The 71,116-nt window shown below is 47.2% G+C and overlaps 3 protein-coding genes across 5 annotated transcripts; 2 read left to right on the top strand and 1 right to left on the bottom strand.

Moving 5' to 3' along the window:
- The first annotated feature begins 24,018 nt into the window (after window positions 1-24,018).
- slc1a5 (solute carrier family 1 member 5) lies at window positions 24,019-36,448 on the top strand. The gene is made up of 8 exons (XM_035386294.1): window positions 24,019-24,742; window positions 31,983-32,025; window positions 32,790-32,873; window positions 33,403-33,569; window positions 34,025-34,258; window positions 34,719-34,913; window positions 35,610-35,744; window positions 36,046-36,448. The coding sequence occupies exons 1-8, from the start codon at window positions 24,189-24,191 to the stop codon at window positions 36,275-36,277; spliced, it is 1,644 nt and encodes a 547-aa protein (XP_035242185.1). The 5' UTR covers window positions 24,019-24,188; the 3' UTR covers window positions 36,278-36,448.
- Window positions 36,449-41,852: 5,404 nt separating this feature from the next.
- fkrp (fukutin related protein) lies at window positions 41,853-46,527 on the bottom strand. Of its 3 annotated transcripts, none has more exons than XM_035385212.1 (2): window positions 46,372-46,527; window positions 41,853-45,213 (listed from the first exon to the last, which is right to left on the bottom strand). In XM_035385212.1, exon 2 carries the CDS (start codon window positions 44,732-44,734, stop codon window positions 43,127-43,129), a length of 1,608 nt encoding a protein of 535 aa, XP_035241103.1. In that variant the 5' UTR covers window positions 44,735-45,213; window positions 46,372-46,527; the 3' UTR covers window positions 41,853-43,126. The 3 variants fall into 3 exon arrangements, with proteins under 3 accessions (XP_035241103.1, XP_035241105.1, XP_035241104.1); XM_035385214.1 differs by having other exon boundaries at window positions 46,386-46,522; XM_035385213.1 differs by having other exon boundaries at window positions 46,342-46,510.
- Window positions 46,528-46,615: 88 nt separating this feature from the next.
- Window positions 46,616-70,220, top strand: strn4 (striatin, calmodulin binding protein 4). The gene is made up of 17 exons (XM_035385211.1): window positions 46,616-47,078; window positions 54,333-54,436; window positions 55,729-55,805; window positions 56,421-56,499; window positions 56,617-56,965; window positions 57,382-57,538; window positions 58,100-58,195; window positions 58,493-58,611; window positions 60,078-60,253; window positions 60,713-60,760; window positions 61,106-61,227; window positions 62,792-62,959; window positions 63,119-63,259; window positions 63,375-63,473; window positions 64,223-64,309; window positions 64,621-64,809; window positions 65,941-70,220. The coding sequence occupies exons 1-16, from the start codon at window positions 46,782-46,784 to the stop codon at window positions 64,788-64,790; spliced, it is 2,289 nt and encodes a 762-aa protein (XP_035241102.1). The 5' UTR covers window positions 46,616-46,781; the 3' UTR covers window positions 64,791-64,809; window positions 65,941-70,220.
- The last annotated feature ends 896 nt before the right edge of the window (window positions 70,221-71,116 follow it).

Here is a 71,116-nt window from a genome sequence, read left to right as displayed (position 1 = left end):
CGATTCCCCGTTAGGACACTGCCATTGTACCTTTGAGCAAGGACTTAGCCTGCATTGCTTCAGTATATATCCAGCTGTCTAAATAATTAAACATTTAAAAAACAAGATCGACAGCCAGAACAATCATGAGATCTAAGCTTGCAAACAATAAATCTAAATAAATTGTGTGACTTAAATGAACAGGATGCCACTGACACGGCAACTTGCCCTGTGCAACTTCGACATCCACTAGCCAGTCCCATAACTACATTTAGGCATTTACCAACCCATCTTATCCAGAGGTACTTAGATGAGTGCTTACATGCAGAAGTAACTAAAACAACAAGGAAATAAGATAACAAAACTGATTTGAAATTGATACTATTTAATTACATGGCCCCCAGAATAACATGTCTGCTGAACAAATAATAAATAATGATGACAGTCAAGCCAATATAACAGTGTAATATCGTGTAATATGTAATCAGAAGGTCGTGGGGTCATATCCCAGATATGAGAGGGATTGTTAGCTTTCCTGAATATGTCTTATGTGTAGCTGGAGACAGGCATTGCAGTGTGTGTGCAATAATTTATCTTCACAGATGTATTCTTATCTGCTGATGAATGTTTTGCAAATAAAAAATTAAATTAAATTAAAAATTTTTAAAAAGGCCAGAAAATAACACTTTATTTCACTGTCAGAGCTCTACGCGCTATTTGCCAATTTCAGCTTTTTTGCTTCTTAGTTCTCCCCTCACTGAATTTTTTAAACATTGTTTTTTTCCCTTTTCCAACAATTATTTCCTTTGTTCTCAATTTTGGAATTGCCAAATGTGTCAGCAGGCTCGGTTTATCATTGCAGTGTCCCCCGTTAATCTTTAAGTGCAAAACAAGCATGTACACGCCTCCAAAGCTTTTTCTGCCTATCTTATTTTCCACCACTTATTTTCAACCCAAAGCTCACCTGCTGAGCTGTGCAGTCTCTGTCCTGGAGGGCTCCACATCATGTTCACGCACACTGCAAGCTCGTGAAGGACCATAGGGGGTGCTGTTGTGCACTGAAACAGGGAGGATCTTGTTGACAAAAAACGGCTGCCTCCTTTGTTCCCGATGTCTCACAGAATGCATTGCCGTACGCGCTGGCCGTAGTTAGCACTGGTATGGGCAGGATTAGGTACAACACCTGACCATGGAGCATGTCCCTGCACAGAATCCCCGTGTCTTAGCTGGCTAAGCTCCCAAGCAGCAACCTCACAGAATTTTCAATTCACATGTAAAAGATAAGCTTTACTGGCTCTTGTTTTGCTGCCTATTTCTTTTTTTTATATTCACATTTTATAAATTGGTTGTTGTTGCAATTTAGCTGAAGAGAATATGCAAACTGTAATAAATGTAAATCAACCTGTCAACCTGCTAGAAAAACAAACAAACAAAAAAACTAGCCCCAACCCAGAAAAAACAACTAAAACTTAAGCTAGCATTTATTTACTTTTGTATGGCTTTTATGTAAATGTCAAAAATTACTGTTACCTGCAAACAAATCTAGCCCAGAAAAAATTCCAAACAGCCCAAAGATGACTTAAAATGATATCCGTGCCGTGAACACCAGGAGGTTTAAAAAACAAATTAACATACATCATGTCCTTGAGGTCATAGTTGCAGTTGCCATGGCAACGGGCCTTCAGCGGACAGAAATTCAGAAATTGATTCTGTTGCAAGACAGCATTGTCGTCACTAACCCCTTAGAGGTGACCACGCCAGTGTAATCAATAAAACGTTTCCTGATATGGAAATACACACACACACGTGTAGTTTAATGCGCATGCCGCTATTTATAGTCCACTGAAATGCTTTCACTTATGACAGACCAAAGCATAAGATAAATATTTTCACATTTTCCTACTTGCATGTGCACAAAGCACACACGTAAAACACCAACAGACAAAACCAAGCTTGATTTTCACTCTTCTGGGGGAGTGAAAATATGCAGACAAACAGCCATTGTATTTGTATTGTATTACTTGCAGGTTCAGCTGGTTTTACTGTTTTTTTAATCCAAAGACACCAGTCTGTGATTCTTAGTGATTACTATGTTACTGACAAAAGCAGCCTTTCAGCCCTATGCGTGCAGAATTTCCACGAACACAGGCTCTCCAGTGCCTGAGGAACTGCGGCCCTGTCCTCCCCGGGACAAGGGCAAGGAGCAAATTTACAGTAGTGTGCACTTTGTGTGTGCACTATGAGTGTGCAGTCTAAGTGTACACCCTAAGTGCAAACTCTGAGTCTCTGCAGTGTGGGTGGGTGGGAGGATTCAGGTAGGTCAGCTCTGTCTGTGACCTGGCTTCTCTCTGACCTTCAGGGACTAATGTGCTGAACTGAAGTGTGGTTTTAACAGCGCAAAGATGGCCGCACTCTCTAGCCCTCTCAGACTGTCATTGTCTTTGTCTGTGTGGGGGATGGAGATGGCAGGAAGAAAAAAGAGGGGGAAAGGGATCAGAGGAAGAAAGATTTAAGCAAATGATAGAGAGATGAAAAAGAGGAGAGGGCAATGCTTTAAGCCGTGGGTGATGCTCTTGGCTCAGCAGCGGAGTATTCTGCTATGTGAGACACAATGAGAGACTGTCAGTGGCTGTGATATTGATGGTGGTGAGGCGTGTGTGCGTGCGTGCGTGCGCGTGCGTGTGCGTGCGTGCGTGCGTGTGTGTGTGCGTGCGTGTGTAGGTGTGTGTGTGTGTGTGTGTGTGTGTGTGCGTGTGTAGGTGTGTGTGTGTGCGTGCGTGTGTGTGTGTGTGTGTGTGTGTGAGCGCTGGTGCCTAAGCCCCTTATAGTCATTGTCTTCGGGAATGACTGGGAGGGGGTGTTGGCGAGGCAGGCCGGTGGGGGGAGGGGGAGGGGGTGTTGGCGAGGCAGGCCGGTGGGGGGAGGGGGTGCACAGATTTCCTGCTCCATGCCCTGAGGCCACTCCCACACTGGCACTCAGACATTCCTCCCCCTCCCCCTCCTCTGACCTCTCTCTCATCCCTCACTGGCATTTCCCTTTTGCCCTCACTCCCACTCCCAACTCCTCCTCTCATTTCATCCCTCCGTCCAATCTTCATTCCTCACCTATGCCACTCAGTCCTCCATGTGCCCACAGAGTCAAAAAAATCTGGCACATACAGTGTGTCACTCACATCACATGTGCAATCTGTTCATCGTGCATATTACGAGTGCATTTTGATGTGTGTGGACATTTAGGCAGCCTGATTTCTAAATACGCAGCGTGCTTCAGGTGCGGCGTGATCTTCTCTCTGGTGTGGCTGCGCAGCTCACGCAGTTGTGTGTCCGGCAGCTGCGCAGGCGGTGCACGGATTAGGAGAGGAAAGTAGGCCGGTGGGCGGGGGGGGGGGGGGCAGCGTTAACACCCCCCCAGTAAGGAGATTAAGGTGCCTTGTGGAGCCAGGCCTGGTGTAAGCGCGGTGGCGGGCCAAGCTAATGCATTAATACCTCAGGTCAAACCCATGCTCCCCTGCGCACCGGCACGCACTTCCTGTCAGGTGATCTACACCAGGGGCAGGGAACCCTGTTCCCGAGGACGGTATCTACTTCTGGTTTCCATGCCAACGTTTTCTTTTAATTATTAAGCTAATGAGCCACGGATAAATGGTCAGAACAGCAGTTGGAATGAGGTCCTCACATGATCTGCAGTTATAATCTCTGTGTAGTAGGGATACACAAATGTGGCCCTCATTGTTAGCAGTACTGCTGTACTGCAGGCTTTTGTCCTACTTGATAGGTCACTGAATGATTAATGTTACTTATTGGCCAGAGATTCCTCTCCTGTGATGTCCCAGGTCTAAATCAGCCCGATTAAAGGGGAACAATAGGAACCTGGGGTGTAGTTTGGATTGTGGGTGAAGCTCAGTGTTAGTTGTATGTATTTACTCAGTAAAATGTTAAATGTTAATGTTAAATCGACACTAACCAAGTACATATTGTCCCTATTGTACTCATATGTACTCTGTTAAAATTGAATCAACACTGGATTTTTCTGTGGTGGTCTAGGGATGTTGTTGGCCAGGTCTGGCACAGTTGCTCATATGAATTGCTCTTATGAATGAACTTATGTTCTCTAGTGTTGTAAGTAATTGTAGATAAATCATTTGCCCAATAAATGTAAGATAATTTAATGTTGTGCCCTGTGATCTGTTAGGCACTGCTAATGGGAGAAAGTATTATTTGAATACATATTCAGAAACAATGATGGACGCCATTGTCATTTTACAAAATTATCATTAGCCAAGGCTTCTGTTTAACAGGACACAACGTGCATTTCCCAGCAGGCAGCTTGAAAGGACTGAAAACTCACCATCCGAAAGGAGGCAGGTGTGAGTTTTGGCAGCCCCCCTGCCCCCCTCCCGCAGGTCATCCGCGGGAGGTGGCTGCCCGCCCCCCTTACCCGTGCTGGGAGCCATGGCGACACGTTTACCGCTCTCGGCCCCCCCGGACGGACCGTCGAGGTTAGCCCTTTCCCACCGGGCCGCGGGGCAGCTCGGGCGGAGCTCGCCTCCAGACGGGCGCGGAGGTCACCCGCGCACCTCCCGCGCGGCGCCGGCGGGAGAGGCAGACGGCAGTAAAAGAATATTGCAGAGTCATCGCCGCTCTAATGAATCCGGGAGCCCTTCATCCCTGGAGATGGAGGAACTTTAATTCAGAGCCATGCTTTAGGCCCCAGTCCACTCGGTCCCGTCTCCTGCGACGGGGGGGCTGGGCTGTCGCCCTAAATTACTCGCAGACCATGGAGACCAGGTGACCAATCAGCAAGCCCACCTGGCGGGTTACTTTGCAAGAGAATACTGAGAAACTCAAGCACTTTGTGTGAGGAACTCCTAACCCTGTCTGGGCATTTCAATGCCTGGATTTGCAAAGGCTCCTTTAGCTGTTTAAGCCTTTTCGAGTGTACATAATGTGCACCACAAGCTGGAAACATTCAGGCTACAGCTGATAATTCCCAGACCACATGCAAAGCGATTCAGCATTGCACTGAATCATACTGCATTGGTCCTAGACTTTCAAACAATATTCACTGAAATCTTCAGGTCTGCAATGGCAGCAACAAAGAAAAAAAAAGTGGATGGGTGACACGAGGAGGGACAAAGAGATGTGCCATGGTTGTTGCCGCGGCGACACTCCCCATGGTTACGGCGATGCAGCTCCTGCCTCCCTCTCAGAGGTATATGGTGCAATTTCCGTTACCATGGAGTCAGGGGTTTAGGTCGCAGTGGTGTCTAATAGTAATAAGCCAATAGGGATGTATGAGGTGCAAGCAGAGTGTTTAATGAACCTCACGAATGAAGAATAAATCAGACGACAAAAGGCAAGTGTTTCAGTCAGTATGACAACAGCTTTCTCTCCTGTTTGGAACTTAATGGTATTTTTTTTAAAACTTATTTGGAATGCTTTTATCTTAACTTTGATCAATCAAAGCAGAGATTTGCTACCGTAGTTTGGCCTCATTTTTTAATCAAGAAGCATGAAAACCCCCCCCCCCCCCCCCACCCAGGGATGCTCAGCTGGGTCATTCCCAGACGAAAGAGCAATATTGCAAATCCGGCTCTCTCCAGCCTGCAGGGCAAATGAGCTCCCAGAGACAGATTTACGGGGGGCGTCCCGCGTTCACCTCGAATACTCCGCCGGGACGGGATTTACGCTGACGGGACTGCGACACATTAACAAACGCCGCTTCGCCGAAACGCACCCCACCCCCCACCCCGCCAGCTCTGAGCACACACCCCCCTCGCCCCTGCCAGACTGGCGCAAAAGCCACGGGACGGGAGGGCCGGGGGTAAGAGGGGGATGGAAGAGGGGAGCGATGGAGGGGAGAAGAGGGACGGGATGGAGGGGCGGGCGGGCGAGGGAAGTGTGGGAGTTAAAGACGCGTGTAATCAGCGAGGGAGCGCGTGCTCAATTTACCGCTTTCCATTCAAAGTGCCCTTGTGGATAATTTAAGTCCCATCACGTGTCATTGTCATCATTGTAAGTGATTTGTGGACATTTCAGTGTAATAGATGGTGTGGATGAATATACAAACGCTGACATTGTAGGGGTGGGACAGCGAATCGGGGCCTTGTGTGTGTTTGTGTGTGGGTAGAGGGTTTGGGGAAATTATTACCGTGCCCTCAGGCAAGTCCCTTTTGTTCAAACACTCACACCTTTCTCTTTATCAGGAAGTTCCTATAACAGACTGAATGTCACAGTGACCCTGCAGTAAATGTGTTAACATTACAACAACGTTTCAGAAACGGTGCAGGAACATTGTCACAGCGCTGGGTCCTGCAGGGGGCTGGTACTGCTGTGATTAGACTGTAGGACCCGTCGTCTCCAGATAAAAATGAGCTGAACGTAACCCTTGCCTTAGTACAGTATGTTTGTTTACCAGCCAGCCACTTGTGTAAGTCTTTTCCATTCGTCATTGTGAGATTCCAGTCTGAATTCTGAGGATTAATATACAATCCAGGGCCTGCACATGTACAGTCTATACAGCAGCTTCACGTTACCTGAATCTTTGCTTCGGGTTTTGTTGAAAGCCTGTACATGATTGAACCGGTATTACAGAGTCGCTATGGCTACCGAGGTCCCCTTAGCCAATGAATGATGAACAATGGCAGAGGTTGCTCAATACTAAAGTTGCTAATGTTTTTCAGCCACAAAGCCGAGTACGTTCTGTTCTACGATAATGACTCGACACGACCCAATGAGGCCTGTGCATTTTTTGGACACTAACTGACTCTTGTCATCACCCAGGTGGGTGCTACACATTGGTGGTGGGTGAGGTGAGTTCCCCTTCACTGTGTAGCACTTTGAGCATTTGGAAAAGTGCTATATAAATGTAAGGATATTATTATATGTGTGTATATATATATATATATCTTTGAGGAGGGTGTGACCAAATGATCTGTCACAATGCCTTGGAGTCATGGGCAGGTTTTCCTTCCATTTCTTGCCAATTGCTGTGCTCTAAGAATACAGCTGCTGATGTACCTGTCGAGTGCTGATGTCAGAGACATAACTGAGCTGGTATCGAGTTCCTGCCCAACTTGTTCTTCCTGGTCCCTGTGCTTCTTAATCCCTCTGTTTATTTTAGTTTCCTCCCAGTATTATCACCCAATCTCCAAGTGGCCGTCCCAATAATATTCTTGCATTTTATCTGATTGAATCCCTTACTGGGCTCGTCATTATCTGTGCATTTATTGGTGTTTGACTGTTTATTGGAACAGTAGAAAGCAACTGGTTGGACGACCTCAGTGGCCTACATATAGCATAAGGGCAGAGTAGGTCAGTAATATAAAAGGGGGCTGGCCTGTTAAGTGCTTTTAAAACAAGGAATAAAACTTTAAATTATATTCTAAAATGGACTGGAAGCCAATGCAAGGATGTTGGCATAGGGGTGATGTGGTCCCTCTTCTTAGTGGCAGTAAGTAATCTAGCAGTAGCGTTTTGCACTCAAGCTGTGAGCGTGATGAGAGTGATTGACTGATACCAGCATAAAGATGAAAGCATGGATGACTTCTCTAAATAATGGAAGGAGAGAAACGATTTGACCTCTAGCAATTATTCTAAGCTGGAAGACCACAGAATGAATCTGCCTATCATATCGGAGATCAGTGTGGTATATTACAATATAGTGCAACATAGTACAGTACAGTGTAGCATAGTACAGTATAGTGCAACAGTGCAATATAGTCTGGTATAGTACAGAACAGAGGAACCAGTACTGCCCCTGGAGCTCAAATGCACTACAGAGCACAGAGTACACTTTGTAGCCCACACACCCCAAACTATGGCTTGAGGGCCAAGCTTGGCCTGCCGACACCTTTGGAGTGGCCCACGAAAGGGTTGGTAATTTAAAGAATTCAGTCATCTTAAAAAGTATGTGAATGTGAAAGGGGGGGGGGGGGGGAATCACACAAATCCTATCGCAGGATAAGCTGTTTTGAAGATCCCGGCGATGTGCATGGCACAGTAAGCTTGCGAGCGTGGCCTCGTCAGACAGTTAGAGAGAGAAGCCGCAGTCGCCACTATTGCTGATGTCACAGTCAGTGGTGTCACAATCTCTGGAATGTGAGGAAGAGCATAGCCTTGTGGAATGCTGCACCGGGGGCTCCGGGCACATAGGCCTCCCTCTAGGGGCTCCTCCACATGGGAGCCCCTGGAATAATGTGTGATCACTTCTCAGGTTCAGATGAGTTGGAAGGAGTAAGCGAGAAGATTGTCCCTGGGATTGAGTAAGGCTCAGTCCATTGGTTGTAGCCAGAAATGTAGCATCCTCTAATTCAGGGGTGTCCAATCTTATTTGAAAACGCAAATGTGGGTGCAGGTTTTTGTTTTAGCCCAGCACTAAGACACCTGATTGTACCCGTCAAAGCCTTGATGGAAGGCCACGATTAGTTAATTTGTCAAGCCAGGCGTCCTTGTGCTGTACTAAAACAAAAACCTACACCCACGTCAGCCCTTTCCGGGTAAGATTGGACACCCCTGCTCTAAAAACTCCAGGATGTTAGGGATCTGAGGAAATCCAGAACAGAACCCAGTATGGCAGACATGGCCTGTGCAGGTAAGCCAGAGCAAATTCAGAATGAGAAACTGAACGTTCTCATTGAGGCGGAGCCTGATTGGCTGTCCTCCACCCAGAGCAGCTCAACACACGGGTCGAGTGGCGACAGCTCAGAATCGAACGAAGATGCCCGCCCAGGGACCATCTGCACTGCCTGAACAGGAGGAGAAGTTGTCGCTTTTCGCTCGACCCTCTCTGGAGCAGCTCACAGACGTCGCCCGAGCGAGGCTGGTGAGGGGGAACTACGGCTCAGCCCGGAACGGGGACGCTCGGGTTTCAAAGTACCTTCGGGGAAGTTAACTATAAAGGTCTGATGTTCTCCATTTACCATCAATGGCTCCAATGTTCCGCGTTCAACACGCATACAGGCTTACTTCCGGGATTCACAGCATGCTTTCCTGGCTTGAAGTGATGTTTCAGCTCTAGGAAAACACAGCACACGTTCCTTAAATAGGCAGGCACACTTGTGTCAGAGTAATGCACCATGTACGGTGTGCTCGTGTTGCTCTAAGCAAGTTGTGTAGGTTATTAGCAAAGCAGAGTGCGGCACAGTTGCGTTACTCATGCAGACGTGAAAAAGAGGCCGAACTGGGGATGTTCGGAGGGTACAACTCACAGAACTATAAGGGGCAGGCCCTGGCCTCCAGCAAATTTGATAGACAGTGTGCCTAGCCAATCCTGTCATTTGACACGCCATTCAACATTCTCACTGTTCCCTTTCATTCCTAAATGAGATGTCAGTAACATTAAAGAACATAGTAATAAAAATGTTATATGACATTTTTATTGAAAAAAAAAACAAACAAAAAAAAACATTGAACACAACATGTGACAATATGCAACTGGAAATAGTGTACTTGGATACACGCCTGATCTCTTTACTAGTTCATGCATCCTTCAGGCATGTAACATTATAGTAGCTCCTGCTGTAAGAATCCAGTGAATGTCAAAGGTTTTCTGCAACATTTTGGAGTTCTAGAGTTCTAGAGAAACATTCTTGTAGCATTGTTAGGTCACAAACATGCTACAAACTTGTTCCTGTGTGATAACTGTGTTCACCATATAGCAGGAAAACTGTGGATTGTGGTGGTAAAAAGCTGCTTTACGAGTTTTATTCATCACAGTCCTACTACAGCATTGTAAAACAATTCAGTAACATTATCTGCCTATGCAGAATCAAGTGAGAAGCTTCAGGAGAAGTCTGCAACAACAGGTTTGTCAAGATTACAAAACAAAAAAATATAGAAAACTACTCCTGCCTACTTCAAGACAGCTTAGGGAAAGTTTTTTAAACCACAACCATTCCTTGTTGGTTGTCATAACTTATAAGTCTGGAAGTCTGATTTTGTCATTCTGATGTACACATGGTCGCATCCTTCATAAAAGGATTGGAGAGATGGACATACAAAGAAAGGTCTGAGAGAGAGAGAGAGAGAGAGAGAGAGAGAGAGAGAGATCCTGAAACTGTTCTTAGCTCTGAAGGTGTATCACAAGAAAACGAGCAGCCAGAACCGAGGCACAAAGGAACGGAGAAACAGAAGAAAAATGAGACGGAGAGTTATGAAAGAGAGAGAGATCATGAAACGTGGGCTGCGAGATGGGAGGTTGCTAACGTGCAGCAGGCGTGTTTCCCCCGGCCAATCCGGGGCCTCGGCGCGTCTCCTCATTAGAACATTCCAGACTGGAAACATGTGGCACCGAGGGCCTTCCTCTGGGAATGCTATGTTCCACACGCCGGGATCTGCCCGCTTCATGCCCTTCCGCACACATTTCTCCGGCCCGCCCGCTGGGGTTATGTAACGTTCCGCGTGACATTCCGCGGCCCCTTTTTGTGTTTAAAAAAAAAAAAAAACGTGTTCAGTTTTACCTGTGATGTTGTGGCTCCATGGTTTGTTGATGGGAAAACTGTTGTAAACAGTTGTAAAAAGTTGCAAGCGTCCTTGGGGAAGTACATGACAGCAATATACTGTAAATATTTGTGTGTGCTTTTGTCTGTGTGAGAGAGAGAGAGAGAGAGACCTTTGACATGTTGGATTTCACACTACACTGTGGTATTTCAGTGTATGTGAGCATGTGTGTGCATGCCTGTTACATTTATGGTTCTGAGAATTTTGCAGATCTGTTTTATTTTAAGCTGTTGATCATCATGAAGATTTTTTTAAAAATAGGAAATTGAAGTTATTTTGAGAAATCATGATTTTGGTGACTTCAGTACCAGCGAGGAACCATTTGACTGATCAGATGGGAAAATATTACCAAAGGGCACAGCTTTTGTTACTTGCTCTTCAAGCAAGAGAACTCAATTTCCATAACCTTGCTTCAGACTAGCAAACTAGGATTGGGATCAAACTTTTTTGCAATTTGTTTGCACAGTTTCAGAAAGATTTGATCATTTGCAAATTGTAATCATGCTGGCGGTCTTGCTTTGGCTGACACCAAGCTGTAGCTTCATAGGTTCTGTCGGAGTTAAAGTTCTCGCTTGTCCGAAGCTTTGTGTTTTCCATTCCCACGCCAGGCCTCGCTTAATCAGGAAGGCGAGAGCGAATCTGACTGTGGACCCACGGACCCACAGACAGCTCCCATGCGCAAAGCCCCCCGCGAACCCGGACGAGCGCAAACGAAACGTTGTTCTGCCACGTGAATCTGCCCCCCCGGGGGTAGGGACCCAAGGTCCCGGGACGGCGGCGACCAATCCGAGACGGGGCAGCGGTGGGAGCAGCGGTATGTTTCCCATTCTGCCCGTCAGCAGCGCGTGCGGAGAATCTCAAACCGCCGCGTGCAGCGTGTGGGAAAACGGGCGACCGCACGCTCGTCAATCCCGTGTGTGTGTGTGTGTGAGAGAGAGAGAGAGAGAGAGAGAGGAGAGAAAGAAAGCGCAGAGAAAAATGTATTCCCGTCTTACTGTTTAATATGCGATCGTGTTATCATATTATGATGATGATCACAAAGATCATGATGATGATACAAAGTCTTTGCTGTGGTTTCTTGTTTACGGGCAATGTAGGTGAAAATTAAGGTGACGTCCATATTTGTATCAGTTAAAGGCAGACAGATGCTCGGCATTAACTGCCTGTAAAATGATTATAAATAAATGAATAATTTATTTTCAGTTATTCATTCGGTTGATCAGTGAAGAGGAGAAGCATTATCTGGCACTTTTAACTCTGAACCAGGTTAACATGGCAATTATAAAATGTAGATTTGTGAAATATGAAGTACATACAATACATATCTATATATGCATGCACATGCAATCCCATAGCTCCAAATACAGATGTCACTTTAGTCAGTTTTCCTGTTAAAACACTAGCCAGTTGAGGAGTCTTAGTGACTGGAGGTCCTGCCATCTGTGCCCCAATAATGAATCCACTTTCAGACTCACTGAGATCTTTTCCTTTTGCCACAGAGCATGATAGGATGTTAATTGCTTAATTGTATTATGTAGTACACCTGTATGAAAGCATCTGCATTCGTTTCTACACTCATTTATTCAGGTATTTCCTTTGTCACCTGTCTGTGTGTATATATATATATATATATATATATATATATATATACATATACACACACACACACACACACAGTGTGTGTTGTGACCTCAGTGAGAGCATAAATCAGACCCTTAACATGGCTTAATATCAAAGTATTTTAACCCAATGATAGGAAGTGAGAAATCATATATAAATTGGTGCCTTCTCCTTTCATCTGTATTGCTCATTGATTTATGTTGTGCAGCCTCGAGGGTGTGTGTCGTCTAGGGGTGGACAGTGTAGAGGCGATTGGACGAGGGGCAGGGGGTCCAGTTTGACAGATTGATGCACTGCTCTATTGATTTGCCTTGACCTTACGAGGGTCAGACATGACGACACAAACATACAGACACCAACACACACACATGCTCATACACACACACACAAACACACGCACATGCTCATACACACACACACACACACACACACACGCACATGCTCATACACACACACACACACACACACACGCACACGCACATGCACATCCACACACACACACACACACACACACACACACACACGCACATGCTCATACACACACACACACACACACACACATGCACATCCACACACACACACACACACACACACACACATACACACATATGCACACACGTATTATCAGCCCTGATAAGCTATGGGGGCTTGTATGCTTAAATGCAAAGTTGCAGTCTAACTAGAGATGACCTTGGATAGAAGGATGAAAGGCAAAGAGACATTATACAATTATCAGACCTGCCAACCTTAGGAAAATATTTTGAGTACCGCAATAGTCAGTGTAACGCTTAGTTCACATGCTTTCGCACCACTTCGCTTTGCACGCACACACAAACCTTTCTTCATAATTCTAGTTTTGACTGTTGAAGTGATCAGGCAAAATTGTATAATTTGACCTGATTCTAAAATATCACTTGCACTGCACTGGGCTATATTATGATATACTTGCAAATATCAAAAGTTTGAGTACACCTACTTAAAACATTTTTTTTCATGATTAATATTTCATTATATGATATGTGTGCTTATACAAACAGATAATCATAAGTGAATTGCATTCAATTATTTAATAAAAATGGAAATAATTTATTTCATATATTGTAACGTTTTCATTTTCAAGTATTTACAGAAACTTACGTTGTAATGTAAAAAAAAAAAAACTTATGTTGTGATGTAAAACAGTCAATTATGAATAAAACCAAGTTTCTGTTCATGATTTCCATTTTTATATAATAATTAAATAATTGAATCAGCTTATATAGGCACACATAATATAGGCCTAATGGGGAAAAAAAGTATTCAATCGAAAAATTATCTAGATATGTAGGACTTTGTTACTAGAGGTTTAGCTAAATTATTACATGAAGCTCCTTGGTGGCTAATGTCAAAATCATAATTGTGCAAAATGCATGGTGCGAAGTTTTGAGGGGCGGAGGCACGGCCATTGCCCCTGATATTTTGCGAGGAACTTCTGGGGGGCATGGACTCGCTTCTTTTTAGTACGTCTGCTGCTCTCGCTCTCTCCTTGTTAGTATCCTCATCATCTCATGATTATTTTCTAACTGGAACGCTGGCCGGGTGACTGGCTGCAATAATAGGAATTATTTGCAACGTTAGCAGTGCGCGATTCAAAGTTTGAACAGGGAGTCTCCGTAGCGTTTGACTTACTGCAGCTAAATTACTCCATCAGTTATTCACACGTCTCGTAACGAAGCTAAATCGTATGTGAGCTACTACTATGGCTAACTATATACACAAATTTCTCTCATTAGGATATACCCCTTGAAATGCATCATCTGGTGAAGTTACCGAACATGTTTTAGCGTATTATATGTTAACATTACGGTCACATTTGTGCTTGATTATTACTCCCCATTTCCCATTTTACCTCAGCAATGCAGCGTTACGCCTCGGTGGATAATAAAGTACCGCTGCGTATCAGTGGATGTTGAGTGGGTCGGGGAGGAGTTACAGAACCACAAGCACAAGGTCGTAGCATCTTGTTCAACCCGAGGGATGTAGTTTAAATACCGAATAAATGTACGGTATTGTTTTGTATCAATTGATTGTTTTCCGTAATTCAATTACAATAATAATTTATTTGTTGTTGCGTAGTTTCAGCTGCCATTTCCTACCTGCGTATTTTGACCAAGAATTTCGTGGTTGGTACACAAAATGCGTGCAGGCTGGCAGGTCTGAATTATTCTCCTCATTACATTGTGTGTTATGTCTGTAAATGGATGTAAATTTTGGAAATATAACACTTCTCTTGCTGTGTCAACAAAGCTCTTTTAATTTGAGTGAGAAAGATAGAGAAACAGAGACGAAGAGAGAGGAGAGAGAGAGATTGAGAGACAGACAAAGAGAGAGAGACAGACAGAGACAAAGAGTGAGAGAGAGAGAGAGAGAGAGAGTGTGTAGGAACAATAAACATGGGCTATTTTTTATCACGGTTATGAGCCTTGCCCATAATCAAAGTGCTTTATTACTTCAGTGAGTATTCAGTAGCCCTGGATGATGCAACCCATGTAAATCACCCCGGATGTGGGAGTTTGCTTCAGAAGAAAATGATGCAATGTTGCATCGACCAAGGAACCCGGGCAAACCACGTGTGAAGGGGATGCGGTTGGCCACATTGTAGCTAGGCGTTTTCTGCTTTTCTCTCAAACCAAAGATGACCTTCCTCAATGTTTCAGTTTGCTACTCTTCCTCAGTTTCTTCCCTACAGTTTACTTCACAGGTTTGTGTGTCATGTTTCTACGTTCCTGTGGACCGCGTGACACACCTCTGTGTCCAAAATAAACCTTTATTTGACTAGGAAGTCACACTGAGATTAAAACCACTTTTACAAGTGAGACCTAGCCAAGGCAGGGCCAAAGCAGTATAAAACAGCATACAAAACAAAAGCAATGACAACAGTAGCACACAGGAAAATACCGGTGGGTATGAACTGTCTTAGTCAAGCATTCACTGAGGCCTTAATATGGACATACACCAGAGACAGATTTCTTCACTTGAAAGTGTGTGACTGTGGGCATGGCCAGTGCAACTGAGCTGTTTCTTTAGGGGGGGGGGGGGGGGCGCCATTTCCACAGACACACACGAGCCCCTGTGTTTCTGTTTAACAGACACCGCACAGGTAAGGGTAAGGGGAGGGTGTGCATCACTCATTAACTGTACAGGGTAAGAGGGTCAAAAAAACAGGGACATCAGTGAAAGAGCTCTTGCTCTTTGTTAAAATGTATTGTATCTACAACATATAAGGAATACAAGGTCCAAGCCAGCACCACGGAATGCTCACATGTGACAATCTGGCAACATAAAAAAAAAACATTTAAGTCAGATTTCACAGGGTTAGATTTGGTTATTCAAAGACAGGCACAGCATGCAAATAGGAAGAAATTAGCGATAGTGAGAAGGAAATTCTGGCCGAAAATGAATAGCTGACACCTGTCAGGCTGTATTTGCCAGCGCCTCCCCGTTTTACATTACTGCCCAAATGCAAGCTGCCACAAAGTTATGGAAGCACGATAAGGAGACCCAGCCATTCATGGAAGCTGTAGATGAGTACGGATTACAACTTGTGAAGGAATGAAACAAGTAAAACAATTTGTGCAACTGTATTTTCTGTAACTTCCTTGTGGTACTTTATTATTCAGCAGAGTGTGTGTCTAGAGTGCTGCATGTCTCTGTATAGCTTTACTTGTTGAGTTTGGCTTATAAAAAAATTATGAAAACAATAAATAATTAATAAAAAATTAATATGACTATGATTAAGCTAATTTTTGAGTCTGGCATTTTCACTCAGTTTACAGCATAAGTTTGTGTTCTAGATTAATAAATGTCTGAGTTTGTGTTTGTAGATCAGTTTTTGGATCGTTTTTGATACATTTGGATTTTTTTTTGTTGCGGCCCTTCGAGCTGGCCGTAACAGTGCTGCTTTGCTAGTACAAATAGGTGTGGTTCTGCAACTACAGGAACCTTTGGTTTTGCTCACAGAACCCATGCTACAGGGACAGTAAGCCAAAGAAATAATAATTCAAATAGCCGTCAAACAGACTAGGTCAAAGTGAATAGTGCATTTCCCACACAAAAATAGTTGAAAGAACATGTAACATGTATTAAGTTTAAAAGGATGTAAGCATTTTACTGATTTTTTATCTCTCTTTGTAAGTTGTGAGACTTTTTAACTGACCACTTTCTATTCTTCTTTGATAATTCTCTCTCTCTCTCTTTCTGAAGATAATCTTGGTATCTTTCTTTGTCACCTCTCATTTTCTCTATCTGAGTTTTTATGTGTAAGAATGAGAGAATGAGTAAAATAGGCCCATGTGGCAATAGTCAAATTCTTAAAGTGATAGTTTCATTTTTAAGAAGCCTGTCTGATTTAACATAGACCGGGAGTTACATCAGTTTATCTTACCAGTACTTGAAGATAGAGGAAGTGGAAATTGTTAGCTCTTGTTAGCTATGCAAGTAAAAGTGAATGGGATCTGATAGCCATGTCTGAAATACAGTACATTTCCAAAGTAAGTAAGCTTTCTAATTAGTGGGTTCAACTATTTCAGCCACACTCATTGCTGATAGGTGCATAAAATCGAGCATACAGCCGTGGAATCTCCATTGAGAAACATTATACACTTTGTTGTACGTCGCTCTGGATAAGAGCGTCTGCCAAATGCCTGTAATGTAATGTATTAGCTGTAGAATGGGTTGTACTGAAGAGCTCAGTGACTGTCAACATAGCACTGTCATAGGATGCCTCCTTTACAACAAGTTAGCTCATCAAAATTTCTGCCCTGCTAGAACTGCTTTAGTCAACTGTAAGTGCTGTATTGTGAAGTGGAAACGTATAGGAGCAACAACAGCTGAACCGTGAAGTGGTAGGCCACACAAGCTCACAAGCTGCCCAAAAATGGTCTGTCCTCAAATGCAACACTCACTAGTTTTCCAAACTACCTCTGGAAAAAACATCAGCACAAGACCTGTTCGTCAACTCTGACAGACAAATCTAGGTTTGGCAAAATGCATGAAGTTTGGTGAAAGAGTAATAATGGTCTGGGGCTGTTTATCATGGTGTGGGCTAGGCTCCTTAGTTCCAGTGAAGGGAAATCTTCATGCTACAGCATACAATGACATTCGAGAGAATTTCACAAGTCCAACTTTTGGAAACAGTTTGGGGACGTTTCGTGTTTCAGCATGACAATGCCCCAGTGACAAAGCAAGGTCCATAAAGAAATAGTTTGCTGAGTTTGGTGTGGTAGAACTTGACTGGCCTGCTCTACCCTATCAAATGCCTTTGAGATGAATTGGAATGCTGACTGCAAGCCAGGCCTTACGCACAGCATCAGTGCCCAACCTCACTAATTATCTTGTGGCTGAATGGACGTGAATCCATGTTCCAAAGCTTGAAATTCCCACCCTTTTGTGTCAGTTGCTCCTCTTCTGGACTCAATTTCCATGGAAACCAAATTTGTTTGGCTTTTAAAAAACTGATTTTTTAAAGGAATATCCTCATCGTGGCATTGAGGACCCAGTCTAATCCCTGCAAAATTACAGCAGAATATTTTGAGGGCCCTTGTCAGTTTGGGCCCTTGGAATCATCCTAAATTTCCCAGCCCCATATGGCACCCCTGACTCCCGCATTCAAGGTCTTGCTGGACAACACCATTTTTTTTTTTTAGCCAGATGGCTTCTCCAAGCCTCTTAGCCCTGGTCTTGGAGACTGGTCTATGGGTAAAACAGTAACAGTGTGAGTGCTAGGCTACTGAGTTCAAATGTTTGGAGAGGAATTCAATTCACATTGGGCTTGTAGAGATCAGCTAGGCATTAGGGCTCAATTTCACACCTCAATGAGGTAAGAGATAATTTCACTAGACAACGTGGGAAAAGAAAACTGGCGTCTGATATTTTGGGGGGTGGGTGGGGCAGTGTGCGAGTTCTTTCATCATGGCATATTTAACAAATATATAAACTGACTACATAGCATACAAAACACATATCAAGAAGACACTTGTAAGAACTACGTTATTGACAGACATTCACAACAATAAATGGATCCGTGCTATAATTCTGTTGTACTTGCATTTTCTGGAGCGGGAAAGTGGTGGGTGATTGTTGTCATTTCGGGATGTCTTTAAACTGCCATTGTACGAAATCCTCCATCGTACATTTCGTTCACATTCTCACGCTCCAGGACCAGAAGAAAACAAAAGGGAGTCTATGGTCCCGCGGCTCCCGCGGCCGTATTCTGTACTCACGGTGACTCGCGCGCCCACTTCATACTTTTGCATCTGCTGCCGTGACTCAGCGTTTTTGAATGCGGGGCAATGCGTTAATGCGTTTACGCGTGCCTTCATCTGAATGTGAGAGTTCGATAAAGCTTTTGATAGAATACGGACTTTATTGCGTTGTATACAATTCCTATGTAAACATGCCATTTCATTTAATCATACATTTTAATGCCAAAATAACGAACCTTTAAATCTGTTTGTCATCCGACTGACTCAGCCAGGAGTGGTGATTGAATGTTAGATATGTATAATGTTTTATTTTTCATTGCGGATAAGAGTGTATGAAAAATCCAGTAAAATAATAGTTCATAATTTTACATGACTCCGTGCATAATATACCTACCGTATCAAATGTTCCAGTATTTTAACGGTAATAAACGCCCCACAATCCCGTAACTTGATCGACGTCATTTCTGGCAGCCGAATCTGTGGGTGTATTTTAGCTAGACAGTGTGCAACTGAGTCAATGGCTCGGAAACTAGTATTTTGTAATAGCAGAATTAGTTTGAGTAAAGAGAAGTGTGCGATTTAATTTGATTCATACAAACAATTCAGTTTCGTAACTTACAGTACAGCATGCTCATGTGAAAAAATAGTATACTCCGTATGCTTCAACATACTATTTTTTCACATAGGCGATGCAGCCCAGAACACGTCAGCGACTTCTCCAGAAGGCAGAAGTGATTTAATGTAATCACACTGGGTACAGGATGTACAGTTTTGGTGGAGACGGAATTTAACAATGCTGGGATATTACAGTTTTAAATAACATGGAAAAGAATATGGCCCTTTATCCACTTGCTCTTTGCTCCTCTGTTTGGAATATGTGGAGCACTGATGGCATCTGATATCCCTGCTCTCTGATTGTGGTGACTGAATGAAAGCTGTGTTTTCTGTGTGTGTGTGTGTGTGTGTGTGTGTGTGAGAGAGAGAGTGAGAGTGAAGGTGTCTGAATTTGCATGTGAATGCGTGCTCATATTTACGTGTGCGTTTGCATACCCGTGTGCATGTTTAAGTATATGTGCGTGTGTGAATGCGTGTGCATGTGCCTGTTTGTGACTGTGTGCATGCGTGCCCTTTCTTCCCTGCTCTTTTGTCTCACTCCACCCCTCTCCTGGTCTTCCTCTGACACTTAAAACCCTGAAGCAGTGTGCCAGACCTTTTCCACGGTCACATGACACCTGGATCACTTTTCCCCTTTAGCTGGGCAGTACCACGTTCTGCTGTCACACACTGCAGTGAGCACTGTACTGAGAGACACACACACACACACACACACACCACACACTGCAGCGAGCACTGTACTGAGAGAGAGACACACACACACTGCGGCGAGCACTGTACTGAGAGATACACACACACACACACGCACACACAAACACACACACATACACACACACACACTGCAGCGAGCACTGTACTGAGAGATACACACACACACGCACACACAAACACACACACACACACACTGCAGCGAGCACTGTACTGAGAGAGAGACACACACACTGCAGCGAGCACTGTACTGAGAGATACACACACACACACACGCACACACAAACACACACACATACACACACACACACTGCAGCGAGCACTGTACTGAGAGATACACACACACACGCACACACAAACACACACACACACACACTGCAGCGAGCACTGTACTGAGATACACACACACACGCACACACAAACACACACACACACACACACACACTGCAGCGAGCACTGTACTGAGAGATACACACACACACGCACACACAAACACACACGCACACACACACACACACACACTGTAGCGAGCACTGTACTGAGAGATACACACACACACGCACACACACACACACTGCAGCGAGCACTGTACTGAGAGATACACACACGCACACACACACACACACGCACACACACACACATTTTTCTCTTTTTACAGTTGCCTCCTACTTAGAGACATTTTATCCCGTGAATGACGTTGTATCCTTATTCACCACACTCAAGTTCAGCATCACTATTTGTGAAATAAATGGAAAATTTGTGTGGTTTGGGAAACAAGCCATACCATGATTCATGATTCATTGGGCCTGATTTACTAAGACCTTTAGCATTTGCAAAATCTTTTAGCACACACAAAACCAATAACATGACCAAAGATGGTATTTGTTTTGCGCCAGTCATTAGATCTCAGTTCTGTGTGTCCTTTTAGATTTTGCATAAACCAGTTAGTCTGCTAACTTTGCCATTTCATTGGCTGGGTCTGAAGTGTTGTGTATATATTATCTCCACAGTCCATTAAGATTCCACTACTATGTGCCCCTGTGTATTAGCATAGCAATGAACCTTGTTCCAGGGACAAGAGAATAAATAGCAAACAATGGGCAAATCATCCTGTATGGCCCGGCAGTATAAGGACACAAACCATTTGCAGCATTTAATTTCCCCTTCACTGCCTTGCCTGGTGTACTTTTACATTGTTATCACTGTGTCAATGCTACTGTTTCTCACAAGTTTAGAATTTTAGAATTCCTACACAGGTGCCTCTGAATGCGTTTTAGTGTTAGTCTAATCAGTCTCTCTTAGCACCCTTGAGCCATTGGGTTTAAACTTTGGGATTTTTGACATTTTTACAGTCCTTCGCTTCACAGTTAAGAATTTTAAATATTATTAATGTTTTTTTTTATATTTGAAACATATACCTGTATATAATATAAAAATATACGCAAGCGTCATTAAAGTTACTGTATGTAATTTAAAAGAATGCATTGTTTTAGTCTGCCAAATGCATTCCAAAATAGAACATTTCACATAGAAAAGTAACAATAACTGACACATTTGTATAGTACAACATTTTATGTAGTGTCCTAAGTACACATTCTGTGTATTTTCTGTGTTTTCTTTTTCCTATTTGAAGATGAACTTTAGATATCTCCCTTTGATCAGCATGGGAAGGGTCACTAAAGGTCAGGGAGATTGAGCCTCTATCAGAGGTGTTGACACAGAGGCGTCAGTATGGGCCTCATTGTCTGATTGTGGGATGGTCTGTGTACACAGAGAAATGGTGTGTGGGGTACATGTGTGCCCCCCCCCCCCCCCAAGGTTTGGGCTTAAAATATCCACACTACACCTCCTGCTGCATTGTCTCATTCGAATCCCTGCAACATGCTTTTTAGTTTTAGTTATGCTGGAAGGGTGTTTCCAGAAAAGTCTACCAAAAAAAAAAAAACACCTCATTAGGATATTGTTTGGTTGTCTTCACACTGTAAGCTGTCTTAGGTTCCAGCGGTGTCCAGCGGTGTCTTTAGGCCATGTCTGCTACATGCTTACATTCTGGGAGACGGTGAAGATCGAACCACATTCTTCTTAAGTAAGGGGATAATGTTCTGGCTCCGCCAACCTACACCTTGGCTGGGGTCACACAGCAGGAATAAGGGGGCGGGAGGCGGGGTGGTGGGGGATAATGGGCTCCTCTTTCAGCAGTCCCCGTGAGCATGGAGAAACACAATAACTTTCAGTACAGAACAAAGAAAGAATGTGCAGGGAGTTGGTTGGGAGAGGACTTGTGATTGGCTACCCTTATTTCCTGTTGTCCAATCAGCTTAACACACAAACAAAAACACACATGTACACAAAGGCGCAACCTGGTAGTGATTATTTAGTGGACTGCTCAACGGGATTTGATGGGAGACGAGTCTTCCATCTCCAGCTATGGAATTCAGTGCCCCGAGGAGAGAATATGCTGAGAACAGGGGAGACAGAAGGCTGTAATTATAATGCATTTTCCTCTGCTTACCTCGGTATTTGACTGCAATATTAAACTGTGCTTCACAGGCCACCATACCTGGCACTACTCCAAACGCAAGAAACTTCATGTCTACAGTGATGTGTAAAACTGGGAGCGAGCCTGCTGTCACATCCAGGGTTTTTTTTTCTAGAAATGTTTAACACTAAGGAGCCTGTAGGAGGACAGGAGTTAAAACTGAAATAAGGAAAAAAATGAATGTCCCTAAATATCTGCACATAATTACATCACTTGAGTAAAAAAGTACCAGAGCTGACTGCTGGCATAAACGCCCTCTGCAGTCCTTTAGGCCAACAACCATCCCACACAATTCAAGGGTTTTTTTTAATTTATGTTGGAGGACTTTGGGGTCACAACGTCATTCTTGTCTATGGCCAGGGGAACCCTCAGTTCAGAGGAGCACGAAGGTGCGGGGTAAAGACTGTGAGGGCGACATTCCATTGTTTCTGGAGAACTTGTGTTTTCCAGGAACAAACCTGTGTTTCCAATCAGCGTGCCCTCAGTCCCATTTCCCTTTTATTTATAATTTCAATGATGTATGGAATGCTTTTCTTAGCTGCCTGCATCCCTCCCCTCCCCCCCCCCCCCCCCACACACACACACAGATAAAAGGAAAATGCTGAACTTCACTGGAGCCGCTGCTCACGCAGTGCACATTTCTCCAGAAAATGCCCGAATCCCGACTCTGTGAGAAAGCCTTCAGTTCTCTGCTCTCCTCAGCTGAGGACTGGGAGAGATGAATGGGATGTGGTGCCTAGGCGACCCCTTTTTTACCAAAGGGAAAGCTGCAAAAAAAAAAATTGGAGGCCACTGATTGGTCCTCTCACAGTGAGTTGTGCTTGCGTTGTTCCCTGTTGGACTGAGGCGGGGCATTAGAATATAAAGTTCACGTCCGCGTTTTTGCCAACATTACCAACATATTGTGGAAGCACGAGTAAAACACTGTGGGAAACTTTAGAGGTGAAATACTGTCTGACTCAGGGGTAATGAGATTTTGCGATACTGTAGTCATCTCAGTGGGTTTTTCTTCACTTATTTACCCTCATTAAAGAGCCCTGCACTAAAAGACCTTGCCACTACTGGGAGAATGGGTACAGGTTCACCCTTACCAATAATTTTTACATTTGAAATCTATTTACTTTTATATTTATTTTAAGAAATGCATTTGTATCATATTTAAGAAAATGAAATGAAATGAAAATGAATAATTATTATTATTATAATGGAATATGGTACACTATAATTTCCATATATTTTATATGGATTACCATCTATTTTCCAAACTCTTTTAGGTCATGAAAAGGCACTCATAAGGCACCCATTCAGAATAAGCAATGATTCAAATTTTATGCGTATTTATTTTTGTTATGAGGCCAGGTTTCTTTGTTAAAATGCTCTTTGTTTCCTTAATCTCAGAACTGTTCTTTGTGTGAATGCACACAAAAACCCTTTCCCTTCCTTCTTTGCTGGTTCAGATTCCGTGTTCATGCAGTAGCCAATATGTGCATCCTTCTTCAGTTCACGTGATATTAGATATGCCTAACTGAACCTAAAGAACAACAAATAAACATTTAAAAAATGAGTTATAACATTTGGATAGGTGATATTATAACCATTTGGTTTTAAAACACCGTTATTAATAATAAATTCAAAATACATATCAGCAAATTATAAGAAATAAAAAAACAACAAAATGTTACTGAAAAACAATTTCCTACATATTTGTAAAGTAATGCGTTAAAAAAATAGTGAGGAAAAAATTACATGTCATTACGCGTCATTCTTGTAGACCGCCCTCTGACGTCATGGAGACAAACCCCTTTTCCTGTTCGCAAAGTAACATATGCTGGTGTATCTGCTAGAGACTGGAGCACTAACCATACAGACACTGTACGCCGGGGCAGCTGCTTTCGAAAGTTACGGCTTTAGACAGATTGTATCTAAGCTCATCTAGATAACTTAAATTTACGTGTTTTGAATCTACTTTATTTACTGAAATCACCATGGCAGAAAAAATAGCTATTGAGGACGAATTGAAGGCTTCCAACGGCGCCGCGCATCTTGACGAACAAAATTCGGCAATGGCAAACGGGCTCACCGACCATAAAAAGAACAGTGCCCCGGAGCCACTCTCTCAAAAATTGAAAAGAATCGCAATGGCCAATTTACTGGTAATTTTGACTGTGGCCGGAGTAATAATTGGCGTATTTATCGGACTTGGGGTGCGTAACGCAGAACTTAGTAAGGTACAGATTATATATTTCGGCTTCCCCGGCGAGCTGCTTATACGCCTGCTTAAAATGATCATCATTCCTTTGGTTGTATGCAGTCTTGTTTCCGGAGCGGCCAGCATTGATCCAAAAGCCCTGGGAAAGTTGGGCGGTTGGGCGATGCTCTTCTTTTTAGTGACAACTTTAATCGCATCAGCCATCGGGGTGATAATGGCGTTCATCATTAAACCAGGTGTCCTGTCCACTTCAAAGCCCTTTGTCGCGGGAGCCAGCGATGGGGTCCCACAGGCCAAAGAAGTGATTGACTCCTTTTTGGACTTAGTAAGGTAAGGAACCCCCAAAATGCTCTTTTAAATCAAGTTATAACGGACTGATTATCTTAGTAGGCATGCATCCACAATTGGCATCTGGCAACCCCGAATTGCCACACGTGGACGTGGCGGTTAGATGTGAGACCTAAGATGCAGCAAAAGGTTGCTTTAATAGTAGCCTGCTTCTTTACTTAAGGAGAGTAGCCTACATTCTCGTCAAATAAACGACCCTGGTGGTCATTCTAGTTACCTCTCATTGACTACAGAAGGTTAGATTTATTTTATTATAATGAAATAAATATAGTTTTATGTTATCTACTGACACAGCAGTTTAACGTGTAATTTATAAACAGTCCTTAACACTTCAGCTCGTTAGGAAAACTGATTTAAAACATTTGTGATTTATTTTATGATAACATGTGCGCTGTCGATTCTATTAGATGACAAGGACAATCGAATTGCGATGGGACCGACACAGTGAATTGAAATGCATCTTTATGTCAAAGTTTCCGTTCTCTCCCTGGGCCACATTCATTAAGAGTATTAGACTGTTTTACACACAGCTTTACACACTTATTTCACAGGATTGGTTACAGTATATTACAGTCTATCGTGGAGGTGGCTATATTCTTAAGCCACGTTTTGTTACCATAGCTTGTTGTGACCACGTGTGCCCGTCCCGGCCAACGCACGCTCTGTGTCATTGTAACTGACACGCACATACCGAGCATTGTGCTTCTGCAAGCTCGTTCGCAGTTGCATCAGCTGCCAGTTAGAGGCGGGCAGCTTTCAAGTAATCTTTGGACCTGATAAATTCATTCGCATGCACTGCCTTTCCTTGTTTCAGTGAAACCTTTTAATTTTAGCCTGTTAACTTTATTCGTTACAAACGGTTTTGTGCATTTAATCACGTAGCATCGAGAAGGCAACATTTAAATATCAAATAAAAAAATAACATAACAGCTGACTCCCGAATTGCATTACTGTGGCCGGACATTTTACAGGGAAAACACAGAAACTGGCCAGCTTGCCAATGTCATTTATTTCACGAAAACAGATTTGGTAACAAAAGATAATTTTGTTATTTAACATAGTTGTAGTAACTATATTATTATTATTATTATTATTAAGGATATTTTGAGATAGGCTACTTGCAAAGCAAGAATGCGCTTTAACTCTGAAGAAGCTTGCACAGTTCGCAAATATCTAAAATATCCGCTGAACACAAAACTGGATCCAATTGAAAACACACTAAAAATGAATTTAAATAAATATACAAATATCTTAGAAAGCTATAACTACCTTTTGATGTGCAAACATACGAATTTACTTGGTGGATTTGTCTTAGTCTGCATGACAATTTCCTAGTAATTTCTATACCAAATCTTACATAAGTACTTCGGTAATTTTGCAGGTTATCGTGTTGTGATCACGAATGTTTATTTTTCATATTTTGTTGAAAAAAAATTATTCGTTGAGCGGATTGTTAGCCTACAAAGTTTTTTTTATTTTAATTTTTGCTCTTGTCTGTTCTATTCTTGCCCTCTAGTAGGCTGGTCTTAGGAGTTACGCACATTCTTGAGGAAGTCTTGCGAGATGAAATACTACACCCGTGTACCCACAGTACAGTCTGTCTTCAGTTTGTTTTTAATATCCTCCCAACACGATTTGCATAGGTTAAGGCGGGAAAATTCCACGTGTCTGAATTTCCACTTCTCTCGGAAATTTGTGACAAAACCCGTTTTAGAGAACGAGGAACATATCACAAGGGGGCCACCCTTAAATACCCAGGAAAAGTCACATTATCTCCGTGACTTTAGTTGGGCTGACTCACGCCACCTCTGTTTTCTCTAGCAAGTTTTACTAAAATTGCATCATGTTTTTCTCTGTCTCTTAGATTGAATACCTAAGAAGGACAATTGTCTAAGCATGATTAGCTGTAGAGGAATCTTGAACATGAAAAAAAAAATAAAATAAATTATAAGCCTTTTATAAGCACCAGCTTTCTGATCTCTTAATTGTCTGGCATATCTTATGCAATTACTTCCTTTTAGAAGGCCATGGTTCAAATGGTTTTATTGCCGGGAATAAAACGTGTGCGTTTGGTTGTGCAATTCCACCACAAAGTCAAACACACCAGCATGCAATACGTTTAAGGTGTGTTTTCGTAAATATTGACATACCAGGTTTGTTTTGCTCCTTAGAACACATACCGCTGACCTATTGGTGTGACTGACGCAGCTTCTTGCAGGCTGGCAGTGGCAGTTGGCAAGCCTTAACGAAAGCGTTTCTCAGACCCCGCAAGCAAAATCCTCAGTGTACAGTCAACTCTTACAGAGTCTGTGCTACCGTAAGGGACCATTTTTTACTCCGTTCAAGTTAAAAGCACTGTGTCAGTGTTGATTTTACACTGAACATTTTGCGATGTGTGTACAGGGTAAACTCACTGACATATGGAGGCCCCTGTATGGTATAGCAGGTGATTTCACATCGGCAAGCACTGAAGGCTGCTGTATAAGCTGATTATGACATCACAATGGAGCTCAGGTTTGATTATTTCTGACCAGAAGGAAGAGGAGGCTGAGGCGTGGTCCTCCTGGGTAATTATCTCAGGCGATGCGCATTTAGCCAGGTGCGCTAGCGCTATGTTTGGTGCAGTAAGGGCTTCTGAGGTCTTGCCTGGATTTTTGCACAAAGCTGTTGGGGGCTCTACTTGTTTTACAGGTTAGGGACCTCAGTCTTCCTGGTGGCAAAATCTCAAACTGATGATTGAGGGAACAGCCGCTGTGTTTGCTCCTTTCGTGACTGTCCGCTCCTCATAAAGTTGCTTTTCGTGGTTCTTTGTTGTCTCCCTATGATTTTGCAGTAATGTCATCCTCTCCAGCGTAGTTAGTCTGATGTTATTTAGGGAGCCAAACCACAATCACACACAAAAAAAGACACAGAACACTCCTGGGGGTTAGCGCAGCCACACAGGATGGGCAGTGGGCTCACAGCCAGTTTGCTTTTCTCTCATGGAAAAGCTGGCTCTGTGATTTGTTTATTTATGTTCTCCCACATTATCAGTCGCTCTGGACGATAAATGGAAGTTGTCCGATAAATGAGCACAAGCCTAGTTTACACTTTGTTGCGCAACGCGTTTGAAGTGCCGTACTTTCAACTGAAAACAGAGTCGCGCAGCGCTTCCTCAATGTCGCACGCCTGTAGGTTCCTGCGCCAGACACAGTCTTACTTTGCCTGTCGCCGCGATCGGACAGTATACACGTGTAAATAAACGGTCAGGAGTTTGGTGTCTCGTTACCATAGAGACAACAGAACCCTCCCGGCAAGCCGTGCAAATGCCAAACATCACGACTTCCTTTTCGTCTGACACAAAGCCCGAATGGGGCTTCTTTGTTATTCACAGGCATCATGCCTTTACGTCCACGTCAATGGGTGGGTCTTTGGTTTCCCTTTTACGTTTTTGAGGGAAGGGAGGGGCCAGGAAGAGCTGCAGGGTATGAACATCCGCATTCTCGATGAAGGCAGACTTGGTGGCTAAACTCATGTGCGTGAGCTCATTAGCGTGATTCGAACGCAGAACGGGTGGCCTTTGAGTGCTGTATGATCCTCAAGTGTGTCTCTTTAAGTCGGCACGCCCCGTTCAAACAAACCCCTTGGCAAAGACAGGAAGATTAAATGCCTGTATAATTATACTTAATTTATTTTTCAGACGCATTTCGTTGCAGGCCATATTGCGAACAACGTATATAAAATAAAATTACAGAGAGAAGAGCTGGGGAGGAGGAGAGAGCAAGAGAGAGAGAGAGAGAGAGAGAGAGAGAGAGACAGTGACTGATTGTGGAAGGATCTGAGGATTAAGGTAGTTCCTTGTTATTCAGAGCAGTGAAACCAATTGCCAGCCACAGAATGCCTGCTGTGTAGGCCACAGCATGGAGGCATCCTCTCTCTTCACTGTTCCCAGTTTGGGCTCGCATTGCAGTATCACATTACAGGGAGTGATCACTGGAGTCAGGTATTTTTAATGCCAGTCATTTTTGAAGAACGTGCCTGTCCCTAACCGCAGTGAGCAGGAGGACATTGTAAAAATATAAAAGTAAGAACAACAACAAAAAAAAACTTATTGATTTTATGTGTACTGGACAGACCCATTCCCAAACCGTCATTATACAGTCAGGAGTGCACAGGCTTGTCACCCCAGATACCAGTAGAAACAGCGCTGTCAGGTCGGCCAATATGAATTTGTTTCAGGTCTTCGCTTTTGGACCAATGTCGTGAAGACATATTAATGTTTGTGATTGATGGACGGACAGGTCAGACTGAGGCTCTGTTTCCGTTCTCTCCCTGGGCCACATTCATTAAACCTCCTCGGAGAGTCAGAGCGCTGATCTAAAATCAGTTGAGCCTTTTAGCCTGTGATGGTTTTGTTATTTTTTTTTTTTTTTTAAATAAAGTTTTGGACGTGGATAGGGGCAAGCCTGATCCCAGACCAGCTCTCCCACTCCGAGACGCTTCAGGATTACGGGCCTCAGCGTGAGGCTTTCCCCCTGACTGGCTCTGATATATGGGCTAGCTCGTTAGCCGCGCGGCGCGTGTTGGGCGAGGTCTCCCCCCTGACTGGCTCTGATATATGGGCTAGCTCGTTAGCCGCGCGGCGCGTGTTGGGCGAGGTCTCCCCCCTGACTGGCTCTGATCTATGGGCTAGCTCGTTAGCCGCGCGGCGCGTGCCTCCCTTTCTGCTCATTAAAAGCCCCCCTCTCTGCTGGCGCCTGGCTCTTATAATGGGCCCATTCAAAACATTGTTCAGGGGCCTGGGCCCTGGCTTGGGCCCAAAGTACGGGCGCGTGTAATGAGATTTACGCACACACACACACAACACACACACGCAGGCACACAGGCACATGCATACACACACAGAGACACGCACACACACACACACACACAAATGCACATACATACACGCACGCACGCTCACACAGACATGCACATACTAGTAAACAAACGTGCATGTATTTGTAATGGGGGGGGAAAAAAACTGGAAAATGATATTATTTTACACTAATACTAATTCTTATTTAGCAACTAGTAATTTTATTTCCCAGAAAGATAGTTGTCTGAATTATTGGCACTCCTGTTTTCATTACCTTAAGCGCACCTCTTCTATAGTATGAGTCTTCGTCACGGCATAAGTTGATCGACTTTGTTTTTGACGAATGCTTGCGCCGCCCTGCTGTAGAATTCCAAGCCACGGGTGGATTCTTTACTTTGTTTTGGTGCATTAAGGAACAAGCTGTTCTGGCTGAGAACGGTAGGCAAGCCCGATCTTGTTGATCTTTATTTTTGTGTTTTCACCTTTTTGGCCACGTGCTGTATGGATGTGTGTATTTATATATACACACGCACATGCACGCACACACGCACACACACACACCCACACACACGCACACACACACACCCACACACACAGCCACACACACACACACACACACCCACACACACACACATGCCCACACCCACACATACCCACACCCACCCACACACACACACTGCGGTGTCATGTTGCTCTTTTTTGGAGGGTTTTTCCCTCTTGAGCTCCCAGCGTGCCCAAACCCAGCCAGCTGAGCATTCTGAGAATGTTAGAAAAACTGAAGAGGTCCCGGAACAGGATCCGTTACCTAGCCGACCACCGGTCCGCTCCCAAGGGCAAATCTGTTGCGTGTGTGGCTATATCTGCCCAGTCATTTTACAGTAAGTTCCTTATCTCGATAGGACATACTGGAATAACCCAACTGTGTGCTCAGTGTTGAAAGCCCTGTTTCACCATGACTCTGCCCTTCCAGTACAGCTAAGGTCTTCTGTTTATTTTACCCATGTCCCGCCCCCTGCACACTAGAGAAAGATCAAGGGTTGTTGGGTTAAAATCCAATGACAGTCTTCAAACTGTACCCTTTAGGTAGTCAAATACACATACTCTGTATCCCCTACATTCAGGCCCTGCCCACTCTCTGTTCAGTGCTAACAGGCTACACCCCTATGTCTCAGGGTCACTTTGGCTGAGACACCCCTAGGGACTGCGGGGGGGGGGGGGGGGGGGGGGGTAACGGAGCCCGACACACGTCCCAGCATCCCGGATACGGGGTGACCTTCAGTCCAGGGCGTTTGTGTTTGGCGGTGCGGGATAAGCAAACACGCGCGGTGCAGATTAGGGCTGGGCGCGTTTGCTCGGGCTGATAGCCGCAGCATCTCCCCACATCCTCACGCGCACAGCTCTGCCCTGCGTACGGTGCTAACGTGTTTAACGTTGGTTTAGCGGCTGTTATCTGCCTGTCAGTTTTCTCTGCTCGCTGCGCGTTCTCCTCTCGCGGTTTAGTCAGCTGTGCTGGCTGTTTCCGGTGTGTGTGCGAGCACGTTTGTATTTGGGTCGGAGGAGATGAACTGAACGCATACACAAGCACTCAAATGGATGAATGTGGCCTGGTCAGTTTGGCACGTTAAGCCCCCATTACTCCAAAACCGGTCAGACCGGGCTGGCGGTGGGAGGTGGGGGGGCGGAGCCAACGTGTCTCCACGGGAAAGTCTGAGCATTTGGGCTTTATTAAAAGGCAAAAAGCCATTTTGGGTTCATAGAGGACGGATTTGGGGCAAATAAGCCCGCTAACAAAGTAAGTGGCGGGATTGGGAGACTGAGCTATGGGGTCTAAGGGCTCGAGGGACGTTTAATCTGGCTAAACTGTCCCAGCTGTTTACGCATGAGAGACCTTGTGACTTCAGCTCCTCGTGAGCGAGTGTGACTGACGATATAAAGGAGGTGGGGGGGGGGGGTGGTGGTTTGTGCCGTAAGCCAGTGTGGCACAGTCCTTGTAAGTCAGAGGCTGCGGGTTTAAATCAAACATACGCCACTGCTGTTGCGTTCCTGAGCAATACACTTAACCTGAACTTCTTTCCATGAAATATCCAGCTCTATAAATGGATAGTGTGTAGAGCCGTGGGAGTCTCTTCGGTTAAGGTTGTCCACTGAGCAGTTCAATGTAGCAATGCAAGAAGAGGCAAATCCAAATTTGAATGAGTACCCCCCTAAGCACTGCTCCAGGGTCAGCACTATTCATGCATGCAGAATGGTTGTGCTTAGGGATATAACTGAGCATGCTGGTCCTGAATCAGCCGTAGGTGAAGGAAACACAACGAGTAGTGCATAAATCACCCTCCGCATGGAAGTGTTCACCAAAGTTCCCAACATCTTCATTTCCTTTTTCAGGAACATTTTCCCCTCCAACTTGGTGGCCTCTGCATTCCAGTCGGTGAGTCACTCAAACTTTTCCTGAGAATATCAGGTCTTAATGGTTTTGACTGAAGCGCACAATCAACATAATTCCAGCATTTCTCAGCTGTGTTGTGTGGGAAGTCTGAATTTCAGCTAAACTAAATTTTAAAAACCGAAGAGAGGAATAGGATTTCACAGTCGTATTTGTGGTATTTCAGAGATTCAGATAATCTCTGATGACATGCAGATAATAATGCAGATCATGAATGTGGAACAGAGTGTAGCACAGTGGGTAAGGAACTGGGCTTGTAACCGAAAGGTTGATTCCTGGGTAGGACACTGCCGTTGTACCCTTGAGCAAGGTACCGAAATTGCTTCAGTATATATCCAGCTGTATAAATGGATACAATGTAAAAAAAATGCTATGTGTAAGTCGCTCTGGATAAGAGCGTCTGCTAAATGCCTGTAATGTAATGTAATGAATGTTTATGTTGAACAGAATATTGTTCATTCAGAGTAATAGGGCATTCATCTTATATATAAGAACTTCAGGTTCTTCTGGTTCTTATCAGGACGAAAGGAACACATTAATATTTGGAATGGAAACCTTGGGAAAGCGTTTGGTTGGACGTGCTGAGGACAAACCCTCGCAGTTGATCCCTGCATTATTGCCACTGGGCGTCCAACAGGATGCTTTGCCTGGGTTTAATTCCAGCTTGGGCAGTCTGGGGACTTGATGAAGAGGCGATAAAAAGGAGGCAATTGGGCCTGAAGGTGAACGACTCCTGTTTTCTCTTACAGTACTCCACCAGCTATGAATTTGTGAAGGTGGAGAAGAATGTGACAGGCGAGGCGGGCAATGAGACGATATCCTCTGTGATGAAGGTAAGGGCGGAGCCTCCCGTCTTCCCCTGTGTCTCTCTGCGTAGATGATAGAATGTGCCAGAATGTGAGCAAATGGATTCGGTCAATTCAGGAAAAAATTAATTGAAATTCAGTTCACTAATTGAAAAAAACGTTGCGGTCACTTTTTCATTTCATGAATTGAACATTAGTTTTCAAATGGAATTGACCCCAGTCCTGGCCTTTGGCCAGTGCCTGTGTGACTGAGTGTATGTTGCAGCACTGGAAGCAGCCGGTGTAGATATAGTGCGACTAGAGCGGTGCTACTCACATGTAAGCCAGAGCTGTGCTGCTGTATCAGACAGGGTCAAAGTGACATCTTCAAATTAATTTTGAAATCAATTTTATAAAAATCACAACAAATGGAAATTGGTTTCAAATTCAATTTGTATTTGAACTCCATCCCAAACGGAAATGAAGTCTCGGCTGGTGTGGTAATGACGTAGCTGTGGTCAGCGGAGGAGAGGGGGTGTTATTTGCAGTCACACCGACCTGCTTGTGCTCCCTGCAGGTTCCTTTCGGAAAGGACGTGGACGGGATGAACATCCTGGGCCTGGTGGTGTTCGCCATCGTGTTCGGCGTGGCCTTGAGGAAGCTGGGCGAGGAGGGCGAGATTCTCATCAAGTTCTTCAACTCCTTCAACGAGGCCACCATGGTGCTGGTCTCCTGGATCATGTGGTGAGTGGTTTGTTTTGCGGCTGGATGACAATAACCATCTTATGCACATCTCTTATGTGATAAAGGCCAAACTGGTCATGTAGACTTTGGGGCCTCTGTTTACCCCCAACCCCCACCTTAATAAATAAGCATCAGCATGTCACATTTAATGTTCTACTCTGCCTTAAAAAAGTGTTGGCTAGTTTTGGTGTGAATGTGTGTGTGGGGTTTTGAATATGGATTTGTATGTGTGCATGGGCATATGTGCATGTATGTGGTGTGCTTAAGCATAGGTGTGTGCATATCTTCTTATGGATTTGTGTAAATGTATGTATTTGTGCATGTGTGCACGTGTGTGTGTGTGTGTGTGTGTGTGTGTGCGTTTGTGCGTCTGGATTCAGAGAGAGACAGCCTATTCTTGAACTCGTGCTCCTCGGTCCCGCTCACTGATTGCCCCGCCCCTCTCCCGGCCGCAGGTACGCCCCTCTGGGTATCATGTTCCTGGTGGCGGCTAAGATCGTGGAGATGGAGAACGTGGCCACGCTGTTCGCCGGCCTGGGGAAGTACATCGCCTGCTGCGTGATCGGCCACTTGGTGCACGGCCTGCTGGTCCTGCCCTTCATCTACTTCATCATCACACGCAAGAACCCCTACACCTTCCTCCTGGGCCTGGTCACTGCCCTGGCCACCGCCTTCGGGACTTCCTCCAGGTAGGGCACTCTGCGCTCGCTTCCGTCCCAAATCCTGTCCCAGCTCTCCTCCACCTCTCCCTTCTCTTCTCTTGTTCTGCCTCTTTCACGTGTCGCCTGCTTCCCCCAGTTCCTTCCTAAAACAGCCCCCCACACCCCGGTCTGCTCATCTTGCCATGGCTCCTCCCCCTTCCCCACCCCTCGCACAGTCTCCTCCCCCTTGTCTTCGCTCCCCCTGAACGGAGCATTCTTTCATAAAGCACCCCTCCCTCACACCTGTCCACTCGTCTTAGCATGGCCCCCTCCCCTCGTCCCCGCCCCCTGTGCAGTCTCCTCCCCATTGCCCCTCCTCGCGACGCATCTCCTCCCCCTCGCCTCTTCTTGTCCCCGCCCTTCCTCATGGCGCGTCTCACTCCTTCTCACCTCCTCATTTCCCCGCCCCTCCTCACGGCGTCTCCTCCCCCCCCCCTCCCCCCCGCAGCTCGGCCACGCTGCCCCTGATGATGAAGTGCGTGGAGGAGAAGAACGGCGTGTCCAAGCACATCAGCCGCTTCATCCTGCCCATCGGCGCCACCGTCAACATGGACGGCGCCGCGCTCTTCCAGTGTGTGGCCGCCGTCTTCATCGCCCAGCTCAACAGCTATTCGCTCAACTTCATCCAGGTCATCACCATCCTGTGAGTCGCCGGCAGAAACCGCCGCTCGTGGCGTAGGGCGCTCGCGGCCCCGGTCCTGGGGAGCAGCGGCGTCCGCTGCTGCTCAGCTGCTACTCAGCGCCCACTCTTAACCAGTTTCAGCAGCTGGTCGTGCAGTTGACTCTCCTCTCCTGGGCTCTGGAGTCTGACTGCGTTGCTGATTTTAAACAGCGGTTGCTGGCCAAAAGCACGGCCAGCCGACCCCGTGGCTGTCCAGGACCGGGATCGCAGGCCACTGGTGTAATGCCGTGGGTACAGCTTGTCATGAGCTTGTGTTTACTCTCTCGTGGAATGCACGTGACTCTGGACGACCACACGCTGGTCTCCATGACAGTGCCGACACGCTCTCTGTTAAGGCCCCAGGCTGGAAGTTTTACGACTGATTCCTTTTGAATATGTTTATAAAATATGCATATGAACACGTATTTGCGTGAAACTTTGCCTCGGATTTGCTAAAAGCCCTAAATGCCATATTACCTCTAACCTATGCCTCCAGCATGAAATGTATTTGCCTCTGTATTAAATCTTATTCATGTGACGTGATTATAGCTCTAAAGGGATTTGCAGCATGCTGAACACAAGTCACTTTAAAATATACTTCTGTATGTTGAGAGGTGGTTGTGAAGCATGTGATCTGAGTACTGACTGCTGACAATGTCCCGCCCCTTTCCGTGGCAGAGTGACAGCTACAGCGTCCAGTGTGGGAGCGGCAGGGATCCCTGCAGGGGGCGTGCTCACTCTGGCCATCATCCTGGAGGCGGTGGGTCTGCCCACCAACGACATCTCCCTCATCCTTGCTGTGGATTGGCTCGTGTGAGTAAAAGGGGAGCGGTTTGGGGAGGGGTGGGGTGGGGTTGAGTGGCTGGGGCAATAGTTTTTGTTGGTGGAGGAGTTGGTCAGGGCTCTCTAATTTTAGTGATGGTTTGAACTCCAAGCAAGCACCCTCAGGCATGTTCCTATTGAACTTGTGACCGGCGACTTTGTGATATTGTGTGCATATGCATGTGTGCGTGTATGTGTGTGTGTGTGTGCGTGTGTACATGCGGGTGTGTGTGTGTGTCTGCGATACCCCTGTATCTGACTCCACCCTGTTTCTCTACCTCTCTCCCTGCAGCGATCGCACCTGCACAGTCATCAACGTGGAGGGCGACGCCTTCGGGGCGGGGCTGCTGCAGTACTTTGTTGACCGCACCGCCAAGAGCGAGGAGGGGGCGGAGCTGAGCGAGGTCAGGCTGGAGGAGCCCCCCCAGGAGGGCTCGCCTCTCATGGCCAAGAGCAGGGAAGATCTGGAGGACGGGGCTCCGCTGGCTGCGGCTCGGCCCAGCGAGAAGGAGTCAGTCATGTAGGAGGAAAGGCGCTATATAATCACTGCCCCCCCCCCCCCCCCCCCCCCCCCCGCCACTTCGTCTCTTCTCTGTTTGTAAGGACATACTGATATTGGGGAGAGGGACTCCCCCTCTCCTGACTTTTTCCAACCAAAATCGCAATGGAGCCTGAGATGGGGGGGCAAGAGAGGGGGGGTGGGGGTGGGGGTGGGGGTGGGGTGGGGTGGGGTGGGGGGGGGGGGAGGAGGAGGGCAAGGAATGTGTACTGTTCTATTTTTTTAACTGTCAATATTTATTAGTCGCCAGTAATGTGGTATGGAATCTCTCACCTCTACCGCAAGGTACCTTTCTTCCTTTTAAAGAGCTGGACCCTGTCTTAGTCATTCTCTATCCCGGTCTCGGACTTTAAATCTCGCCTGAGAGGCAAGGTCTGGCACCTTGTACATACGTCTCTGCAGCTTTTAAAGGAACACTTATCTTACTTCACTACAGCAAACGTTCTTCCATCATCATCATATGGGTTACTCCTACACCTTCGAAAAGAGTCCAGAGCAATCTCCATAGGGTTGATGTGTTTCAACCTAGATTTTTTGGGGTAGCTGCTAATTGAATTGTATCCTGACATAGCTATACACTGCTGAGGCAGTACGTGGCATTGTTGAATTAGGTTTTCCTCACAACTGCGATTGCCCTGGACTCTTTGGAGGTGTAGCACTTCAGCTGCTGGTGATTAACTGACATTCAACTGGTCTGTGACGCAGAAGAATAGCACAAGTTGGAGACGGCCAACTGGCCCGGTGGCCTAATCACCTTCTCGAGGACACTATTTGCAGAAATCGTTCCCAGCGTTTGGAAAAGCCTCCACTCTCACAAATCCTCACGTGTCTCCCGCATGCACTCAGTATGCCACCTGTCCCCTTGTACAGCAAGGAAAAACTACATCTACGTGGCTGGGGGGGCCCTGGCAACGTGTGTTGTTGTGACATCAGCCCGTGGGTTTGGTTGCCATAGGTATACCTGTCAAGATGCAGCTGTTAAGTGGTGTGTATATTAGTGTCTGTGACATTTTTATATTGGCTTTTAAAGGTGGTTCTGGCGCCCGTTCTTCTTCCGGCTGACGCTCAATATGCCCGCAACGTTGCCGAGATGTTGCAGCAGCGTTGCAGCAATGTTCTGCGTCAGTTGGGCAGCACTACTGAGCTATGACTTGCGACTTGAGAATAAGCGAGATCTCGGAGTGAAATGGGCGGGCCACTATGGAGGGGACGAGCAAGCTCATTGGACGAGATACCGACCAATCAGATGACCGACACAGAGATGACCCGATGACCTTTAGGCAGAAGTCCATATGTACCTCTGCGGGTTCCATTCTAGGATTTCTGGCTGAAAGCCATATATAGGGGATTAGCATACTATTTATTTTATTACATTATTTACTGTCAGTGGTCTTACCAATGTTAGCCTAGATCACACAGGCAAGACCAGACCTTCAGGCCATCGTTTCAACAAAAATGAACTCAATATAAGTGTCATAATTTGTGGCAAGGATGGAAGTTTTGAATCAGAGCCAATCAGACTCTGCTATGAAAAAACAGCCACGTTCCCATGTGAATTCAGATTTATGCTGTATTATGTCAGTGTCTATCTTTGGGCTACTTGGCCAATGCGAACATGCCTGGCGTGTGTGAAAACGAACGCACGCTGACTGTATGAAAATGCTTGAAGGAGAGTTCGGAGGAGAAGCACATTAAGATGGAGGCAGATGTTTGCTATTTGCACAAGTCATACTCATGCCTGGGCATGCATTGAAGGGCCTGAACTATCCCCTAGTGCAAATGATTAATTTACTCTTTAATGATCTAATTATAATAGACCTTGCTCAAATCACATTATCGCTTTACCTGATGGTCTTGGTGGCTGTTTGATGATTGTTTTAGGCTACCTTAGGTCATGGCAGTCTTCTATTGGAAAAGTAGCTAATGAAGCTGCCATGCCACGCCCAGCCCTTAAACTAGAGGGCAGCAACCATTCCATTGTGGGGAGGAAGTGACCCTCGTCACCTGACCTGGGACATGGCCTCTCATGACCTTATGTCACATTTCAGGGGTAACGTGTACTGCCCATTCCAGTCACGTTCCCATTAATTACTTGCAGAGTGGAATATCTGAAATTTACCCACAGGTGTGCATACCCTCGACACAATGGAATCTTCAGCACATCAGTTGTCTGTCCCTAAAAGGATAGAATTTTTTAAATGTTTTAAAAGTCCTATTTTTTTTTCATTAGGCTCCTTTCAAATTCAGCTGTGTGTGGTTTTGTTGTGCTTACTTGTCTCTTGTTAGCTTTTTTTTTTATATTGGCCTGTGTATTTGTCTAATGCTGTGCTCAGATAACCTTCTGTTTGTTCTGGCTGACCGTGCTGTGCGTATGTGTGTGTGTGTGTCTGTATATGCGTGTGTGCCACACGACGTTGGGGTGTGCTGTGTCTGTTCTGTCAGCGCATTATTGTCCATTCCCTCTTTAAAGACACGGCCCCGTTTTTACACTTGAACACGGAGGGGATCTCACGTTTCAGAAGGAGCTCTGCCAGCGGTCCTGGCATTCCCTGCAGTCTACATGGCGGAGGAGCACGGTTAATCTTGTATCGTATCTGTTACTCTGCATCTGTGTGTGCGCGTGCGTGCGTGTGTGCACGTCTGTGTACGTGTGTGCGCGCAAGTGTCCACTCGTACATTTTCTCTTTATGGTTTGAAGCCCAGCGGAGTCAAAATCATGATCATTTCACGTCCATGCTTTCCAAGGCTCGGGTTCCTTGGTTGAGGGCAGCGGATGGTGTCTCGCACAGGCTAGCAGCAATTCTGTTTACGAAAGATTCAGAAGTTTCACTGGAGCAAGCGCTGCCTTCCTGCCGAACACTGTTCTGTTCTCATAGGAGACTGTCATGAATTCTGTTAAGGAAAGTGAATGGCGGTGTGCAAGTGAACATTTCAGCAATGTGCGTTGAGCCTGTTATTCCTGTTTCTTTGACGACGCGTCTGTAAACCTGCGCTGTTGCTTCCCTTGAGGGAGTGCTGTTGTCATGACAACACGAGAACGTCACAACCAGGGCCAAAGAGGACACACGGACTGAACAGCCTCCAAACGCGCACTCTTTACTGGCTGTAGAATAAAAATCTTTTTATTATTTATGCACTTCCTCTCATGTTCTTTTATGACTCAATAATTTTCTTCATAGTTTCCTACTTAAGGGACAAATTACACAAATACCCAGAAAGATTTAGCAAGCGCTTATAATCAAAGGGGTCTTACGTTTATTTTCAAACTTAAGTTATTACCTGGAAATGCTTTTTGCTCTACCAGATTAAACACCAGTAATTACTACTGCATCCTTCGATTAAGTGCACAGCACGAGATTCACAGCTCAGAGACGCATGGCTTACCCTGTGTAACCTTGCAATCGTCCTATCCAAGCCAAAATATTAAGGAAGAAACACAAATCTGATTAATAATTAATGCCAGGCATCGCCTAGCCCTTCAGGACTGATTTCTTAGTCAAGGCCAATGAAAGACCTCAGGGTTGGAATTTGACCATTTCCAATAAACTGACCGATGAAATCACCTACATTCCTTAAAACTGCACCGCAAAAAAAAAAAACTGAATTTAAGCACACTAGTGGGATTGAGCAAGGCCAGTTTACCAGTGTACATTGGTCTCCATCTCCTACTGAGACATGAGCAGGAAGAACAAAGTTAAAAAGGGTCCTTTGTATAAGTATGTTTCCTGTACAGAGCAGTTCAGTTCATTATGTTACCAGATGAAATTTCAAAAGGCTAGTATCCCAGCCTCTTGGATGGGTGAATACAAACACAATAGGTCACCAGCACCAAGAGTAAGCACAGACACATCGACTTCCTCTGAAATTGGTCACGTCATGTGACAATCTCAGATTAATAAATCATAAGGACAATATGAGGAAATAAAGGAGAAGAAATACACACAACGCTGGCCTGGCATTAAATATGCAAAAATGAGATAAGGACCGTATGCGGAAATTCATGCATTCAGACACTTAGATTCTCAGATTTTGTGCAATCTATCATCTTGCATCCACACTCCAGGACAGTAGGTGGCGGTAATGTACCTGTGAGTTCCGTCAAAAGTTTCCAATCAACACCACAGAAGAAGACGCGGGACAGGCCGATACCAGAAACACGTCTTCTTTTTGATCTGTTTTTTTTAAATGGAGAAAACACTGAAAAAGACGGTAACATATTGGCTTTTTGTTTGGCACGGGGTATTTTCCAGAACTTTCTACAAGTCTGTCTTTTATGGGGAATTTAATTCTCAGCAATATAACTGTGTAATGTTTTATGTGATGGGAATACAGTCAAAATGTTCATACTAAAGGAGGGATTGTGGGACCAACTGTAGTGTTGTTTATGGTCCGTTTTGCACTAAGGGTAATTGGTTTTATTGGAATTTACTGCGCTGAGAATTTACTTAAGTTTGAGGTTTCGCTGAGCCAGGATTTCGCATTTTTTAAAGTCTACTGCCACCTAATGGTCGTGTTGTTGAATTACAAGGAGTCACACTGCAACTTGATGCCGTGTCCACCCCGAAGTCATAGAAAAAAACGGTCTTGAAGGCTTGAGACTTGCAAGGTCTTAACCTGAGAATATTTGATCAGGAGAACAGGCCGATCATTCGATGTACTCATCAGTTTGCCAGCCGATTTTATAGGTCATTCAATGCTCAGTGCTGATCAAGGCCAGGTCTTGAACACCCAAAGGCTTTCTGCTTCCCCTACGCAACCTAGCAAGCCATTCCTTTCATCCCCAGTCTATCTGTGCTGCAAGAAAGCATTCTTTCAACAGTGGCACATTTACTCCTCCTTTACATACAACCCCTTAAATCTGCTGAGAGCTCAACCTGAAATATCTTTAGAAAGCTGAATTAACAGGGTGAAAAAATGCTAAGCATCAATCAAATCCCCCCTTTTCTCCCGTTAAGGAACCCAAAGATAATATGGATTCAGTCTTCCTTTGTCAATATTAAATGTGACACCATTTTGTTGTCCTTCTTTATAGTTCATATAATGGAAAGAATAATTTTTTTGTTGTTATGCACTTAATGGAGATGAACTGACCGCTCTCCTCTCTTGATTGGCTGGCTGTGTCTAGTGGTGTTTCCACAAAACGGTGTATGCAGGGTAATGGTAAATGGACTGCATTTATATGGCGCTTTTATCCAAAGCGCTTTACAATTGATGCCTCTCATTCGCCAGAGCAGTTAGGGATTAGGTGTCTTGCTCAAGGACACTTCGACACGCCCAGGGCGGGGTTTGAACCGGCAACCCTCCGACTACCAGACAATCGGTCTTACCTCCGGAGCCATGTCGCCCTGTGGAGTGGTGAGTGGGTTTCATTTCCCTGTACGATTCAGAGATGATCACCTCACCAGTGGGAGTGGGAGTGGGAGTGGACGAATGCACCATTAGAGCACAACTCCAGGTCAGAGTACATGTGTTTAAACTTGCACATAATTGACTCGCACACACGCTGAATTCATGTTGAAAGGGACAGGAAACACCAGGCATATAGTGGCACGTCTTATGTTTTATTTTGATTGTAGTTTTCTTTAAAAAAATGTTTTATCTTCCTTTTACATAATGATAGAATGCAAGTCTTCATGGACATGCTACCACAACATGAAGGAAAGACAGAAGTGCCCTGGGTTTCTTCATTTCTCTTTTCACTCTTTGAAAAGATGGAAGCAGTGTCCAACAGTACCTCATGCCTTTCTTTAGTGCCATTGGTTCACTGTAAAATTGACACTTTATTCCATACCGTATAGTATCACAGGTTTGTGCAACATATAAAAAATAATAAAGTGAAACTGTGCAGCACACACAAACACACACTGTCTACACTGTTTCTCAGTAGTAACACAAGTTTCATGTTTCACATTGACAAAGTGAGCTAGCTAGACCTGTCTATTAGTGTATACACCTTTTTAATTAGTTCAAGTGTACGGACAAACCACACACAAACAGGAAGACAAGACAGGCTAGTCAAGCATAGGTCTACTCTGGACTCATCTTTAACATCTGAAGTCCTTCAACCTTGCCTAGAAATTATGGTGATCGTCCATTTTTTTCCCCAAAAATTTTGGTGACTTTAACTTGTCAGACTTTGAGTGTGTATGAATGAGAAGATGAACACTGATTGTGTCAAAGACAAGAATAAATGTTGCTAGAATTCAGGCCAAAGTCCCTACCTCCATTCTGTAATGAAATGTCTATTTTGGACAATCCCATTCATTAATAGACTTGTCCTGAACTGAAATGAGCTCACCTGTTTATGATTCTCTACTGTTAGCCGAAGCTATCCTGACTCTCGTGTAAAGCTAGAAGCACTGCATTGCAACAGTTAATCGGAATGGTAGTGTACTTCACTTGTTCATACAATAAGATACGTGGGCTCGGTGCAGCAGTGACAGCTCAGCTGCAATGGGAGCAGGTCTGTGAAGGTGGAGGGACACTTTGTGGAAGCGGGGGCTCTGCGATGTTTCTGACGCACGTCTACCCTGTCTTCTTTCTGCGGCTTGCGGGAAGAACATATTACTCAGTCTTCTGCCCCCCCTCAGGGCCTTCCTTTAAATAAAAATCTGTGGAGCAGAGAAGCTCTTGACACGTAAATCCAATAAATAACATCAGTTTTTTTTCTCATCTTTTAAGTGGTTCAGTTCAGTTTTACAAGGCAGTCGTATCAGTCGGTGTAATGAGGCTTTCTAACACTCCAGTGTATCGACTCTAGCTTGGTTAAGCCGTTCCCCTGCTCCACCCATGACCACGCCCACCTCTGCCCCGCTCACAGCCGGCTTCTGTCCAGCCTCTTTTTGGCAGGGTTGGGGTACTGCGGGTTCTCGACCACGCCCTCGCCAAACTTGAGCTCCAGGAAGGCTCGGTGGTTGTTGGGGGCGTAGGCAGTGATGCCGGCGAAGGGCATGGGCACCAGCGGCAGCAGGAAGTGCTCGGGGAACTCCACGTCCTGCTTGTGCTCGGTCCAGGTGTCCTTGGTCATGACGCCGCTGCGCGGGTAGAACGGCCACAGGTCCACGTGCAGGTGGTTGGCCTCGCTGTACTGCACCCGGTAGAAGTCGCCCTCCACCGCCCGCTCCCACACGTAGCCGTTGGCGTCCACCAGCGACCCGGCGTCCAGGTTCTTCAGGTAGTCGCAGTTGGGCACGTCCTCCAGGTAGATGCCCAGGTCCACGTCGTAGTCCCAGGGGATGATGTCCTGGTGGCGGGCCGCGCCCAGCAGGGTGCCCCCCTCCAGCCAGTAGCGCACGCCCGAGCTCTCCAGGATGCTGATGACGTACTTGGCGGTCTCGCGCAGGGCGCGGAGGCAGCAGGGCGGGGTCCAGCGGTCCAGGTAGAGGTACTCGGGGGTGTCGTCGCGCACCGTCCCGAAGCAGCGGGGCGTCTCCTTGCCGCAGCCGAACCACTGCTCCTTGCCGTCGGGGTGCAGGAGGCGCTTGATGCCGAAGTCGCGCATGAGGCGGGCGGTGGCCTCCCGCAGCCGGGAGTCCGCCTTCCACTGGTTGTGGGCGGAGCTGAAGAGGGGGCGGCGGCTGGCGGAGAAGGACGGCCCCTCCAGGAGCTTGACCTTCCAGCCGCGGAGGGACGTCTGGACGAAGAGGGAGGCCAGCAGGGGGCGCGCCAGGGGGGTGGAGAGGTTGAAGAGGTCCTCGGTGCGGACGAGCACCACGGCGTCCCCCCGCAGGGCGCTGCACACGCTCCCGCTGCTCCCCGAGGCGGCCTGCGCGTAGGTGGCGGTCCACTCCCGCAGGCTGACCCGCAGGTGGAGGCACTGGACGGCCGAGCGGGCCAGCACCGGCGCCGCCACCAGCCGCACGGGCCCGCCGCCCTCGCCCTCCAGCTCCCGGACCAGCCGCTCCAGCTGCCGGCCCTGGTCCAGCTCCACGCCGTCCGGCACCAGCAGCACGAACTCCGTCTGCACGTGGAACTCGGGCCGGTGGGCCTGCGGGGGCTGCTCGGGGCTGGGCGCCAGCACCAGGAGCCGCGCCCCCTCGGGCAGCGCCAGCGGCGGGTAGGGCGGGGCGTCGGCCACCGCCAGGAAGGGCAGGTCGGGCCGCTGGCGCAGGAAGGAGCGGGCCACCTCGTCCACGTAGTTCTCGAAGTCCTCAAAGTCCCGCACCAGCACCGTCACCCGGGGGCTCCGCCCACTTCCGATACCGGCCCCGCCCCCGGGCCCTCCCGCCCCCACGCCCCCGCCCGCCAGCCCCACGGCGCCCCCTAGCCCCGACACGGGGAGGGCCGCCTTTTTCAGGGAGCCCTTCCCCGGGTCCCGCCTCTTCTCCATCATCTGCTGCTGGGCGCGGGACACGTAGTACAGGATGAGCAGGTTGAGCGCGATGGCCCCCGTCAGGAGGCCCTGGCAGAAACTCACCCGCATGGCGTCCCGTGCGTACGCCCCTCCGCCGTACGCGGGGCTGATGTCGGCTCGAGGGTACCTCTCAGGCTGGGGGCCACAGCTTACCCCAGCTTGCGCGGGGCACTCTTCACCAGTAGTTAGTTTGAGCGCTGAGGAGAGCGCCAGACAGACGGACGCAGGGCCGGAAACTCTTGGCCGAGGTTTCCAACGGCGCCGTGCAAACAGCAGGTGGCGCTCTCAGTGAGAAAGCGCGGCTCCGCACCTCTCTCCGAGTCCTCGCGTGACGTTCCGAAACCCTCTGCCGTTCCCGGGACACCGCATCGCTAAAGGAACGCCACGTCAGGGGCGCCGCTTCTGCTCCTGGCCCCGAGGCTGTTTGGGCCCCGAAGTGCTGGGCACCTGTTCCATCGGGCAATGGGGTGGGCACCCTGCAGGTCACTGGACTCCCCGGCTCAGGACCCCATCAGCATGCACTGATGAAGTCACAGAGGCCGGAGCGGCTGGGTGGAAGAGAAGGTAAGAAGGTAAAGTGAAAAAAGGCAGGTTGTCTTGTCAACAACAGTCTGTGTCACTCTTAAAACCTGAGTGTATTTTGGACCGGGACATGTAAGCACTACAAAAGGTTAAAGTGCCTCCCCCCCCCCCCCCCACACACACACATACACCTCAATTCCAGTGCTAATGGGGCTATGGGAGACAGTCAGTAAGACTTTAGAGACTGTAGCATGAGGTTTACAAGTTAAATTAAAATCCCAGATCTGATATGCCAAGTTGCAGTAGCCTACTTCTGAACAGTCTTGTGAAGCTCACAAGCTAAAAACAGTCTAAAGCCAATGTAAATGCATGCAAAAGAAACATTAAATGCGTCACAGCAAATCAACGAGTAGCTTGCATGCATGCCAAGAAAGCAACTGTCATATGTGTCTGTTAAGCACTCTGTACCACAACTCTGTACAGATAATATTTATGTTTATGACATCTCATATTATTCATACAAGTAATAAACATACACTGGGCAGTCTCTAAACTTTGGTTTTCAATGGGTTTACTCTGTTTATCCCTTTCCCTTAAAAAATCATTACATTTTGCACAAGATATATACTGTTCAAATTACATGTCAAAGTGTTTTTGGTGCGTCCCTGTCATTTCTGGCAACTCATACATGTTTCGCCTTTCTAACAGTAAAATTAGACCGGTACTTCTCTCTAGGGGTTTCGTCATACTTGTTCCTGGTTATGGTTATACACTTTGTTGTACGTCGCTCTGGATAAGAGCGTCTGCCAAATGCCTGTAATGTAATGTAATGTAATGTAAAATATCGGAAATGGGCCTACGTTGTCAATTGAAAGCAGGTATTTTTAAAGCAACATATTCAACAGAAATCTTACGTTTCCGACAGATGCATTTGCATCTGTATACCTGCAATTTGAACATACAGGAACCCATGCATTGTGGGTTTTAAACATTAACCAGACCACGTTTTGATCCTTGCAAGCTGACGAGAAAGCTAATAGTGCTGTTTGCATGCAGACATCCCGATGGCTCGCTTGCTAGCCAGATAGCAATATCATGCTATAACAAGACCGTTAACTACAAAAGGGGAGCTACCAAAAAATTAACAGGGGCACCTGTTATCATCATAGAGGCAGAAGACATACATAAAACACCATACGTTGACGCAGCAGTCAGGAAAACGTGCTCTTTCCTCTCAAATATCCTCTCGGTTTCTTTCTATTTTTGTCCAAAGGCGCAGTCCGCAATTTTTTATCCCAGTCTGGCCGCTTCGGAAATGAACACAGGAAACGCGTGAGATCACAATGTGGCAGGAAGCTACCGCCCTGGTTACAGCTGGTAACACATCCCTACATTCGCTGTAGTATCTTTGCTTTGGAGAGATCACTATTTGGCAGCCTTTCTGTACGAGCGCTTGCATTTCTCTAGTGAGTGAGAAAGAAAGACACAGAACGAAAGCGAGAACTAGTGGTTGGTGTTCCGGGAGAGGGGGTATCATTGTCATTCTCCCTTATTTACCAACCCCCCTTGTCCTGGTGACTGCTCTTGCACGATAATGGACGGGGAAAGGTCCGGTGGAGTAGCAGGCGGAACGAATCCGAATCCGGGAGGAGGGAGCGGCGTGGGGCGCAATCCTAACGGGCCGAAAGCTGTGCCAGGGCCAGCTACGGCAGCAGCGGCCGCGGCGGCGGCGGCAGCAGCTGGGGCGATGGCCGGCTCTTCCCAACCACGGGAGCCGCAGGACGGCGAAGCGGGCCTTTCGCTGCCTGGGATTTTGCACTTCATCCAGTATGAGTGGGGCCGCTTCCAGGCCGAGAAATATCGCTGGGAGGCCGAGAGAGACGAACTCAGGGTAACTAACCAAGCGTTATTTGTTCTGTTGTCTGATTGCACATCGATTAAAACGCACAAATCACGACAGTAAGTTATAGTCCAATAACCTCTAGGTTGGGATAGTTTTGACGAGATCGTGACAATACGGTGGCAATTGTGTGCACTGTATGCAGAACGACTAGCTTCAACTAACTAGCGTCGGCGTCGTTGTAACACTATAACGGCAGCAAAGCTTGCAAAACGGCACGAATTTGTAGCGAGCTACAAAAATGAGCGTTTCAAGGCGCTTGGTCATTTTGGTGTGAGCGACATGGACAATATATTCACCAACAGAAGCTTCTTGTGTACTTTGTCGTCGCAGTAGTAGCCTATTAAAGGTTTTACGCTAACCATTGATAATAGTTTTAAAAAATGCTACTCACAAAACACAGATAATTCATATCCTTAATCTAATGTAGAAAATGGGATGCACTTTGATATGTTTGAATGTAGCCAGTGATTTGTAAAGACAATCAAACAACTGTCAGTATAATTGCATGCATGTAGGCTATAGCTATGAAATCGTCAGAATGCATTTGTAATCTCACGATTTGTAGCTAGCTTTCTGGTGCACAGCGTTAAACTGCAAGATTTCTTGTAATTCGACAAGACCGCCCCGGTAGTTGTTCCACTCCTTGGTTTATATTCTAAATCAGGTCAGATGGCGAGTAGTAAATCAGTTAACATGACAATTTCTTCACAGATTTACAACAGCCCACCTATCTAACTAAATCTAAAACGGAAAACTAGGCAAATGGCACACCACGAATGCTTCGGGTGGTCCAAAGCCAAATGTGCTAATATTTTGGGAATTTGATCGACGGAGTAGGCTATGGAAAAATAGCTCGAGATTACTGTGCTGTCACGTGATTTCATCTCGACGACAATCTCTAGAATACAGTGCGTTTGTAAATCCTCTGCTTGTAGGCTGTATGGAATCGACATGGTGATGTAATGCTGTTTCTATAGGTTGTGCTGTTTGTAAAACTGCAGAGATATGGCTTTAAATATTCTTTCTGTTCACCCTATGTTGGTGGTCCCCTGCACTCGAAATGTGTTGTCCTGATTACAGTTTTTGTCTGACATGGGTTTACGTAAAATAAGCCTTTTTGTCACATAGGGGTCTTTGCATTCAATGCCATTCCAATATTGTGTGTTTTGAAAGGTCATATAGCTTCCAACAATTTAGGCTTCTCGATTAACATCGAAAATGACCTATTTAGATGTCCCAGAAGGGTCTATTTCCGGTTGCGGATATTCTAATGATGCGAACGATAATTTGACAACTACGAAGGCTTAGAATTCACTTCACCAGTAGTTTTTAAGCATTTGCAGACGGGAATCGTGAGATCTCATAATAATTGGGCTTTTCCCGCTTTTATTGAAATAATTAGGCACTGGGAAAAGACGGGCAATTAGACATTCAAACACTGGCCCGGATTACATAAAACTCGAGAGTGGGCTCTAAAACGGGAAAGCCCCAGCGCTATTTGAGGGCCGGAATAGACCACATTTGTCTTTGGAGACCTTCTCATTACGTGTCCGTGTTTCATAAGCGTGGATGTGTCAGCCGGAGACTTTAGAACGCTCGAGTCTTCTTTCTCCGTGGCGTGGGAGTGGACAGTTCCTCGTACGGGGGCCAGTCGGTGGGTCTATTGCTGTGCTAAAACAAAGACAGAGCGTAAAATGTGTATTTGTTTTTATTTGCACCTTTTGGCCTCCAGGTCTGTCCCTTTTGCTGGGTCTCTTGAATCCTTCATTCACCCGGCATAAATCAGTTACACCTGTGTCGGTTCATCTTTTTTGACAGTCAGAACTTCACCGGCATTAAGCCAGGTTTGACGTCTACAAAGGGTCTTCTGTGAGCAGAAACAAGCCAGTTGTCCCTTCTATTCTTAACAACCACCTATAAATCTGCTCTTGTGTTTGTGTGCTTTCCCTATGGCCTATATAAAAACGGTGGGACCTTTTTTTGCATAAGTGGTCAGTTCAAAATTTGACCACATTTGCATTCTGTGTATGGTCGGCTTTCTACCCCTCTAGCACTTTACTGAATTTTATTCACTTCAACATATTCCGTCATGTGTTGTTACAGATCTACCTTAACATCTTTTGTACGACTTGGGAGCTGGATTAAATTAAAACGTTTAGCATTAGTTGCCCACTAATTGCTTGTTACAGTTTAAATAGAAACTTGAGTTTAGACCATGATAACCTGTGGGGGAATCGCCTAGTAAGGGTGTTGCTCTTGAGCTGTGAAGCTCACAACTTTGTGACTGAGTAGTTATTCTGGAAATCAAGGCACCGAACCCCAGACGGCTCTCTGTTCATCTCTCCCTCCCTCTTTCTAAAGTGGGAAAACTAATCTCTGTCTTGCTTTCGAAAAGATCAGTATTCAACTTTGTTTCGGAAGACGGCTGCAGGACTGGTCATATCTGATTCGTGTGTTGGTCGGAATATAAAATTGGCCCTTGACTATTAATAGCTGCCCTAGAAAAAAAAAAAAAAAAAAAATCTGTGGTTTGAAGTTGTATTATCACTGGCTTTTACCCCTTAATTCCAAGAAAGTCTGTTTGCTGACCAGATGCATATTCTAATCTTTGCATGGCTTGCCTTTGATGCATTGACGTCTGTGTTTTAACTTCGTTTGCGGAGGTGCCTTCCCTGGGAGAACAGCAGCTGTGTCATTGAGACCTGCAGCCCTCCTGCTCACACACCCAGTTTGCTAGCCGCCGCTGCCCCCAGTCCCTGTCTTCCTGCGGCAGAGGCGCGAGGCGCGACCCAGAGGCTCAGTCTGAAATGTGTAATGGCTCTGTGGCCAGCCGTATTGATAGGCTAATGGCTCTCTTTGCCGTGATGGGGCTGGCCTTTCATTAGAACTGAACACGGCCCTAATTAAATGCTGCTTCTCCTGCGTTCAGTGCACAGCGGAGTCTGCTGCTTCACCTCATTAACCGCTCCTTATCGGTGGATGTGTGGTTGGCTTTTATATGTTGAAGGTCTGCCAAAGAAAGGATGGATAAAATCTTCTCCTTCTGCTCTTGAGGATCGAAACGCAACCCCCCCCCCCCCCCCGCCCCTGTTCCCGTCCCACATTGCTCCCATTGCATTCTGGGAGATGCCCCACCTCCACGGTGTTCTTGTCCTAGCTGGGCCAGGCGTGGCCTTGATTATAAATGTATTGCATTTAGAAGAATCTCTGAATAGCCAACGTTTTGTCCCCAGACAAAACATTGCATGTGGTGAACCGGAATAAAGGATCAAAGTACTGGTTATGGGAATGAGAATAAGCACCGGATCAGTGTTTGTAAACAAAGAGCTTCTCTGGAACTGGGTGGTGAATGTTCATCTGGTGCTTACAGTCAGTGCGCCACTCAAATGACGTTGGTGTCCAATGTGATCAAATATTGCTTCATGTGGGGTTGGTAGGCAATACTTTGGAATCATTTAGGGCTTGTTTATTTCCCCATGTTTCAGTATAAGCAATCTTGTCACCAGCCACATAGGTCACCCTAAAGCTAGGGTGTTCAATTTTCTGAAAAGGGTAGGTGTGGGCGTGGGTTTTTATATTCGCCCAGCACTAACACACCTGATTCAACTAACTAATCAAGGTCTTCACTCAAGACCTTAATGGACGCTCAGTATATAACTTCTCAGTATATAACTTTAAACCATCCATCCATTGGATTTGTTTTTCCTCAAACTCTATCTCTTGTGACAGAAGGCTCCTTACACACACACACACACACACACACACATACACACACCCCCACCCCACTCTGCCCAGAGTACCCAAACTAGATATTTGTCCTAGAAAAGTTCTCTGCTCTAATTGTAGGGCTGGGCTGTGGGCCCTTAGGAATAGACTGAGTCTGTAGGAAGCTGCTCTTTACCTTGCTATGTGGATGAAGCAGCATTACTTTAAGTGTAGTGTAATGGGTAGGGAACTGGGCTTGTATCCTGAAGGTTGCTGATTCCCAGGTAGCTGTTGTACCCTTGAACCATGTACTCAACCTAAATTGCTTCAGTCTACTATCCAGGTAAATACATGTAAAAATGCTAAAGTTGTATATGTCGCTCAGTTGAGAAGTGACGGCTGGCCCCTGCTTTCCTGTGAGAACAGGAAGAGAGGAATGACGCCCACCAATCCCAGCAGTTTTAATGCATACCGCTCGAGTCATTCCCGGTCTTATGAGATGCACGGTGAATGGATTTCAGGAGCCAATAGGAGGCTTCCATTACAAACATCCCTCAAGTTCTCACCAAAGTTGGAGTGGATCGAACTGCTATTCATTGAGAATACGATTCTCTGACAAGCGTGCAGCTGTTGTCGAACTTGCTATCGATGAGTTCCCAGTGCTTATAGAATGGTTTCGGCCTTGGTGGTCCCCAGATTGGCTGGAGCCAGGTTTTCCTGACTTCTGATTGGCTGCGGGGTGGACCAGGACGTGAGTGTGATTGTCTGTCGCCGGGGAGAAAAACGGTCGCCCGAAGAACCCGCGCAAGCTTCAGAAAAACCCATTTGCGTCCCAGCCAGTGGGAAGCTGGGGAAAACCCAGCCCCAGCCTATCGCAGCCATCGGATCCCAGGTGGGGAGGGGCGGAGGTGGAGGCCAGTAGGGACCTGCCGCTCTGAGTCACCGGGGGAGCGGGCTGTGATTTGGGGCCTTGGCGGGGCGCAGTCACCCGGCAGGTATGCTGCGGGACGGCCGGGCTGGAGACGGCAGGTCCCAGCATGCTCTCCTGCAGAACAAGGAGCGAGGAATGATACCCCCCAATCCCAGCAATTCCCCACACACAGCACACACACACACACTCCATCCTCCTCCCTCCATCCCTTCAAATACAGACTGCAGCCATCACCTCACCATGTACTTCGCCAAGTACACAAAGGGGAAAGTGTACTGAAGAGGAAAGGGACTGTCTTGCAGTGCTGAAAGTTTTATAGTGTGAAAGTTTCCCAGCTGTTGAGTAATTTGAGGATGCTTCTTTAGAGGTGCTTGTGCCTAATGCCTATAGGCTATTTATTAAAGCATTTTCTACATTTCTCACTGCACGTTGGATTAAAAACTCTGCCATTTCGGATTTGGTAGTTTGCCATATTCTGTTTTTCCGGTAAAATTAGTTGTTCCCTTTTGAGCCGTGTGTGGTTGAGCTTCACGCTGGCTTTTTAAACCGTGAAGTTTGTGACTGTTTGAATGGTGGGCGTGTTAACCGTTTCACAGCTGTAAAAGAGTTCTCTGCAAAGTGTTTAGAGTCTGAACAAGGAGGTGTACTGGCACACACATGTGAGTGTGTGGGTGTGTCTGTGTGAGTGAGTGAGTGTGTGTGAGTGGCAATGGGGCAACATAGCTCAGGGTGGCAACGGGGCAACATAGCTCAGGAGGTAAGAGCGGTTGTCTGGCAGTCGGAGGGTTGCCGGTTCGATCCCCCGCCCTGGGCGGGGCCAAGTGTCCCTGGGCAAGACACCTAACCCCTAATTGCTCCCAACGAGCTGGTTGGTACCTTGCATGGCAGCCTTTCACCGTTGGTGTGTGAGTGAGTGTGTGTGTGAATGGGTGAATGAGAGGCATCAATTGTAAAGCTATATAAATGCATTTACCATTTACCGTATGTGAGTGTGTGTGTGTATGTGAGTGTGAGAGAGTGAGTGAGTGTCAGTGTGTATGAGTGTCAGAGAGTGAGCAGGGAAGTGGGCCCAAGAGAACCTTAGAGAGTGATAGGAGAGGGGGAGAGCAAAATAAATTTAAAAAAAGTCAACCATGTCTGTCGACAATTTTGACTAAATTTAGACTGAGTGTTGTTGCCAAACGCACAGAGAAACCGAAATATGATGGTGATGATTCATCTTCTGGCCATCGGGGACAGCAGAGAGCATTAAAAACCCTTACTGTAAAACATTTTTCCTCATATTGGGGGGAAAAATAAGTCATATTGAATTATCTTACCGTTTTAAATACCGTGGCAATCCTACCTGAAGACGTGGCGTCTTGTTACCTGTTATTGCAAATAGTGCATGCCATCTCAATGTTTGCGGTAGCATTTTGATTTTGCTTATTGGTACGCTTTAGGGTATTGACAGTTCTTTCACCTGCAGCGGCAGTGAGTAATCCACCCACACATGCCTCTATAAGAACAGGATGTGTGAGATATTCAGTTCAGCTCCATGCCATGGAGAACCCACTGCCTTGAGGTTGGGTGGCCTGAGCAATATAAAGTGTGTGGAAACCGCTCCGCTTGTGTGTGTCCGTTATTACCCACTTTGTAAGGTATAGGGTCATTGCATAAACGTGTGTGTGTGTGTGTGTGTGTGCTTCCACGTGTGCATGTGTGTGTGTTTGTGTGTAAACCCAAATGTGGCTTTTTAAGGCAAGTGTATCTAAGGTCCCCTGTGTGTATATAAGTGAGAGAAAGGGACAGGATTTACTTCCCCGTGTGTGTGTGTGCTTATTTGAGAGAGAGGCAGGTTATGTACATTTACTGTCATGTGTTTTTGTGTATAGCAGCAGATCTGTGCAGTGATGTCCCCATGTGTGCATGTGTGTATTTTCTTTTCTTAAGGGTATGTGCACTAAAGTCTCCTTTCATAGGGATGTGTACACTAATGTCCCCTGTGTGTGTGTTTTCATAGGGACATGTGTGCTAATGTTTCCTGTGTCTGTATTTGTGTCTGTGTGTATATGTATGTATGTATGTGTGTGTGTGTGTTCATAGGGATATGTGTGCTAATGTTCCCTGTGTGTGTGTGTGTGTGTGTGTGTGTGTGTGTGCGCGTGCGCTCATAGGGATATGTGAGCTAATGTTCCCTGTGTGTGTGTGTGTGTGTGTGTGTGTGTGTGTGTGTGTGCGCGTGTGTGCGTGTGCGTGTGCGTGTGTGTGTGTGTGTGTGTGTGTGTGTGTGTGTGTGCGCTCGTAGGGATATGTGAGATAATGTTCCCTGTGTGTGTGTGTGTGTGTGTGTGTGTGTGCGCTCATAGGGATATGTGAGCTAATGTTCCCTGTGTGTGTGTGTGTGTGTGTGTGTGTGTGTGTGTGTGCGTGTGCGCGCTCATAGGGATATGTGAGCTAATGTTCCCTGTGTGTGTGTGTGTGTGTGTGTGTGTGTGTGTGTGTGTGTGTGTGTGTGCGCTCATAGGGATATGGGTGCTAATGTTCCCTGTGTGTGTGTGTGTGTGTGTGTGTGTGCGCTCATAGGGATATGTGAGCTAATGTTCCCTGTGTGTGTGTGTCTCCAGGCGCAGGTGGCTTTTCTGCAGGGTGAGAGGAAGGGACAGGAGAACATGAAACAGGACCTGGTGCGCAGGATCAAGATGCTGGAGTACGCCCTCAAACAGGAGAGGTGAGAGAGAGCGAGAGAGAGATGGAGAGCTTGAGAAAGCACACCCTCAAATAGGAGAGAGAGCATGAGAAAGCATGCCCTCAAATGAAAGAGAGGGAGGGAGGGAGGGAGGGAGAGGGAGCGAGCAAGCGAGCGAGTGGAAGACCATCAGAAATCATGCCCTCAAATGAGAGAAAGAGAGAGAGAACACACTCGTACAGGAGAGGAGGGGGGGAGAGTGGGAGTGGGAAAAAGAAAAAAAAACACACATTCTCATACAGGGGAGGTGAGAGAGTACTTAGAAAAATCATTTGAGTCTATTTTCCCTCTTCAAAGAAAATCTTTAAAGTACTATGGTGGGTGAAGTGTAAAGCATAATTAAATATGTGCACAAAGCACAATGTGTGGTATGGTTTGGAGGTTAAAGGACCTCCCAGCCTTGTATTGCATGACACACAGTTCACAGTTTGTGATGCGCAGTGCGGTTGATCACCCATAAAGCAATGGATCTGTTGGAGTAGTGCTGTCAGAACCGGGCCTCGGCAACAGATTGTGATCTTCTAAAAGAATCGCAGATGTCTGGGGGAAAAAATCGAAATGATGCCTTGGTAACATGTCCCTAGATCGTTCTGAATTGTACTTCCTTTTGTCAGTTCGCTTAAACATTAACTGCTTGCTTTTATATTGAGTTAAATACAGTAAAAGGCAAAACCTGAAGAGTACTGTATGCACCCAGATGACTTTTTAAACTGAATATTCCAATTAGAATGCTGTTCATACTGTTTGACAGGGTACTGCTCGTGCTGTGTGGTTTGGGGGCATTTCGGTTTGGAAAAACAGCACCTGTGCCAAATATCTTGTTGACAGCCTAGTTATTTTCAAAATGGCACGAAAACAAAGAAAAAAACACTAAATGATATGTTCGGGGCAGAATTAGAACCAGCTTCCATTCATTACGACTGCGAAGAACGTGTTTATTCATCTGTTTTAATTGCGATGGCGTACGCTTTTGAAAATTAATTAGATTGAGATTTGCGTGTGGCCTCTGAAAGGCAGCAGTGAGAGAGGGAAAGGGTGCAGTCAGTCAGACGCGGTGAGAGAGCGAGGTGGGTGTGTGCTGTATGCAGAGAGAGGGTGTGATTGCTCTGGGGAGTAGCGCCGTGTGGGTGATGGAGGTGTGAACGAGACGCAGATGTGGGAGTGGGGAAGGTGAAGTGACACGTGGCAAACGCACTCACTGGTTTGTGGTTGAAGGAGAGGGATGCTGTGGAGATTGTGACTGACGTCTTGTCCGTCTGTCCGTCTGTCCGTAGGGCCAAGCACCAGAAGCTGAAGGCGGGGAACGAGCAGAACCCTGGAGAGAAGAAACCGGAGACGGAGTCTGAGCAAGGTGCTGCACGTCTTTACCACACCTCACTGCATCAGGGCCAAATTCCACACCGCATCAGAGCCATACTCTACACAGTGTCCAAGCCAAACCCCTCACTGCATCAGCACCGCACTCCACGCAGAATCAGGGCCGAACCCCACGCTCCATGAGGGCAAAATCCACACTGCGTCAGGGCCAAACTCCACGCAGAATCAGGGCCAAACCCCACACTGCGTCAGGGCCAAACTCCACGCAGAATCAGGGCCAAACCCCTCACTGCATCAGGGCCAAACTCCACGCAGAATCAGGGCCAAACCCCACACTGCGTCAGGGCCAAACTCCACGCAGAATCAGGGCCAAACTCCACGCAGAATCAGGGCCAAACCCCACACTGCATCAGGTCCAAACCCCTCATTGCATCAGGGCCACACTCCTCGATGGTGTGTGCTGATGAAGGCAGTTGTGCTTTGCCCTGGTCTAGGCTGGGTTCCTGGTGTGCGTGTGATATATGGGCATTTGCAGAATGCGCTCTGAGATGGTTAAGCTGGAGGTTCAGTGTGGCGCAGTATGTCACCATATGTGTGTTTGGGTGGCTGTTACTTCCTGTCTTGACTGTCACCCTCTCACCCCCCGCAGTTCCTAACGGGCCAGCAGAGTCCGACTCGGAGCCGGCCAATCAGATGTCCTGGAAGGAGGGACGTCAGCTGCTGCGCAAGTAAGGGCACCCAGAGGAGTGGGCGGGGCACGGAAACGCTGGCCGCTGCGGCCTTCTGAGGGGCGGGGTCGGAGCGACGCGCTTTTTAAACGGGGGGGACTCTCCGTGTGTGCGCAGGTACCTGGAGGAGGTGGGCTACTCGGACACCATCTTGGACATGCGCTCCAAGCGCGTGCGCTCCCTGCTGGGGCGCAGCAGCCCGGAGGCCAACGGCCCGCCCCCCGAACCCGAGCCGCACGCGGCGGGGGAGTCCCTGCTGGTGCGCCAGATCGAGGAGCAGATCAAGAGGAACGCCGGCAAGGAGAGCTCCAAGGAGCGCCTGGGCGGCTCGGTGCTCGACAAGCTGCCCTTCCTCCACGGCTGCGAGGACGAGGACGAGGACGACAGCGACGAAGAGGACGACTTCCAGGGCCTGGCCACGGACTGCATCGACGCGCCGCGCAAGAGCAAGAAGCAGCGGGTGAAGGTCAGTGGCTGCTCGACACCGCCCGCTGCTGTGCGTGCGTGTGTGTGCGTGTGTGTGTGTGTGTGTGTGTGTGCGTGCGCGTGTATGTGTGTGTGCGTGTGCGTGTGTGCGTGTGTGCGTGTGTGCGTGTGTGTGTGTGTGTGCGTGTGCGCGTGTGCGCGCGTGTGTGCTTGTGTGTATGTGTGTGTGTGTGTGTGTGCGTATTTGTGCGTATGTGTGCGTGTGTGCGCGTGTGTGTGTGTGCGCGTGTGTGTGTGTGCGCGCGCGTGTGCGTGTGTGTGTGCGCGCGCATGCGTGCGTGCGTGTGTGTGCGTGTGTGCGCGTGTGCGTGTGTGTGTATGCGCGTGTGTGTGCGTGTGTGCGCGTGTGTGCATGTGCGTGTGTTCATTTGCATGTGTGTGTTTTTGTGTTCCCAGTTGGGTGCAGAGCCCATGACGGCCGATCTGGACCCCGAGGATGAGGAGGATGAAGATGACTCCGAGGATGCGCTGAGCGAATTTGACTTCCTGGGGTCGGGGGAGGAGGGAGAGGGGGCAGGGGAGGCGCGCATCTCTGGGGACGGCCGGGAATTAGGTACACCACCCCTCGATCGACCCCGTCCGTCCGTCTGTCTGTCTGTCTGTGCCTCTATCTGCAGCTCTGTTCTGGGCTTTCTCTTTCCGGGCTTTGTGTAGCTTCTCTCAGTCTGAACATGGCTGCCGCTGTGTTTGTGTTCTGTCTGTCTGTCTGTCTGTCTGTTTCCTTTTGTCTGTCTGTCTGTTTCTTTTTGTCTGTCTTCTCTGTCTGTTTCCTTTTGTCTGACTGTCTGTCTCTGTTTTCTTCTGTCTGTCTGTCTTATCTGTTTCCTTCTGTCAGTGTTTATGGATGTGTCTGTGTCTGTCAGTGCATCTGTCCCTGCCTGTGTGTTTATGGAGGTCTACTTCCTGTATCTGTCTGTGTATTTTGTCTGTCTCTCTCTCGAGACTTCTGTGTCTGTGTGTCTGTCCTGGTGTTCAGTGTGTGTTTTTGTGTTGGGCTGTGTGTGTGCATGTGTGTGCCAGTGTGTGTTTGTGAGGGTGTGTGTTTGTGAGTGCGTGTGTGTGGTGTGTGTCTATGTGTGTGTCTTGATGAGTGTCTCCTCTCTGTGTGGGACAGAGAATCGCAGGAACAAGCTGCAGGGCATGATGTCTGATTTCCCCTCCAAACCTTCCCCGCCCCCCACTGTCCCGGGACAGTCTCGCTCTGGTGAAGGTAAGACCCCCCCTGAGCCCCCCTCCCTGTGTCGGGTTGTTCGGTTCCTCTACCCTCATGGTTCACGTGTTTACCTGTTTCACCCGAAACGTCTAACATTCACATATTCAAAATGAATCAAATGATTATAATTCATATAATTAATTAGATTATAATATAATATACTGTGTGCTTCTCTTAATAACGATAATATATTGTATACCATTTATGGTATCTTGCACAGCTGAGTATTACTGCTTGAAACTGCTTATTTGGTGAAAGGTTTAATTGAAATATTTTACCTTTCCCATACCGTAGGGGGCGCACTTGGTTTCTCCTCAGACGTCTTCATCCTGGACGCGGTTGGGGGCGGAGACATGAACCTGGGCGAGCTGGCCGACCTCACCGTCGCCAACGACAACGACCTCACCGTCGAAGTGAGTCCGCCGTCCGGCCCCGGTTCAGTACGGTTCAGTAGCGGTGGATTTACCGCCCCGGTTCCGTGCGGTTCAGTAGCGGTGGGTTTACCGCCCCGGTTCAGTAGCGGTTCAGTAGCGGTGGATTTACACGGTCAGACGGTTCAGTACGGTTCAGTAGTGGTGGATTTACCGCCCCGGTTCTGTACGGTTCAGTAGCGGTGGATTTACCGCCCCGGTTCAGTAGCGGTTCAGTAGCGGTGGATTTACCGCCCCGGTTCTATACGGTTCAGTAGCGGTTCAGTAGCGGTGGATTTACCGCCCCGGTTCAGTAGCGGTTCAGTAGCGGTGGATTTACACGGTCAGACGGTTCAGTACGGTTCAGTAGTGGTGGATTTACCGCCCCGGTTCTGTACGGTTCAGTAGCGGTGGATTTACCGCCCCGGTTCAGTAGCGGTTCAGTAGCGGTGGATTTACCGCCCCGGTTCAGTAGCGGTTCAGTAGCGGTGGATTTACCGCCCCGGTTCAGTAGCGGTTCAGTAGCGGTTCAGTAGCGGTGGATTTACACGGTCAGGGCCGCACGGTCACACGGTCTGGCCCTCGGTTTACAGTACGTCACGTCCATCAGTCAGATGCACGTATCTACTGTGAGTAACAACACATGACAACCTGAGTACATCCTCCTGAGTCACCAAAGCAACGGTGTCAGGCCTGGTTAGTGCCGTTCACAGAACAGCAAGAGAATGTCCATCATCATTACAGCACTAAATAAGGCCCATCATGTCAACTTTAGGCCAGAACTATAACACGAATCATAAAAATAACACCGATCGTATAATACGTGTGATAGGAATCTCAGGTTGATACCGCTGTCCATTTAAAGCCATGAAGCGTGCTGTGACAGTCCTGACGTCAGAGCGTGGGCGTGTGTGTGTGTGGGGGGGGGGGTTAACCCCGTACTGCCTGCGCTGGAGGCTGTGCCGCCGTCTCGCCGGCTTCCGAACGTCTGCGGCGACTTTGCGCCAGACGGCGAGGGCGTGCGCGTCCGCCTGCGGCCTGCCAGACACCGCGGGCTCTCCTGAGCGTGTGCGTGGGAGCCGGCCCGCCTTCAGACGAACCGACGCGTCTGCGCGGCGACGGCGACTGGAGAGGCGCACGCTGGAGGCGGATCTTTCTGGAACAGGGCTGGAAAAGATACCGTCGCTGCTCGAGACCTGACATTATATTTTATTCAGTTAACAGATTAAAAAAATAAATAAATAAAAATTGTACATCCTGAAAGCAATGTAGGGTTATACTGCTCCCTACGGGTGGATGTGGGTATTGCTCTTTTGGTGATGGTGTTACGTTCTTAATTGGCATATAGATTTGCATTCTAACCCTGGCTTACGCTACATTCAGACTGTTAATGCAGACTACAGACATGGTGCACAGACACAGACAGCACAAGCAGACATAACCATGCCGCGTCTTGCTCGTCTGCGCAGCTGCAGGACAGCCGGGAGGAGTTCAAGAAGACGTGGAACCCGCGCTTCACGCTGCGCAGCCACTTCGACGCCATCCGGGCGCTGACCTTTCACCCCAGCCAGGCCGTGCTGCTGTCCGCCTCGGAGGACGGCACGCTGAAGCTGTGGAACCTCAACAAAGCCATGCACTCCAAGAAGTGAGCCCTGCCCCGCCCCGCCGCGCCGCGCTCGCAGGAACCGGCCGCGTCATCACATCCTGTCGGGCATCACCGGTCAGCGCTGATGTCACGGACCCCTTTGGGAGAGGCTAGAGAACAATCTGGAACATTTTAAGTGGCTGAAGTTCTAGCCTCTAGGTTATAAATTGGCTGCTACCCCATTTACAGACAGTATGGGTATTTGAGGTTGTGCCACAGGCACCTTGCAATTCCGTGTAATGCCACAGGGGGTCTCGAAAGCCAATATTTAGAAATGAGAAAGGTCATACCACAGTCTCTGGACAGAGGAGTTCATTAGTGAACTCACCAGCATATGAAAATATCAATATTGTAGTATAGTGAAGCTAAGTGTGTGTTCATTGTGCTCCTCGGTCCCTACTCTATTGCCTTTCTCAGTCTATCTCTCTTTCTCTTTTTCTTTCTTTCTTCCCCTTTTAGAAATGCCGCGCTGGATTTTGAGCCCATCTACACCTTCAGGGCCCACAGGTGAGTCTCGATTTTGCCCACACTCCCCCGTAGCCAATCACATTCCTCTCTCTCTCTCTGTTGGCCGAATACAGACTCTGCCCACACCTCCCCATAGCCAATCACATTCCTCTACTCTGCAGGCCTGAGATGATGTGTATGTTCTCCACACGCTGATCACAGAACAGTATCCTGCATTTGCATACAGTGTTTGTGGTTACATGAGGTGAAGGGCCGTGGGCAGAAGTAACCCTGAACGCTGGCCTCTGGTCTCCGGTGTGCACTGAATAAATTTCTGGTGTGTGTGTGTGCGTGCGTGTGTGCGTCTGTGTGTGTGTGTGTGTGTGTGTGTGTGTGTGTGAGCAGCGGGGCGGTGCTGTCTCTGGCCATGGGCGAGGACGGCGAGTCCTGCTTCAGTGGTGGTCTGGACGGCTCTGTGCGATGTTGGAAGATTCCGGACCTCAACGTGGACCCCTACGACCACTACGGTCAGTCTGAACGCGGTTCCTGTGACCCGTTATGACCAGCCGCGGTCACGATCGACCCAGAATCCCTTTGTAACCCACTATGGTCAGTCAGCCTGCTATCTGCATAACAGACCGTGTTTTAGGACTAAGGCTTCTCTGTGTCCTCTAAGTTTGCCGCCTACGTGCTTCCCTGCTGGCCCTCAGTAGTGTTCATGTACCGGTACTAAAAGGGCTGCCCGTGACCGTCTGGGTGCAGGATGAGCCAGGCCTGAGGAAGGCTGGTCATTTTAATCCCGGGGGCGGGGGGGGGGGTGATGGCAGAAAACCAGCAGCTCCACAGGGGAGCCGTCACCTGTCTGTCACTCGGGCCCCACGCAACCGCATAGTTTTCATATAGCATGAAACGGCCCTGGTTACTAACGATCCTGCCAATTAAAATGAAAGTAAAATAATGTGAGTGCAATGAGGGCCTGCCTATCTGGCGTATCTTCATTATCGTTTCCCTGGGCAAATGTTACGGGAGACGCAGACACTGTGACAGGTTTATGTGAGAGGCGAGAGGAGCTGGATTCCTTTATCTAACCCCAGCGAGGCAAAACCAGGCCTTGACAACAGAGCTGCCAGTGGAACTGGGTGGTTTTGCATAAAGGTAGTGCTTATGGTTTGCCACTAGAGGGAGACATTTGTCAGGAAATAAGGTGAAAAGGAACGAGGAATTGCTCTGGAAGCGTTTCTGTGTTAGCTCAGCCATTGGGTTTTTTTTGTTAACTCTGTTTGGATGTGTGATCTTTCGTGTGTTTTCTGTGTGTGTGTGTGTGTGTGTGTGTGTGTGGATGTGTGATCTTTCGTGTGTTTTCTGTGTGTGTGTGTGGATGTGTGTGTGTGTGGATGTGTGTGTTCTTATGTGTGTTTTCTGTGTGTGTGTGTGCGTGTGTGTGTGGATGTGTGTGTTCTTATGTGTGTTTTCTGTGTGTGTGTGTGTTCTTATGTGTGTTTTCTGTGTGTGTGTGTGTGTGTGTGTGTGTGTGGATGTGTGTGTTCTTATGTGTGTTTTCTGTGTGTGTGCGTGTGTGTGTGTGTGTGTGTGTGTGTGTGTGTGTGTGTGGATGTGTGTGTTCTTATGTGTGTTTTCTGTGTGTGTGTGTGGATGTGTGTGTTCTTATGTGTGTTTTCTGTGTGTGTGTGTGTGTGTGTGTGTGTTCTTATGTGTGTTTTCTGTGTGTGTGTGTGTGTGTGTGTGTGGATGTGTGTGTTCTTATGTGTGTTTTCTGTGTGTGTGTGTGTGTGTGTGTGTATGTGTGTGTTCTTATGTGTGTTTTCTGTGTGTGTGTGTGTGTGTGTGTGTGTGTGTGTGTGGATGTGTGTGTTCTTATGTGTGTTTTCTGTGTGTGTGTGTGTGTGTGTGTGTATGTGTGTGTTCTTATGTGTGTTTTCTGTGTGTGTGTGTGTGTGTGTGTGTGTGTGTGTGTGTGTGTGTGGATGTGTGTGTTCTTATGTGTGTTTTCTGTGTGTGTGTGTGTGTGTGTGTGTGTGTGTGGATGTGTGTGTTCTTATGTGTGTTTTCTGTGTGTGTGCGTGCCCACAGACCCGGGGATCGAGAGCAGCGTGCTGGCGGGGCACGAGGATGCGGTTTGGGGCCTGGCTTACTCCGCCCCCCACCATCGCCTGGCGTCCTGCTCGGCCGACGGGACGGTGCGCATCTGGGACCCCCAGAACTCCACCCCCTGCCTCTCCGTCTTCAACAAGGAGAAGGGTGAGCCAGCGACAGGGCTGTGTGTGTGTGCTCTGTGTGTGTGTGTGTGTGTGTGTGTGTGTGTGTGTGCGTGTGTGTGTTTGTGCTGTGTGTGTGCGTGTGTGTGTGTGTGTGCGCGCGCGCTGACCGTCTGTCTCTCTCTGCCCCGCCCCCTCCCAGAGCACGGGATGCCCACCTCCGTGGCCTTCGTCACCTCCACCCCCTTCCAGGCGGTGGTGTCCTTCGACGGGGGCGAGACGCTGCTTTACGACCTCAACACGGAGCAAAGCATCATGGTCCTGGAGACCCGGACCAAGGAGGGTGAGTGCGTGTGGATCGGACCTGCGGCCAGCAGGGGCCTCTCTGCTGGCCCCATCCTGTATCCGCGCCTAACAGTTCCAGTGAGCGCTGCATGTCTCTCTGTCGCCCCCCGCAGGCAGCGAGCTGATTAACCGCGTGGTCAGCCACCCCTCTCAGCCCATCTCCATTACCGCCCACGAGAACCGCACCATCCGTTTCCTGGACAACAAGACCGGTCAGTGAGCGCTGTGGCACTTCAGCCAGCTCCTCTGTCTCAGTCACCTGCTCTTTATCCTGACCTCCCTCACACACTCACACCCACACGTGCGCTCACACACACACACACACACACACACACTCACACCCACACGTGCGCTCAGACGCACACACACACTCACCCACACACGTGTGCATACACACACACACTCACACCCACACGTGCGCTCACACACACACACACACTCACCCACACACGTGTGCATACACTCACACACACACACACACTCACACCCACACGTGCGCTCACACACACACACACTCACCCACACACGTGTACGTGTGCATGCGCTCACACACACACACACTCACCCACACACGTGTGCATACACTCACACACACACACACACTCACACCCACACGTGCGCTCACACACACACACACTCACCCACACACGTGTGCATACACTCACACGCACACACACACACACACTCACCCACACACGTGTGCATACACTCACACACACACACACTCACACCCACACGTGCGCTCAAACGCACACACACACTCACCCACACACGTGTACGTGTGCATGCGCTCACACACACACACACTCACCCACACACGTGTGCATACACTCACACACACACACACACACACACACACGGGGCATGTTGTAAATGTGAAATGAAGTATTTTACTTGGTTCAGAATGGGCCTTCTGAGTCAGAACACTAGCAGGTATCTGACTGTGTTCTGTGTTCTGCAGGGAAAGTCATTCACTCTATGGTGGCTCACCTGGATGCTGTCACCTGCCTGACCACAGATCCCAAAGGCACTTACCTCGTCTCTGGCAGTAAGTCTGATAATGTCCCACAATTCCCTCCTGTCTGACAGGGACCAGGGATCGCACGCCATCTTACACCCATGACAGGAAGAAGCACTCTGTAACTAACTGAATAACCAACTGAGAAGAAATTTTATTACCAGTGTTCACCAGCAGTGGCACCGGAGTCCCAGCCGATTCAGTGCAATATTTGTACTGCTTTTCTCACTTGCTAATGTAATGCCTGTGAATCCTTATCCATGGCGCTCGTGCACACGGGCAGGTAAAAGGTGGTGTAGTTCAGGGGTTGTTTTTTTCCCCTCCCGCCCTGCCCCCTGCAGGCCACGACTGCTCGGTGCGGCTGTGGACGCTGGAGAACCGGACGTGCGTGCAGGAGATCACGGCGCACAGGAAGAAGCACGACGAGGCGATCCACGACGTGGCCTTCCACCCCTCGCAGCCCTTCATCGGCAGCGCCGGCGCCGACGCCCTCGCCAAGGTCTTCGTCTGAGGGGCCGGCCCGACGCGGGGTGAGAGAGACGCGCCCCGACGCCGCGTTACCCAACACCGAGTTCCCCAATGCCGCGTTCCCCCAACACTGAGTCCCAACGCCGAGTCCCAACAACCAGTTCCCCAACGCAGAGTTCCCTCAGCGCTGCGTTCCCCAACACCGAGTTCCCCAACACCGAGTTCCCCAACGCCCAGTTCCCCAACGCCACGTTCCCCAACACCGCGTTCCCCAACACCCAGTTCCCCAACGCCACGTTCCCCAACGCCCAGTTCCCCAACGCCTAGTTCCCAACACCGCGTTCCCCAACGCCCAGTTCCCCAACACCGCGTTCCCTCAACGCTGCGTTCCCCGACCTCTTTTTTTGCCACGGCACACTTTTTATAATCAGACAATTCCGCCGCACGGCACTGTCCCATCAGCCACTAGAACGTTACACAGCGTCACACACACAGCGTCACACACACAGCGTCACACACACACAGCGTCACACACACCGCGTCACACACACACGTCCATTTGCGATAGAACTAGAACATTTTCCACGGCACACCCGGTGTGTTCTCACAGCACACTAGTGGCTCACCGGTTGAAAAACACTGCCCTAATGTCATTATTACAATCGACTTTACATTTGCACTGTACATAATGTGGCAACGATGCGTATATCTAACGTCATGCTGTGCGTGTCGCGTACATGCTTTTGCAATGCCGAGGCCGTTGTATAAAATGTTTTAACTCAAATCGAAAGAGAGCGATAGAAAAAACAGCTCATGAGACGGTAATTACAGTCCCCGCGCTCGAGATCCGCTCACGTCAGAAAAGCGTGAGGGTGTGTGAGAGCGGGTGATGGCGGCGTCTCCAGTCGCCTGACAGAGAAACCGTGCGTCTGAGATAATAGTGAAGGATTTGCGCAGTGAAAGGCGACGGGTGTGTTCCGGCTGTGACGTTGTTTTGACTGTATTAATAGCTGCTTTTCAGTGTTTTGTGTGTGTGTGTGCGCGTGAGAGTGATTCAGTGTGTCGTTTGTCATAGAGCAGTATATCAGTGTTACACCCTTGCCGCAATGTTGCTGATAACCCTCTTTTCTTCTCTCCCTCTCCCTCCCCCCTCCCTGTCTCTCTCTTTCTCTGCCTCTGTCCCTCTTTCACAGAAATTGCACATGGAAGAACCAGAAATCTTTCTCTCACACACACACACACACACACAACCACACACACACACACATACACAAACACAAACAGGAGGAGCATGGCCCACAGGCTGGGTCCAACACCCCCCCTCCCCCATCCTACACCTGCAGTCCCACTACACCTCAGTGTGTCCGTTTTTTATATCCATATTACTGCTTTTAATACCTACCTGTGTTACTATGGCTACGGCTAGGTAGGAGTAGGTCTGATGCACTACACGGTCAGTTCTCTTGAGCAGAGTCATAGCTGCAGGTGTCAGCCCTGTACACCTGCTGCCCCCCCCCCCCAGAGAGATGGAGGGGGGGAGAGAGGGACAGACAGGAGAGTAATGAGGAGCAGAGAAAGATGGACAGAATCTCTTGGACACCGAGGCCCAGAGCCCCGTATTGTAACACGAAACCTTTTGAAGTTCTAGGCGCAGCTGTGGGTAGTCATCGCCAAACATCCGCCATTCATTCCAGAACCATCCTTTTTACAGTTGGGGCCCGGTGCCCGACTCGCGCTGAAACCTAACATTTCATTCCAAAGTCTGTACCTGGTTGACACTATTTAAAAAAAAAAAAACAAAAACAAAAAAAAAAACACAAAAAAAGTCCTCTTAGCCAGCGCTGGAGAACGAACAGCTTTAATCACAGCCGTGCTGTTGCCACGCGAAGCCTGAATGTTTTTGTTTTCGTTTGTTTGTTTGTTTTGTTTTGTTTTGTTTAAGATTTTCGGTCTCGTATTTCACATGAAAGCACGTTGATTTGGAACCAGCAGCATCCATGTTAGAGGGGGAGAGAGTTATTCAGGGCGGAGCCACTGCAAACCCCTCCCATTTCCACAGTCTCCACCCACCCACACGACCTGCCCCCTCGCAACAGTCCTCTGAGTTATCCAATCAGGGTTCAGCTCAACCATACATGATATTGGATCCCACCTTTTGTTTGCTTTTTTTTGTTTGTTTGTGTTTGAAAGCCTAAGCTGATCGTGGGCTAGTGCAGCGGAGCAGAATCTGTGTTCTCAGATTCGGTGCCTGGCACAGGTTTTTCACCTGGGATGTGAAGCCTGTCGCCATTATCATTTGTCAGATACAGGGTGTGTCAGTTTCTCTTTGGGGAAAAAAACAGGCGCTGATATGTGATTGGACCAGATGTGTGACATGTGCCGTCTTGCCCAATCGGAGTAGACGGTGAATCATGTTCAAAGGAGAAAAGCAACAAGGGCCTTTCCTGCTATTATTTTCCCCCCCAAAATGAATTCACCGCTGGCCAAGGGAAGAGGAACGAATAGAAAATAATGGATACAAGCAAGATCGACTTGTAAATAGTAACCTTTATCATCTGTCTCTGTCATCATATCCTAATATATATGAAATGTATATAGTGTGCTTTTGGTTAATCTTGGTGCTAAAATCATGTCTGAATCAGGGACTTGGGTGGGAATATATCCTTTTCTTTTTTTTTTTAGTTGCAGTGACACTGGTGAGGTTTAAGAGAGAGGGGGCCAGAGAAAGGGCCCCGCCGCTGTAAGAGTGGGGCCTCACGGGGGCCTCCGGGGCCTGGGTCCCCCTTCACGTTTTAAACGAGGGACAGCTCGCGTCGTGACGCCGCAGTTTCGCTTATTTTTGCCTACGACCTCGTTTTTCCTTTGGCTTGCGCGAAGCTGGCCTTTTCGTTTCCTAGTTTAACGTTTATTGCCGTGGACCAAGGCGGCTGATGTATCTCGACGTGAGCCAAAACGTTTTTACACACCAAGCTCAGCTCTAATGTTTTTTACACCCCAAGCTCAGCTCTAATGTTTTTTACACCCCAAACTCGGCCCTAATGTTTTTTTACACCCCAAGATCAGCCCTAATCTTTTTTACACCCATGCTCTTCGCCAGGGTGAAACGGTCAACCCCGACTCGCTCCAGCTCTGCAGTCCAGAGAGACGAGTCTAAGAGATCTGTAAGTACCTGTGGGGTTTAGTGTTAATCGAGGCTCGCAGGGGTTGCATTTCTTCAGGAAGTAGTGCTAATGCAGTTCTTCAGCGTTTCTTTCTATACGAATGACTGATGAAGCCCCACATCGGTGTCTCAGCCTGAGTTTGATTGGTCATGCCTGCGCCTTTTGAGTGAAGCCTGTTTTGAACCCTTGGATCTGCTCTCCACAGTATTCTGTGTGCACGTCCCAGTGGGCTGATGGGAAATGCCTGTGGGTGCAGGGGAGTAGGATCGGGAGCAGGGAATGCTGGGAAAGCTGCGAGCACGCCAAAACATACCCCGCCAAGGTTTGCCGGTGACGTGGACTCATCGTTCCTCTAACCTCTGTTTTGTACGGAACCTTCGTGCCTGCAAACTGTCGGAGCCTCTGCAGTTTTACCACAGGCATGGATTTCGCAATAAAAGCGAACGCGTTGCGTTTGTCACGAGTATCGCAGTTAACGCAGAATCCTTAACGGACACGGTTTGTGCCTGACCGTTCACCAGGGTAGTTGTTGACGTTCACCAGGACAGAAAATTTGCGGTGCAACTGGCATTCGCCAGGATGGAAAATGCGGCAGTGGATCTTTGAACCTTTTTGGATGTAGCTTAGGACCTGCCGTGCCCACTCTAAACATGCTCCCAAGCACCTCTGTGACCTCTGACCTCCTTGTTTATAGTCGAACGCACAAAAAAGGATTGAAATTTTAACTAGTGGTTAACTAGTTGGTCTGTTGGCCTAGAGAGACCAGAAGAGAGAGCACTATATTTCCTGACCTCTCACCTTCGCACTTGCGAACTCAAGCTGACCTTGGGGGTCAAAGGTCATGGTGCTTATTGTCCCTTCCTCCTGTTTTTTGTGTGCTTTTTCCCCCCAATGCAGAACAGAAAAGCCTGCAGGCAGCTCTTTGGCTGTGGAAACACACTCAGATTAGCAGGCAGCAAATGGTGTCCTGTGTCAGTGATGTGGGTGAATCAGTAACCCTCCCTCTACGACTTGCCTCCCTCTCCACACTGGAAAGGTAGAGTTCTCACATTCAAACTGCTTCATTATGGGGGTGGCCCTGGTGTGTGTGTGTGTGGGGGGGAGGGGGTTTCAGAGGGCAGTCTTTGCTGATGTCACCCCCACCTCACCCCCTTCACATTGAACCCCACGTGGTAATGTCACACAAATTGACCTCTGAACCCTGATCGACCTCACGTTCTGAAATATCATTGTTTGCCTGTACACTAACAGCTGGCCTGTCCCCTTGTTGCACTACGTGGCCTGTGCTGTCCTGAGATTGGCCGTTCTATCCCCAGATAAAAGTCACAAGTTGTGTTTATCCGGTGCCTCTGACGGTCAGAGCTTAAAAAGCAGTTAGGGTTTGTTCTATGTAAAAACTGAAATGCAGGGAAAGCCGCTGATTGGATGTACCAACGCTGTTTCCTAAGTTTAATGAAGTTGGTATGTGGCTGGTACATATTTAAATACACTTTCAGCTAGTTTCATTTTCAAATGTTCGCTGAAATTATGTTTTAAACTAAACGGAAATATAGCAGGTAGAGAAAAAGGTCTTTCACTGCAGTTTGTCTGCCCGCTCTTTATCGTGATGCCCCAACGTGCCACCCGGTTCCACGTATTTCTGTGGCACCCCCCCCCCCCCCCCAACATTACACAATGTGCAAAGGCAATCACAGCCCAACATTCCAAATATCGGAAACGGACAAATCCACGCGAATCTATGCGCCTGAAAAAACGGAAGAAGATCCGGAGATGAGAAAAGACTAGAAAATGTTTTGTGTTTTTTAAATGTCCAATCATCATTTCATTTTTCCATTGTTTATTTTTCTTTATTATAATTATTATTATGGTTATTAAGATATAAGAATGCTGTAGTATCTTAATGTATTATTCTTTTAAGTAGGCTTAGAACTTGCTTGTGAATAATAGATTGCAATGTAAAACTGTCAAAAAATGTAAAAAGGAAAAAAAAGGAAAACAAAAACTACAGGAAAAAAATGAGTAACAGTCAAGGCCAAGGAAAAGGGCTGTTGTTTCTTTGTGTTTTATTTTTTTAATAGCAACTTATCACTGTGTGATATTTTGTACATCATGTATTCAAACAATTTCTTCTAACCACAAGGGACAAGGGACCTGCCTTTTATTTATTTCATTTAATTTTTTGTAACGCATTCTAGCTTGTATCAAAAAGATATATTTTCCTTTTCCTCTTTGTTTTGTTTACTTTGCGGGTCTTGTATCGTACGTCATTATGGAATAAAAAATAGGAAAAAAAAAAGGTTTTGTACATAGAACTGAAAACTCTCGTGTGTCTTTATTTGGTGCTCATATCTTTAAATGTATGTACCTGAGAGAGCTTTGCATTTATTTAAGAGTATGTATTTGGCACATTTAGAAGAAACTATATTAGTAAGTTACTTGCCGCTAGGGGTAGGGGCAGTGGAGTCAAGATGACGGAGTCGCGATGAAAGCAACACCGACTAATTAACCAGCCTAAAGAAAAACAAATGTTTATTCCCACGTGCAGAAATACAACTTGTTTACATAATCAGCATGATCATAACTAACAGAAGTAACACATTATGTTGTTTTAATTATGCTAAGAAACTACTGTACATAGATTGTACGTGTCCGGCTTCTGTGCATCAACAGAAATGCTCATGCTCAATTTCTCTTACCAATTTCGGGTAAGTTAAAAGTGCTAGTCTATTTCTTATGTGCGCCAAAACGATAACGAACTAGTGAAAATAATTCGGTATTACTTATTACTGTAACCGAGCAAGTGTAACAGAAAGCCAACGCGAATTTAGTTTTTGGTTTAGAATACGAGTTATGCCTTCTTCATGGCCGTTAGTAAAGTTTTGTCGCTAGGTTGCAAAGTGGGAAGATAAATATTTGGTTTGTAGCGTGGATGTTGGGACGCTCTCTTCGTAACAGCGTAAAGACGCAGCAAAACAATCGACTAAATTGCGGCGTACGAGAGTATTGAAAAGACATGTACGCGATCTGTAGTGTATAGCCTTGTAGTCAACCCAATACAGAATGGGATTTTAGATTTTAACCCAGAATGGTTGTAAATATGTGGCGTTTTAAACCATATCCAAGCGTTACCATGTGCTTATGATTTTTTTCTCTCAAGATCCCCCGTCTTCGCCTTACTCATTTTGCTGGTTTTACGAATTTTTTTGAC

Source organism: Anguilla anguilla, chromosome 12 (genome assembly GCF_013347855.1).
Source record: "Anguilla anguilla isolate fAngAng1 chromosome 12, fAngAng1.pri, whole genome shotgun sequence".
Lineage (NCBI taxonomy): Eukaryota > Metazoa > Chordata > Actinopteri > Anguilliformes > Anguillidae > Anguilla > Anguilla anguilla.
The sequence above is the reverse complement of the archived record's forward strand: the minus strand, read 5'-3'. Positions and strand labels throughout refer to the sequence as shown.

Bases quoted from the DNA above. Each gene is read 5' to 3' on its own strand.
- slc1a5 (XM_035386294.1), top strand. From the start codon at position 24,189: ATGGCAGAAAAAATAGCTATTGAGGACGAATTGAAGGCTTCCAACGGC. The intron at 32,874-33,402 runs GTAAGGGCGGAG...TGCTCCCTGCAG, and splicing joins CGATATCCTCTGTGATGAAG to GTTCCTTTCGGAAAGGACGT. The intron at 34,259-34,718 runs GTAGGGCACTCT...TCCCCCCCGCAG, and splicing joins GCCTTCGGGACTTCCTCCAG to CTCGGCCACGCTGCCCCTGA.
- fkrp (XM_035385212.1), bottom strand. From the start codon at position 44,734: ATGCGGGTGAGTTTCTGCCAGGGCCTCCTGACGGGGGCCATCGCGCTC.
- strn4 (XM_035385211.1), top strand. From the start codon at position 46,782: ATGGACGGGGAAAGGTCCGGTGGAGTAGCAGGCGGAACGAATCCGAAT. The intron at 58,612-60,077 runs GTGAGTCCGCCG...TCGTCTGCGCAG, and splicing joins ACAACGACCTCACCGTCGAA to CTGCAGGACAGCCGGGAGGA. The intron at 60,761-61,105 runs GTGAGTCTCGAT...GTGTGTGAGCAG, and splicing joins TACACCTTCAGGGCCCACAG to CGGGGCGGTGCTGTCTCTGG.